Source organism: Thalassophryne amazonica, chromosome 5, assembly GCF_902500255.1.
Source record: "Thalassophryne amazonica chromosome 5, fThaAma1.1, whole genome shotgun sequence".
Taxonomy (NCBI): domain Eukaryota; kingdom Metazoa; phylum Chordata; class Actinopteri; order Batrachoidiformes; family Batrachoididae; genus Thalassophryne; species Thalassophryne amazonica.
This window is the reverse complement of record NC_047107.1, coordinates 65,846,311-65,907,373: the sequence shown is the minus strand read 5'-3', so window position 1 is coordinate 65,907,373 and position 61,063 is coordinate 65,846,311. Positions and strand designations below refer to the sequence as shown.

The 61,063-nt window shown below is 40.8% G+C and overlaps 1 protein-coding gene and 1 long non-coding RNA gene across 2 annotated transcripts; one reads left to right on the top strand and one right to left on the bottom strand.

The window, feature by feature from the left end:
* Positions 1-9,556: 9,556 nt before the first annotated feature.
* Positions 9,557-58,863, bottom strand: fem1c (fem-1 homolog c). Its single transcript, XM_034170471.1, has 6 exons — positions 57,959-58,863; positions 19,108-19,277; positions 13,551-13,739; positions 12,665-13,176; positions 11,590-11,766; positions 9,557-11,461 (listed from the first exon to the last, which is right to left on the bottom strand). Exons 1-6 carry the CDS (start codon positions 58,500-58,502, stop codon positions 11,197-11,199), a joined length of 1,857 nt encoding a protein of 618 aa, XP_034026362.1. The 5' UTR covers positions 58,503-58,863; the 3' UTR covers positions 9,557-11,196.
* LOC117510668 lies at positions 16,474-32,322 on the top strand. The gene is made up of 4 exons (XR_004560785.1): positions 16,474-16,554; positions 19,661-19,670; positions 25,772-25,776; positions 32,309-32,322. It is a non-coding gene; the product is annotated as an uncharacterized LOC117510668 (long non-coding RNA).
* Positions 58,864-61,063: the final 2,200 nt, after the last annotated feature.

Below are 61,063 nucleotides of genomic sequence, written 5' to 3'. Positions count from 1 at the left end.
CAGCCAAAGCAGAAGGTCACTCCAATGAGTCTGATCTGCTTGAGGTTATTTCCCCTCTATAGCAAAAAAAACAAAACAAAAAAAAACCCAGAGGGAGTTCTTCCTTACCATTGTTGCCAATGTGCTTGCTCATGGGGTAAGGTTCAGTTTGCAGTAAATGTATCACAATATGTATCATATTCCAATACAACTTAATACAATTATATCATAGGCCGTGAATCGGGATTCGCATTGTGAGGTCCTTACCAATACTCAGCCCTGTTGCTTATTCAGGAAGAATATTCCTGATCCTGTTCCTGTTGTGTTTACATTATACCTGTAAACACAACAGGAACACAACATTGTTTTCCTGTTGTGTTTTAATTTAGTCCATTCAACACCATGAACGTTGCGGTCAGATGAGGACGAGTGTGTGTGTGTGTGTGCGTGTGTGTGTGCGCGTGCGCAGTCCTGTCGTTCGACTGATTCATTGCTGAGGTTTCAGCCATGCCAGCTAATTGTCTCTGAACACTGTAGGTTTGTTATTTTGACAAGTGAAGTGCAAAGTCCTGTGGCAAAGTGTTCGGTGAGCGGTAATCACTCTTTGTATTCACACATTACTCGCTGGGTATCTTGGCTTTTATTCAAGCAAGTCACACACGTGCACTCCACACAGGCTGGTATCAGATTTGGATCAGTTATCCCTAAGCTAATGCCGTGCTTGTCTATTTTAGCTGCTCTGTCACGTTTTCCCACTCCACTTTCTCAATCACCAACTTCTTATTTTACACCTAGCAGGTGCTCCCTTTTTCCATAGCAATGGACTGTGCAGGCATCAAACATGCAAACAAAATGTGCGGCAAGCGTCAAACAATTCCCATTACAAAAGGCAGCGTTGATGAGTGTATTATCCCGAGGGTTGTGACCTTATTGGATCCCCAGATCCAGAACAGAGTATTCAAACAGTGGAATATCTGCACTGCTATGAGTGAATGTGAACTCTTGTTTAAGTGAAAAACAATATGTTTGAAAGCATTAAAAACATAATCTGAAGTAATCTATGGGCTCCTGGGCTCCATATGCACTGTACAACCTCAATTCCAATGAAGTTGGGACGTTGTGTGAAATGTAAATAAAACGGAATACAGTGATTTGCAAATCCTCTTCAACCTATATTCAATTAAATACACCACAGACAAGATATTTAATGTACAAACTGATAGACTTTATTGTTTTGATGCAAATATTTGCTCATTTTGAAATGGATACCTGCAACACGTTCCAAAAAAGCTGGGGCAGTGGTATGTTTACCACTGTGTTACATCACCTTTCCTTCTAACAACATTCAATAAGTGTTTGGGAACAGAGGACACAAATTGTGAGTATCATGATTGGGTATAAAAGGAGCATCCCCAAAAGGCTCCGTTCACAAGCAAAGATGGGGCGAGGATCATTACTTTGTGAACAACTGCATGAAAAAAAATAGTCCAACAGTTTAAGAACAATGTTTCTCAACGTTCAATTGCAAGGAATTTAAGGATTCCATCATCTACAGTCCATCAGACGATTCAGAGAATCTGGAGAACTTTCTACACAAGCGGCAAGGCCGAAAATCAACATTGAATGCCTGTGACCTTCGATCCCTCAGGCAGCACTGCATTAAAAGCTGACATCATTGTGAAAAGGATCTTACCGCGTGGGCTCAGGAACACTTCAGAAAACCATTGTCAGTTAACACGGTTCGTCGCTACATCTACAAGTGCAAGTTAAAACTATATCATGCAAATGAAAGCCGTACATCAACAACATCCAGAAATGCTGCCGCCTTCTCTGGGCCCGAGCTCATTTGAAATGGACAGACGCAAAGTGGAAAAGTGTGCTGTGGTCTGATGAGTCCACATTTTAAATTGTTTTGGGAAATCATGGACGTCATGTCCTCTGGACAAAAGAGGAAAAAGATGAACCAGATTGTTACCAGCGCAAAGTTCAAAAGCCAGCATCTGTGACGGTATGGGGGTGTGTTAGTGCCCATGACATGGGCAACTTACACATCTGTGATGGCACCATCAATGCTGAAAGGTACATCTAGGTTTTGGAGCAAAACATGCTTCCATCCAAGCAACGTCTTTTTCAGGGACGTCCCTGCTTATTTCAGCAAGACAATGCCAACCCGCATTCTGCACGTGTTACAACAGCATGGCTTCGTAGTAAAGGAGTGCGGGTACTAGACTGGCCTGCCTGCAGTCCAGACATGTCGCCCATTGAAAATGGGTGGCGCATTATGAAGTGCAAAATACGACAATGGAGACCCCGGACTGTTGAACAACTGAAGTCGTACATCAAGCAAGAATGGGAAAGAATTCCAGCTACAAAGCTTCAACAATTAGTGTCCTCAGTTCCAAAACGCTTATTGAGTGTTGTTAGAAGGAAAGGTGATGTAACACAGTGGCAAACATACCACTGTCCCAGCTTTTTTGAAATGTGTTGCAGGCATCCATTTCAAAATGAGCAAATATTTGCACAAAAACAATAAAGTTTATCAGTTTGAACATTAAATATCTTGTCTTTATGGTGCATTCAATTGAATATAGGTTTAAGAGGATTTGCAAAACATTGTATTCTGTTTTTATTTACATTTTACACAACGTCCAACTTCATTGGAATTGGGGTTGTGTCCTGCCAATTGAAGTACTTCGTAAATAAATATGTGAAAATGTCCGTTTTAAGCGCACTGTTGTCTCACAGCAAAAAGGTTATGGGATCAGTTCCCACCTGGTCCTTTCTGTGTGGAGTTTGCATGTTCTCCCCATATTTGTGTGGGGTGGGTTCTCTGGGTCCTCTGGCTTCCTCCCACATCCAAAGACATGCATGTTAGGTGGATTGGTGGCTCTTAGTTGTAGTGTGCATGCAGCTGTGAGTGTGTGTGTCTAGACAGTAGTGTTCAGAATAATAATAGTGCTATGTGACTAAAAAGATTAATCCAGGTTTTGAGTATAATTCTTATTGTTACATGGGAAACAAGGTACCAGTAGATTCAGCAGATTCTCACAAATCCAACAAGACCAAGCATTCATGATATGCACACTCTTAAGGCTATGAAATTGGGCTATTAGTAAAAAAAAAAAAAGTAGAAAAGGGAGTGTTTACAATATTAGTAGCATCTGCTGTTGACGCTACAAACTCAAAACTATTATGTTCAAACTGCTTTTTTTAGCAATCCTGTGAATCACTAAACTAGTATTTAGTTGTATAACCACAGTTTTTCATGATTTCTTCACATCTGCGAGGCATTAATTTTGATGGTTTGGAACCAAGATTTTGCTGGTTTACTACTGTGCTTGGGGTCATTGTCTTGTTGAAACACCCATTTCAAGGGCATGTCCTCTTCAAGTATTTTGACATATCCAAACTGATCCATGATACCTGGTATGCGATATATAGGCCCAACACCATAGTAGGAGAAACATGCCCATATCATGATGGTTGCACCACCATGCTTCACTGTCTTCACTGTGAACTGTGGCTTGAATTCAGAGTTTGGGGGTTGTCTCACAAAATGTCTGCGGCCCTTGGACCCAAAAAGAACAATTTTACTCTCATCAGTCCACAAAATATTCCTCCATTTCTCTTTAGGCCAGTTGATGTGTTCTTTGGCAAATTGGAACCTTTTCTGCACGTCTTTTATTTAACAGAGGGACTTTGCGGGGGATTCTTGCAAATAAATTAGGTTCACATAGGTGTCTTCTGTCACAGCACTTACAGCTAACTCCAAACTGTCTTTGATCATCCTGGAGCTGATCAATGGGTGAGCCTTTGCCATTCTGGTTATTCTTCTATCCATTTTGATGGTTGTTTTCTGTTTTCTTCCACACATCGCTGTTTTTTTGGTCCATTTTAAAGCATTGGAGATCATTGTAGATGAACAGCTTATAATTTTTTGCACCTGCGTATAAGTTTTCCCCTCTCCAATGAACTTTTTAATCAAACTACACTGTTCTTCCGAACAATGTCTTGAACGTCCCATTTTCCTCAGGCTTTGAAAGAGAAAAGCATGTTCAACAGGTGCTGGCTTCATCCTTAAATAGGAGACACCTGATTCACACCTGTTTGTTCCACAAAACTGACAAACTCACTGACCAAATGCCACACTACTATTATTGTGAACACCCCCTTTTCTACTTTTTTTACTAATAGCCCAATTTCATAGCCTTAAAAGTGTGCATATCTTGAATGCTTGGTCTTGTTGGATTTGTGAGAATCTACTGAATCTACTGGTACCTTGTTTCCCACGTAACAATAAGAAATATACTCAAAACCTGGATTAATCTTTTTAGTCACATAGCACTACTGTTATTCTGAACACTACTGTATGTGGCCCTGTCTAGGGCGTACCCTGCTTCACGGCCTTTGACTGCTGGGATAGGCTCCAGTGCCCCGTGACTCTTGACTGGAGTAAGAGGGTATAGAATATAATCTTTATCGTCATTGTACATTCATGCAACAAAATCTGTCCTCTGCATTTAACCATCCAAATTACAGTTAGACACAATCCAACCACTAGGAGCAGTGGGCAGCCACAGTCCAACGCCCAACTCCAGAGACGTTGCCTTGGTCAGGGGCAGAGAAAAGAGCAGACTCTCAATAAGCATGTTTTTGATTGTGGGAAGAAAACGGAGTGCCCAGAGAAAACCCACGCAGACACAGGGAGAACCTGCAAACTCCACACAGAAAGGCCGGGAAGCCATCCTACGACCTTCTTGCTGTGAGGCACCAGAGCAAACCACTAATCCACCGTGCCACCACAAAATGAATGAATGACTGTTTTAAGGACAATTTTAGGGTGTGTCCTGGTAATATTGCATATGATTATTTTTTGCTTTAATAAACATAAAATTACTGTTGTGTTCTGAGGTACATCACTTCCCATCATGTAATGTTAAAGTGCAGCGGGATGCTAATAGTTGCTAGTGCTAGTAGTTACGAGTTTGTGTTAAATGATGTGTTCTTTCTTTGTGCTACTTTGTGAGCGATGTGGATGAAAGTGGCTTTTGTGCCAGGAAGGCTTTCTGTGCTGGCATCGATACTGTCAGAATGAGAAAATTCTTTTTCGTTATTTAATATTTTGTTACGTACATTTTACAAAAATCATTCCAATCATTTATTCGCACTGGGTGGAAGATAGTGCCCTAAGAATGGAGACAAGTTGAGAGAATAAATAAATAAAGCATAGAGTAACCAGAGATTGTGGAACATCGTCCCTGTTGAGCCAGATTGGATCCCTCTGGTTTTTGATGAGGACTGAGCCATAGTAATGCCCTGTGATAAACAGAATAATTATCCATGGTCGAACGTTTAGCATTTGGTTTGACCAAACCAGCACTCTGAAATGAGTGAGTGATAGATAGCAATAGACGGGAGAAAAATAAGTTTGACAGAGGCAAGTTCACCCCCAGGTATCCAGAGATGGATGAGCGAGCTTAATGTAGGACAGCTTCCAACAGGGCATTATTCAGCCCTAAATATAGATGGGACAGAAGTAGGCTGAGCTGACAGCACTGTCAAAGGCCACAAAATGCAGCCATAACGTGAAGCCATGTAGGCAGTGACCTGGGCCGTGTCCCACAGTCATGTTGACCCATAGTTTAGTGGGTTAAGGTGTGTGATTTTTGAAATTTAAGCATTGACCCTTATGTTAGCATCTGAGCATCACATACCAACATGTTGCACATTTGTGCTCAGGGCTACTTCTTTATATACAAGTTGTGAATGATTTTCAAGAGATTTCTGTATATTTTTTGGATGGCATTATAGAAACATTTGACTTTTGAAGGTTTAATGATGCAGATGATATGTATGCTTAGGGCCTTATTTATAAATGATAATTATTCATTGATTTAAAACAAATGGACACCACTCTACAATAAAAGTGCATTACTTCATGTTGTAAAAAGAATTAACAGTGAATTAAGACTTGTTTTGTAATCTTTTTTATTAAAGGTGTTCTTGTTAATGAAACTTTTAATTTACATTGTATCTGGAAAGTATTCACAGCGCTTCATTTGTGTCCACATTTTGTTATGTTACAGCCTTATTACAAAGTGGAGTCAATTTTCCTCCCTCAAAATTCTACTCATAGCATCCCATAATGATTTTTTTTTTTTTTTTTTTTACAAATTAATTAAAAATAAAAACTAAGAAACCATGTGTACATAAGCATTCACACCTTTTGCTCAATACTTTGTTGATGCACCTTTGGCAGCAATTTTTGAATATGATGCCACAAGCTTGGTGCACCTACGTATCTTTGGGCAGTTTTGTTCATTCCTCTTTATAGCACCTGTCAAGCTTCATCAGGTTGGATGGGGAGTGTCTGTGCACAGCCATTTTCAGATCTCTCCAGAGATGTTCAATCGGTTTCAGGTCTGGGCTCTGGCTGGGCCACTCAAGGACATTCACAGAGTTGTCCTGAAGCCACTCCTTTGATATCTTGGCTGTGTGCTTAGGGTTGTTGTCCTGCTGAAAGATGACCTGCCGCCCCAGTCTGAGGTCAAGAGCGCTCTGGAGCAGGTTTTCATCCAGAATGTCTCTGCATTCATCTTTCCCTCAATCCTGACTAGTCTCCCAGTTCCTGCTGCTGAAAAACATCCTTACAGCATGATGCTGCCACCATGCTTCACTTTAGGGATGGTGCCTGATTTCCTCCAAACATGATGCCGGGCATTCACACCAAAGAGTTCAATCTTTGTCTCATCAGACCAGAGAATTTTGTTTTTCATGGTCTGAGAGTCCTTCAGGTGCCTTTTTGCAAACTCCAGGCAGGGTACCATGTGCCTTCTACTCAGGAGTAGCTTCTGTCTGGCCATTCTACCATACAGGCCTGATTGGTGGATTGCTGAAGAGATGGGCGTCCTTCTGGAAGGTTCTCCTCTCTCCACAGAGGAATACTGGAGCTCTGACAGTGACCATCTGGTTCTTGGTCACTTTCTTGACCAAAGCCCCTTTCACACGTGGCCTGTGTAGTTGCAAGAACTCATAGAAAATCAGACACGCATACAAACAAGTGCAATCACCTCCACCGCTTCCCCCAAGCTTAGCAGATGGATCAAGACGACAACAACAAAAAAAAAGGCCTCCAAATGATTAACTTTTTGTGACCAGCTCACATCTGTACTATTTTTAAAATGTAATCCTGGGCAAGGTTATGAGATACAGCACAGATCAACAACACACCTCAGAGTTGACCTGAATGAATTCACTGGTGTTGACGGTTTTGTTATATTTCTACTTCAGGTAAATTTTACGCCAAATAAGTGCACAGTGTTGCTTCAGATGACTGGTTATCAGATTCCACTGTTGGTGCTGCTTTGAAACATTATGTGCAGTAATTATTCTCTGATGTGAGTCATTAGGCGTTTCAGTTGTTTACAGTTTCATATTCTAAGTGGTACGAGTTATACACACTGTTACGTATGAACAAAATACACACAGAGAGAGAGAGAGAGAGAGAGAGAGAGGAAAAAAAAAAAAAAAAAAACCCTTACCAAACTTGATTTGTGTGATCTCTGCTGAGCAGTACGTGTATATACACCTCACCATGACTAAGAAATTCCCACTCTGCTGTGTTACATACCCTGGCAGTGACTCACCAGTGAGCATTCAGAGAGGTGTGACCAAACATCCTATTCTTCATTTCAAACTGCTTATTTACATCTGTGACTGTCATGGTATTGTTTTCAGTCCCATGTGTTTTAGCAGCGTAAATGAAAGTTTTGATCCAATTTGAACTACACGTATTGGAATGAATATCACATTGATTTAATGTTGCGAAAATCAGGTAAATGTCAAGGTCACAAGGTCAAAACTTGGGCCTAATGCTTATATTTTGGCAGGCGTGCACATAACTGGTGCTCAGGCATGATAAAAATAGAAAGTGCAGCAGAAGGCATGGAGGGTAGGGTAGGGTAGGGCTTCTCAGAAAGAAAGCAACGACAACAGCTGAGCACCAGTTATGTGCTCGCCTGGCCTCTATTTTGAGGAAAATTTACACCTATGGCAGCTACTATTAAAGACTACTATGTAGTCACATCACCTTTGTGGTGGTTTCATCTTTGACCTTGAAAGGTCAAACAGTCAAAACTGCTTAACTATCAAATGTCGAAACCACAAAGAAATGCATTACACATTTTCAGCAATTCAGTTGACAAAGCAGTTTCCTTAAGTTTTAGCTCATTCACTACATTACATTGTAGCTGTTTAACTCAACACTAGTCCATTTAAAATGCTTTTTGTCCCAAGTGCAACAGAATCTCAAAAAACCTAAAAGAAAAAGGCCCAAACTGAAAAATCCTGGAGTTCTCCATTAATAAAGGAGTGGATTTTGTCATAGGAGTCTCACACCTCAGCCTTCTAGCATATTAGGATCTTACTTAGAAAACCCATTTCCATTTGTGCTGCCAAAATATCAACTTGTAACACACACACACACGCACACACACACACACGTCGTATCAGCTCCTGAATGTTCTTGTCAGCTGGCTGTCCTCAGAGACACAGCAGTTAATGAGAAAAACAAACCGCTACATCAGTCTCTTCTTTAAACGAAGACAGCCCCCATCACCAGCACAGGGGCGTAGGATTTTCTGGCTACACAATTCTGTTGCGGTCCTTCCAGCTAAAGTATGAGTTTGCAAGTTACTCCACAGTGCAACAACAGGTGCATAAACTCATTCCAATTCACGATAAAGGGCACAAGTGGTGCCTTAATAGCCCAGGAACTAATTTCTTTGTAAATCCATTACAAGCAGATGTTTTTCTATTCATCCACATTCAGCTGTTAATTCAAGGCAGGATCATGGTGGCATCACCAACTGTAAGTTAGCCGCCACCACCTCCAGCTACTCCTGGGGAAGCCCAAAGCATTCCCAAGATAGAGGTGATTATGGCACACTCCAGGTCCATGCAGGGATGCCCAAGTTGGTAGTTGTCACTTGTACATCTTTCTTTCAGATATTACCCCAAGCTCATCCATGATCTCATACTTTGAGGTCCTGATGCTCATTCTAACCCAAAACTGCTGGGATGTGTGCCATCTGGGCAATTATATGGTAATGGAATTACAACAGCAGCAAAATCTGGACATGTGGCATCTAACCATGACAGATTAGCTCAGATTGCAATTCCGTTACCGTAGAATTGCCCATCTGCAAAGCAACAATGCAACCCTGACACAAATTTAATAAGCCCCTCCATTCATTGGATGTGATCTGAGAGCTTCTTGCTGAGGAAAAAGAAGAAGAAAAAAAAAAAAAAAAAAAAAAAATCTGTAACAGGGCACAGCCATCAAATGACAGAATGGATGGGGAATTTCCAGGAGTTAGTTCACTGTTCTGTAGCCTGGATGAAAACTGCAATGTTCCTCCTGAATATGAGAAAATTGTTGAGACAAATTTTCCTCAAAGCATGTTTCACTGCATTTCTGCTCCAATTTTACACCCCCCCCCCCCAATCTTCTCAGCTCAAGAACCTGATGAAAAGTTACACGAGTACATTCATAAAGAAAAGACATTTCAACAAGGAAACAAGTGTAACATGGGTTTATTGTCAAACTGGGTATTAAGACATGAACTTGATTAAAGTCATATCCAATCTCAAACTCCTTTGTAATAAAGTGCAGATTCAACTCAGCTTGTCCCGGGAGTCAGCATGTTTCATGTCTAGTTTTGTGTTGTCTAATGAAACTGACGGCAATATGAAATCGTTAAAAAGATGAAAAGCCCTTTTTTTTTCCTAACTCACACAACTAAAGCTAATGTGCAAACATAATCACAAAGCTTTTCTATTCTGTACGACAACCACCCCCCTCCCTTTTGTGTCTTCAATGTTAATACAAGTGGATGACAGTTTAACAAAATGAGTAGCACTATGCTAGCTGTAAACAAGGTTTGTAGTCTCAAGTCCTCATGAAAGGTATTCTGCAGTAAATGGCTGGCTGATATCCTGTTGTACATGCGCAGTAAAGCCATGCTGGTAACCTACTCTCAATCTGCTTTTGATCAAGATCATTAAAGAGCAATGACATTCAGAGGGCAGCCGTGGATGACTGGAAGAGGTCATTTCTGCAAACAAGCCTGTGCACTGCCAAGAGTCACAGACAGATGGGCTGCGGTAGCGGTTGTGCATGCTTCAAAATCTTCCAAAAACACTGCATAAAAGAAAATACCCTGTGGCACTCACCTCCTGTCTCACAGTCGCTCTACCAATCAATACAAAGGTTTTATATCCCCACTCTGTGTCAACCGGAGGGATACTGAAGCAAATGGTGCAATGAGGTAAACACAGAGATTCATGAGAGCTATTGCACAAACAAGTGCCAGCGCAGAACACAACAGTCTCTCTTTCCAACAGCCAAGCCTGTGCATAGGAAGAATAAAGCACTTAAGGTGTTCGTAGACATGAAACCCTTCTCATAAAGCTTTAACAAATGAGTCAAAGCACTACAGTCCACACCACTTGGCCAAATATTTAGATTTGGACAGAACAAAAATTGCAAAAAAAAAAAAAAAAAAAAAAAAAAAAAATAATAATAATAATAATGACTGAGAAAGGGTTCATGACTGTTGGCAACAGTGACAGGACAAAACAAAATAACCTGAAGTCCCATCATATGTAGAAATGCCTCAATCTTGAGAGGTGAAGCAGGCATGGAGGTGAGTTATGGTCAGCGTGGAGAAAAATCTCATCATTTTTATTCAATAAATAACATTGCAGATTATAAAGGGGGAGGATCCCCCCCCAACTCAAAAATAAGTGAACCCCATTCTCAGTGCATCCAGGGATATGACAATGCACCTCCATGTTGCAATCAATCCCCAGTATATTCAATGTAGGATGGGATTTTATCGCCACGTTTGACTCAACTGATTAATTTAATCAGGGAGGAAAAATACAAAACAAAAAACACTGGTCCATCTACTCCATTTTTTAAATCCATCGTGGCTGAATGAGGACATTTTGTGCACAAGAAATCTTCTGTCCAAACTCTTAGGTTGAAACTGCAAACATGATCCATGTAATCGTGTCTAATCAGCTCATCAAACACACTTCGGGTCGGGCTTTGAACTATTATGCTCCTCAGTCACATTGGCATAGAACACGCTCTTTCTGTTTTATTCCATTTGTTTCTACCACTCCTCCACCCATTTTTTTAACCCACAGTCATTATCTGTGGAGCAAGACAAAGGCCTCGAGTTTTTCGGGGATGTTACCCCGGTAGTCGAGGTCGTACTTGACAATGGCCCTGGCAGCCAGGCACTGCAGAGTGGTGTGGTTTATGGGTTGGATGACGTTCCGGGCCAGTTCTTTCTCATCCAGGAGATCACAGGCCGTCTGTTGGAAGGCGTTGGTGCTGTCAAAGTGAGTTCCGTATGAAATTAGAAGGTTCATGATGTCAGGGTGTCCGTTCGATGCAGCTATATGGAGGGGGCTGTTGGAAGAGCACTTTTTTAATGGGATACATTAATAACTAAACACAGTGGTTAAAAACACTAAACTAAATACACAAAAAGGACAGCAAAAATGAGAACTGCAAATAAATAATGAACAGAAACTGACCTGTTATCATCTTCATCGCGGCTATTTACATCTGCTCCACACTCCACAAGAATGGAAGTGACTGTGAGTGAGGGGAACTTGCAGACAGGGTAACGCCCCACACAGGTCGTGTTCCGATCAACTGCCAAGTGTAAAGGACTATAGCCGTTCTTGCCACATGGCTGCAGCTTCAGGAATCTAAGATGAAGCAAAGGTGATGTCTTCATACAGTAACAAGAGCAATAGCCATGAAGTGGGGTGGGTGATACACTGGTGTCACAGTCATCACTCATGTGATAGCGTGTCACAATATGGATTGCGCAATACCGTCAATTCAGAAACCAGGCCACTGAAAAAAAACTCGCCAAATATGCATTAATTTGGACATCAATAATCATTTCAGTACATCCACAGCTTGGCTCAGCACTTCATTTAAGACCTGTAATGATCAAAGTTGTTTATCAAAGCTTTTTCCCCTGTTCTGGGGGAAGGCAACGTCACTGCTTCTGGCGGCCTACAAAACTGACAACCTTCAACATGTGTCAAAGCACGTTAAATTCTTTTGTTAAAACATATAACTCACTCGTATAAAGTCACTTTCACAAGAAGACGTTACTGTAACAGTCATGGAAATGGTTAAGCTGTGATTCTGTTGTGTGAACCAGCAAACGTTTGCACTGCAGGCTTGTTTAGGCCTAAGCAAGTGTAAAGTGCACCTGTGTTAATTTTGACAACATATTTTGGTTTTGTCACTGTTGTGACGAAAATGTCATTATGTTTATGTCATAATTTAATAACCTGAAATGAAATGAATATAAAGTAAAATACTATTACAGGTTAAATTCTTGTTCAAAAAAGTTAATTATTGAGGGTTTCATATAGCGCAACATCACTAATACCGTGACACCGCAACAGCTAAAAAGTGAAAAATCCCCCGATATTAATTTTAGGTCATATCACCCATCCTTATCATGAAGTGACACACATAATATAAACAAATCACTCAAAACTTTCACCTCTTTGATAAGTAATGTATTTTAAAATCTGGTATGGGACCACCTCCTGCACCAATTGTACCCAAACAAATAAAACACACCTGTAGATGGTTTCCTTCTTGAAGTGGTCCTGATCTGCAGTACACGGCACCTTCTCCAAAAGACAAATGAGGTGCAGGATAATTGACAGTGCTTTGCTGAGCTGTGCAGGGTCAGGAGGCATTGGCCCACTTTGCTTTACTGCTCGCTCAATCTCCAGAACACTTTTTGACAGAATGCCCATCAAGTCTTCAAATGATACAGAGGTTCCCAGCAGCCCTTTGGCTCTGTCCTGCAGCATGAAGGAGAACAGCTCAGCAAAGGACAGCAGACTGGAAGCGGTCATGGGGCTCAGAGGATCCAGGTTACTCTGCTGCATGTCCAACGCATATTTCCACAGATTGATGCAGCGCTCAAAGTTTCCTGAATCTGCATAGACAGCACCACGGTACCGGATGTAGTAAGAAGTGTCTGGATGCTGTGGACCGAGGATTCTTTCACGGATAAGCAGTGCTTGCATACGCATCTCATCTGGGTCAGATATCAGTCCGTCCAACTCTTCTCCATTTGTGACCTAGGATGAAGATTATAAATTTAGACCATGATGAAATAAAAATTTCCATAAGAATTTGATAAAATCATGTTTTGAAGAAAGCAGCAGTGATATTTCTTAGTTAATTTAGCTCATTTGTGCCTTAAAAAAGCAGAATCAATGTCTTTCTTTTCACTTTTTATTCTATTCCATCACAGAAAAAGCACTCATACAAAGAGCGTGATTAATTACTGTAAAACAACCAATACAGATTTCTTGGTTTCTTGGTTTTGGTTGCACAGAATCCATAATAGAACATAAGCAATAATAAAACTTTTCCCAACAGTACTGTATGCAACACAGAATGTTATTACTAAAGGACAGTGCTACCTGAAAATACACACTCCAACACTCACCTCCCTGGCATAGTCATATGCCATGATCAGCTGCTTGGGTTCCGGTTTATGGATGATGTTATTACTGTCCATATATCTGAGGTCCATGGCTCTCTTCCAGTACTTTAAAGCTCCAAGCAGATCTCTCTTCTTATCCACGAACGTGGCTCCCAGCAGCTCCAGAGCATCTATTCGCTCCATGTGGCTTGTCTGTTGAGGAGAGAAAATAAGTATCATATGAATGCTGGATTATTTTCATTACCTGTGCAGTCCACTCTTTCCTGCAATAGAGGTGCATGTACACAGCCTCACAGACCAGAGAAGGTAGTCTCTGGAGTAGGCCTCAGATGAGTAAACTAACCTGCAGCAGTGCTGATAGTGCCTTCCTTCTTACCTCACATCAGGACAAACAAACAGTCATTGGCAGGTGAGCAGTGATCAAGAATTGTTAAAAGGTACCAACATCATGATAAGAGGCAAGCATGGTTGGCATTACTTACATACTCCAGCTATGGTCTATCATTCGATTGGTGAAAATTATGGGACACCAGCAGGGAACTGCTGTTGTTCCTGGTTAACAATGTTAAAACACTTCAATCAATCAATCAATCAATTTTTTTATATAGCGCCAAATCACAACAAACAGTTGCCCCAAGGCGCTTTATATTGTAAGGCAAGGCCATACAATAATTATGTAAAACCCCAACGGTCAAAACGACCACCCTGTGAGCAAGCACATGGCTACAGTGGGAAGGAAAAACTCCCTTTTAACAGGAAGAAACCTCCAGCAGAACCAGGCTCAGGGAGGGGCAGTCTTCTGCTGGGACTGGTTGGGGCTGAGGGAGAGAACCAGGAAAAAGACATGCTGTGGAGGGGAGCAGAGATCGATCACTAATGATTAAATGCAGAGTGGTGCATACAGAGCAAAAAGAGAAAGAAACAGTGCATCATGGGAACCCCCCAGCAGTCTACGTCTATAGCAGCATAACTAAGGGATGGTTCAGGGTCACCTGATCCAGCCCTAACTATAAGCTTTAGCAAAAACGAAAGTTTTAAGTCTAATCTGGGGATGTATGCAAGCCTGGCACAAGAAGGCAACACCGCTGCTTCTGGTAGCCTACAAAATGGACAACCTTCAACTTCACATCAAAACTACAGTAATAATGCTACAACTGTAGCTGAAAATCAAGCATGTCATCTACGTAACACATTACAAACAGTATGCTGGAATGTTGGAATGCTTTTAACACCAGGCGACTTCAAAGTGCTGGTGGACAAAGTGCAAAGGCTAGACACGCAGAACACCCTTGCTGGATATTTATGAAGCAAAATACAAAAGAGATAGACTTCAAAAGCGATCACACAAGATACAACTCTCTCATCACACATGGTGGTCAAGCAGGTATCAAGATACAAGCCAGTGAACAGACTGGTGAGACAAGCCTGGTCAGCCTGCAACCCAAATCAATGCAACAATATTTTGATATTTCATACACACCTACTGTAGAAGTGTGGCAGGGTGAGACCAATGACAGTTCTACAACCAATTTGGGAATGAGATTACAAAAATGAACAAGAACCATGACATCTTTATGACAGCTGGCAACTTTAGCTCAAAATTAGGATTGACACTGACATGGTTCATAAATCTGTAAATACACTCATCAGGTAAACCTGTTCAATTGCTTGTTAATGCAAATAGCTAATTAGCCAATCACATGGCAGCAATTCAATGCATTTTGGCATTTAGCTGTTGTGAAGATGACTTGCTCCTCTGTACCACTTCATCATGAAGCTGTATAACTGGTGATGCAAAATGCAAAACATGCACTGTGCACAATTTCTTCAATCACAGCCACAGCAGCCTGTAACTTCTTCTGGGTTGTCTGCGTGTCCTGGTGGCTTTCCTCACACTTATCCTTCTTGCACAGTCACTCAATTTTTGAGAACTGTCTACTCCATACAGATTTACCATAGAGTGACATACTGTTTGTATTTCTTCATAATTTATGTAAATAAATTCCAATACATAGTCAGTGAATTGGAAAGTTTCATGTATCCATCCCCTGACTTGTCTGAAGAAAACTGGCAATAAAGCTGATTATTTACAGGTATTGTACCAAAGGGGCCAATTACTTACGCAACCATCATCTTGACTTTTATATTCTTTATTAAGATATATCAAGTTGTAGAGATTTGTTTTCAGTTTGAGTTTAAGGAACATAATCATTTTCCAAATTTTTATACTGAGAAACCTGATTTAATTTTGTATTGGAAATGGCATAAATACCAAGGGGCCAGATACTTTTGCAAGCCGCTGTAGATCTGGGGTAACAATACGGGGTAACATATGTCACATGTTCCAATGGACGTCGACATTGTTTGACCTTTACTTTGGGGACCAAGCATTAAACACAGTCAAAACAATTCCATTCATTAATCCTATTAGTTCAACCAATAATTTGTCGTTCCTGTGTCCAGCCCCTTTTACCTTCTATAAAACGACCAGTAGAAGTGACCTCAGGTTCTATTATTCCCCTGTGAAAAGAGTTTTCTGCCATTTATCTCATGTACAGAGGCCATTAAAGAGGTATTTGGAAAACAAATCAATGTGCCAACAGCAGTGGTTTGACATTCATACTTGAGTTTTATTTACATAGAATTTCCCTATCAAACTGTTCACACATATTACATCTCTGAAATCTCCCCATTGTGCGTCTTTTGACCTCGTTTTGGCACATGCTCAGCACACACTATGAAGACTGCACTGCAAAAAGCATATGCATGTTGATAAACAAAAAGAAAGCCACATATTAAATACAAATGGTTCGTTCAGACTGGGGTTCGCAACCCGGCTTGAGCCAGAAAGGTTTTTTCCTGATTCTGAACGGCATATTTGGATTTAAGAGGGATTATTTTCCATCTGGCTCAAGAGGCACGGATTTGAGCGGGATTCGCTGAGGTCTGAATGCATATGTGGTTAGAATCCAGCTAGCTCGGGGATCATGACGTCAGACTTCCTCATGTCCGTGTGCCTTCTCACCAAGAGAATCCACCAGGTCCATTGCCTTCCACGTCTCTCTCTCTCTCTCTCTCTCTCTCACACACACACTCACGGGGTCGACCAATTATCGGCACAGATATTCAACATTTTTCTGGATATTGGTGTCGGACATTTATACCGGCTGATATATCGATATGACCGTTTATTTTTGCAGCGCTGGAAGTAGCGACTCATTGGTTGCCAAGTTCCGCCTTTAGCCGCTGTGCACTGCAACTTCACTCTGAGCTGCAGAGCACAGCTGAAAGCAGCATCTCTCTCTCTGTTAGAGAAGTTCAGCATGTCAGTGCTGAAGGCTGCTGTCCCACAGATGGGCAGAGAATAAGGTAGCAGTGTACAGACTAGAGCTGTGTTGGCTAGAATTATTTATTTATTTGTTCATCTTTATAATAATGTTTATAGCTCCTTGCATCTTTTGTGTGAAGGTCGTGTTGAAAGGTTCTGTCAAGCAAACATATGCAAACCTTTGCACAGCGCTCAAATACCCCCCCTCCAAAAAAAAGGTCCATAGATCACTTGAAGCCAGGCAATACAAAGTGACTCCAGAGACAAATCCATTCTGTCACACAGCTGTGAACAAAGACAAAAAAAGTGCAAAAACCTGGTAATTTTCTTTTTGTTTGAGTGAGGACGGCCGTGCGTCAGGCCTGTTAACTGAATAGCCACTCCCATCTCTGTCATTTATACTGAGCCTTCTTGTCTCACGCAAATTGAATCATGTAATCATTATTCCACCTTCCCATATAAAACAAAGGCCATGCGAATAAAGCCAAGTATGAGTACGCCCTCTAAATGGAATGGTAGCATAGCAACTGACACCCTTCAAAGAGCCATTATTTCCAGCTCTAAGTGTAACGTACCAACAAATTCCTCGCAAATCAACATGTCTACACACAATAATAGACAAGTTTGCTTCATTCCAGCACTAGCCAACAAATTACAGCACACTGTTGATTGGTGAGCTATGGCTGCTTTTGGAAGGACCACTGTAGAAATGGAAAACATTTTTTTTGTTTTTATTTTTTTAGTAAGTGAATGTGGCTGCAAATGCAGTCATGCATTTACTTACTTTATTAGATATACTTGACGTGATTTGTGGAACAATGTTTCACAAACCAGAATGGTGTCAAGTAGCTTTCAATTATTTTCTTAGCAAGACAAATGAAACCCCCCTCCACCCCAAAAAAATTAATAAAATAAACTAGGGCACTGCGCTCAGAGTGCAAACCTCTGTAAACACCAGTTTCCAATTTCACAAATTTTTACCTTGGAAAAAATTTTCAAGGTTAGAGCCCTGTTAGAAGTGGCTTCTCATAAGCTAAATTAGATGTGATCAAATGTCAGAAGTATGTATTTAGCTCATACACTTGTATCAAAGTTTTTTTGTGGTGTTGTCAGGTTTTGGGGGGGGGGGGGGGGTTGTTCAACAATTTCAGTTTCTGAATTCTTTTTCAGATCATTTTCACAGAACACTGGTTATATCTGCTGTGCACAACTTCTCAGTGCGTTTTGGCACTTGGTTTCTGACTGATAACTGGAAGATAGATAAACAGGCATAAAACTGGAACCTCCATCCAATTTTGGTGGTGTAGGTAAATCTACAACAAAAAGATGAGAGTGACCGAGGCACTTCTGATTGAGATGTAATGCAAAATGTACAACAAATGGGCTTTCAATATTAAATTCAAATGTCCACAATCCGGATCAGATCTGGATCAAATGTTGTCAGGCGACAGGCAATGCCAGTCTGCTCCACACTTTCAAATATGAGAGTGATTGGGGCATGTTTGATTATGATATAATGTAAAATATACAATAAATGGGGCTTTCAATGTTAAATTTAAATGGCAACAAAATCTATAATCTGCATCAGATCTTTGTCAGGTGATAAAGAATACCATCCTACATAGCACTGTCAAATATGAAAGAAATTCAATCTTTTTTGACAGTGTTATGGATTCTTGAAAACTTGTTCAATGTTTAAGGATACAGATTTTTTCCAAGATTTTTCCTGAATGAAAACTGGATCAGTTCTTGCCCATCAGGATATAAATCCTCTGTAAAACTTTTATAACAATATATGAAAAATTGTGGGCTCCAGGCTGTTAAAAAGTAAACAAACAGGGGCAAAAATATATCCTCCTCCAACTTCATTGGCAGAGGTAATCAATAAAATTAAAAAAAAGCCACACCACTTGTAAACTGAAACAGCCATTAAGTATCCTAATTGAACAAGTGCCGTTTCACCTTCACTCAAGCAACTGATGAACATGAATATCCAAGTTAAAAGTTTGAGTTCACAATCACCAAAACAATTCATCCATATTGTAATTTACAGGGGTTTTCATGTCTATAACGGCCTGAGAGTTGACAACCATCACAGTAGCCCCTCTTATTGCTCATACATAAATTAGTCTGTCAAACTGTAACAGTTTAAGAAGTGAAAGGCACAAATACAGTAAATAATGAACATAACCATTCAAATAAACTTTCCTCTGTAAGTGACAGAACCCTGACCTGCTGGTGAGTAGTCAGGTAGTCTACGATGTTTGTGTGGCCTGTGACACTGGCAGAGAGCAAAGGTGTCATGCCGTAACCATCCCTCTCCATGGATGCACCATACTGCAGTAACATCCGCATTATCTCCAGACTACCCGACTCTGCACAGTCATGCAGTGCTGTGTTGCCTGTGGACAGAAGAGACATATCAAATTAAAATTTTTTGTTTGGTAAGAACACACAGTCTTATCACCAGCATTTGCTACGGCACTATCAACGTCACCAAAATACAGATGGGTTTTCAAATTCCAGCAGTTTGTCAATAGTCTCAACTTCCTAGTTCAGCGGTTCCCAAACTTTTTCCGCAGAGCCCCTTTTGCAGAGCGGAATACTTTCAAGCATCACATTTATTGCTTCCAAACCCAACTGGAATTTGTTATATATACTGTAATCTACAAAAAGAAGAGCGAGAGAGAGAAAAAAGTGACAAGACACCTTTCCACTGGAATTATTAACAATTACATGCATCATACAACACCTGGCAAAAATTATGGAATCACTGGCCTCGGAGGATGTTCATTGTTATTTTGTAGAAAAAAATCAGATCACAGACATGACACAAAACTAAAGTCATTTCAAATGGCAACTTTCTGACTTTAAGAAACACTATACGAAATCAGGAAAAAAAAAATTGTGGCAGTCAGTAACGGTTACTTTTTTAGACGAAGCAGAGGGAAAAAAATATGGAATCACTTTTTTTTTTTTTTATATTTATTTCATTCATTTAAAAGAAAAACAGAAAAGCAAAAAACAAAAGCACCACAATACCAGAATGAAAAGGAGCAGAAAGAAGAACAAGTCTTATGATTTCTGCCCCTTTTAACAATACAATCTTTCAATATACAGCATCATAGTCAACATTATTTAACAAATTGCATTTCTTTAACTTGTCACATACCACTGACCCATTTCATAATTAGGACCATTAATTAATAGATTACATCACTGATAGGTTACATTTAAACTTAAGACACTCCAAACATTATTAAGTTTACTTTTTTTTTTTTTGACTTTCTTGCAGCCCACTGACTTACTTCATAGTTTCATACTTACTTAATACATCTAATTTAATATGTTTTTTAAATAATTTAAGCGACCTTAATTCTTTAATTTCTTTATTAAGATTGTCCCATAATTTGACACCATTTACTGCAATACTCCTTTCCTTTACTTTGGTTCTAAATCTTGGTTTTTTAAAGACTTCTATTCCTTTCAATTTATAACTACTTACTCTTTTTTCAAACATATTTTGAATGTTTGTTGGTAAAGTATTTTTATTAACTTGGTACATCGTTTGTAATATTTTCAAATCGACTAAATCATGAAATTTAAGTACCCTATACTTAATAAACAATGGATTAGATGGATCTCTAAAACCACTCTTACTAATCACTTTTAAAGCTCTTTTCTGCAAAATAAATAAAGGTTGTATATAGGTTGTATATGTTGATCCCCAGATTTCTACACAGTAAGTTAAATATGGGACAATCAATGAATTGTACAATGTTAATAAACCATAACTATTTAATAACTATTTAGCGTTGTATCATCAGCAAATAAAATGCTGCCAAGCACATTGGATACATTCACAAAATCATTGATATACAAAATAAACAGTTTGGGTCCAAGTACCGATCCTTGTGGTACTCCATAAATAATGTTACACAATTCTGATTTGGTATTATTTATCTGAACAAACTGTTTTCTATTTTCTAAGTAGCTTTTTACCCACTGATGTGCAACACCTCTTATTCCATATTGTTGTAACTTGTGGAGCAATCTTGAGTGGTCTATAACATCAAAAGCCTTTTTCAGGTCAATAAAAATACTTACAAAATAATCCTTATTATCTATTGTTGTTGATATTTTCTCTATTAGTTCCATAATTTCCATAGCTGTCGAATGTTTTGTTCTGAATCCATACTGAGCATTATTTAAAATATGATGTTTCTCAATAAATTTATCCAATCTTGTTACAAAAACTTTTTCCATAATTTTAGAAAACTGTGGAAGCAATGATACTGGCCTGTAATTGGAAAAATTATGTTTGTCTCCATTTTTATATAATGGGACTACCTTAGCAATTTTCATTTCATCTGGAAAAACCCCAGTTGACAGAGACAAATTACAAATATAAGTAAATGGTTCAATAATTTCTATTATACTTTTTACAGTCACCATGTCTAAATCTTCATGGTCAGTTGATCTTTTGCTTACACAGTTTTTTACAATATTTCTTATTTCATCTTTTTCCACATTGTCCAGGAAAATACTATTGACCGTATTTACCAATGTACATAATTTATCTTCTATTATTGGTTTATTTCCCACCAGACTTGACCCTACATTTAATAATTTTACTTAATTCTGAGGAAAAAATTATGGAATCATGAAAAACAAAAGAACGCTCCAACACATCACTAGTATTTTGTTGCACCACCTCTGGCTTTTATAACAGCTTGCAGTCTCTGAGGCATGGACTTAATGAGTGACAAACAGTACTCTTCATCAGTCTGTCTCCAACTTTCTCTGATTGCTGTTGCCAGATCAGCTTTGCAGGGTGGAGCCTCGTCATGGACCATTTTCTTCAACTTCCACCAAAGATTTTCAACTGGATTAAGATCTGGACTATTTGCAGGCCATGACATTGACCCTATGTGTCTTTTTGCAAGGAATGTTTTCACAGTTTTTGCTCTATGGCAAGATGCATTATCATCTTGAAAAATGATTTCATCATCCCCAAACATCCTTTCAATTGATGGGATAAGAAAAGTGTCCAAAATATCAACGTAAACTTGTGCATTTATTGATGATGTAATGACAGCCATCTCCCCAGTGCCTTTACCTGACATGCAGCCCCATATCATCAATGACTGTGGAAATTTACATGTTTTCTTCAGGCAGTCATCTTTATAAATCTCACTGGAACGGCACCAAACAAAAGTTCCAGCATCATCACCTTGCCCAATGCAGATTCGAGATTCATCACTGAATATGACTTTCATCCAGTCATCCACAGTCCACAATTGCTTTTCCTTAGCCCATTGTAACCTTGTTTGTTTCTGTTTAGGTGTTAATGATGCCTTTCATTTAGCTTTTCTGTATGTAAATCCCATTTCCTTTAGGCGGTTTCTTACAGTTCGGTCACAGACGTTGACTCCAGTTTCCTCCCATTTGTTCCTCATTTGTTTTGTTGTGCATTTTCTGTTTTTGAGACATATTGCTTTAAGTTTCTGTCTTGACGCTTTGACGTCTTCCTTGGTCTACCAGTATGTTTGCCTTTAACAACCTTCCCATGTTTGTATTTGATACAGAGTTTAGACACAGCTGACTGTGAACAACCAACATCTTTTGCAACATTGCATGATGATTTACCCTCTTCTAAGAGTTTGATAATCCTCTCCTTTGTTTCAATTGACATCTCTCGTGTTGGAGCCATGATTCATGTCAGTCCACTTGGTGCAACAGCTCTCCAAGGTGTGATCACTCCTTTTTAGATGCAGACTAACGAGCAGATCTGATTTGATGCAGGTGTTAGTTTTGGGGATGAAAATTTACAGGGTGATTCCATAATTTATTCCTCAGAATTGAGTGATTCCATATTTTTTTCCCTCTGCTTGGTCTAACAAAATAACTGTTACTGACTGCCACAATTTTTTTTCTTGATTTCTTATAGTGTTTCTTAAAGCCAGAAAGTTTCCATTTGAAATGACTTTAGTTTTGTGTCATGTCTGATCTGCTTTTTTTCTACAAAATTAAACAACTGAATGAACATCCTCCGAGGCCGGTGATTCCATAATTTTTGCCAGGGGTTGTAGTTTCAAGCACAAAAGCTATTCAAAGATGCCAAACCACACACACAAACCTATATAAATATGTTAACATTGTCAATGTTACATTAACTTTGGGGAGCACTGCCCTATGTTATGCTGACACAAAATCTTTAAAAGTTCACGGAAAACAGAAATAGCATAAAGTACATACTTTACCGGATTTCACGTAGTTTTGAATGCAGTCACCTTGGAAACACTGGATGTTATTTTGGCACAAGATCTGATGTTACCTGTTTGCTGTATTTACAACCGATATGAGGTTCTATTGACCATTTTGTGTAAACCAGAGGTGGGATGAAGTCACTGTCAAGTCATTCTCAAGTCATGAATTGGCAAGTCTCAAGTCAGCTTGCACACAATTGGTGGTCATTATGAGTTTAGACTTGACATGAGACTTGCCAATTCATGACTTGAGAGTGACTTCGTTCCTCCTCTGCAGTAAACCATCACTTTTACACGAAGTTTTCTTCACATAAGTCAGGGGATGACTCATTAACACTTCCAAATACACCCCTCCAACACATTATTTCTTAAAAATAGATAAAATGTAAATCACTGAAAACAAAATTAAGCATCAGTGTCACAGACCGACCGGTCTCCCCTAAAAATCGGCCCACCCTCCCTTCATTGTGCATGCGTCATTTCGGACCACAGCAGCACGTCTGAGACAGTCTCTTCACCCAAAGAGATCAAAGGGAATAATGGGATTATTAACATTAGATGACCAAAGGAACATTATTTTGTAGGGCTGCAACAAACGATTATTTGGGTAATTGATTAATCTGATGGGGTTTCGACACGATTAATCGGATTAGCGGGGAATTTAAAAAAAAAAATGGGCCAGGGAAACAATTTTTCTCTCCTTCCATCACTTTATTTAACAGTGAGTCCCTTCAGCTGCTCCCTTGTTTTGCACTCGGGGTCGCCACAGCAAATCCAAGTTGGATCTGCATGTTGAATTGGCACAGGTTTTACGCCGGATGCCCTTCCTGACTCCTAACTCCACATTACATGGAGAAATGTGGCAGGGGTGGGATTTGAACCCGGAACCTTCTGCACTGAAACCAAGCGCATTAACCACTTGGCCACCTCTGTATAACTTGTAAACTATGTGGTCATTTCACAATGACACATGTGACTCATCCCACATATAGTATTTCTTTCTCCCTATCTCTCCCTCTCCCTCTCTCCCTCCCCCTCCCTCTCTCTCCCTCTCCCTCTCTCCCACCGTATTTGAGCAAATGAAGACAGTAAAATAAAGCCTAAATGAATTTCTGGAGCTATACATCCAGAAGGAGCTCATTTTATGTGAAGACTTTGACGGAGTTTTTTTCCGCTGCAGCGCTGTTCGGCTCTTTATCTGCCGGGGGGAGGGGGAGCAGCCACTTCTGCACAAACAGCTGGCTGAATTTTTAAAAATGACCTGAGAGCACGGCAGAGTGTGACGGCGCTGTCAGAACACTGATGGCGCGGCGTCGTTGTTCCACTGTCTGGGGAGAACTCGGTGTTATGTTTTCCGATTGCCCGCTGCGTAGAGTGTGGCAGGAAAAACCGAAGACGCTTTCTCGCGAGGTGTGAGAAGGATTTAAACATTTTAAACCAAGAAAAAAAAAAGCCACCTGTCCAATCGGACAACGATTTAGAGCTATTACTTGTCCGATCACATTTTACACTTGTCCCGGACAATCGGACGATGGTAGGACTTTGACAACATTAATAAACTGTCGGTGCTGTTACTGTTCTTTCTTTTTCTCTCCCTCTCTGCCCCTCACCTTGCTGCTCTGGGAGACGCGCAGACAGCCTGAGCCTCCCATGCCATGCGAGGTCCGACTTGCAAATGTTGCAGTTAACAAACGTCTTTGCGTTGTTTAACGTAAAGTGCACCCACACTTTTAAAGTCTTAACTTTCTTTCGTCTGCTAGTTGCATCTGCCATATTCTAACTGTGTAGTTCTACGAAACAGCGTCTGATCTGCTCTGTGCACTGGCCGCTACCGGCGTCAGAAGCGGCCAGCAGCTTCTGACGCCATAATCGCTCGACACAACGCATCGATGACACAATGTGTTGCCAACGCCTGTTGTAATCGATTTTTATCGATTTTATCGATTCGTTGTTGCAGCCCTATTATTTTGTGTTCTGCGCATGTCCTATCCGCAAGGAATCTTGGTCTTTTGAGTACGGCAACTACTTGTATGCAGCGCGCACAACCCACCGGACACCACAGAAGCAGATCTAAACAGCGCATTGTGTTCTGCGTCCTTATCAGGCGGGTCGGTCGCAGTACCGGTCGGCATCACCGTGACTGCTCTGCCTCCGATGTGCTTACCAAGTCTGCGGGCTTGGTAAACGCCGCAGCGGGCCACTCACACCGCCCCCCCTCTCTGCTGTATGGAGCTGCACCAACTGTGGCAACAGGTCCAGAGACTACGCTTGCTGTTTTGATGCGGAGGCAGCCCACAAGGATAGATTTCTTGCGCAAAAAATCCACAGCGCCGCAGGGTCTCGGTAACCGCGGCCGCAGAGGTCCGTGGCCATGACTTGGATTCTTTGCGGGTCCCGCATCCGTACCCCCGGAGGCAGTGAGCGAAGGGAGCGCACGCGCATTGTGTTCTGCGTGTGTCTATTTATAATCTTCTCGCCTAGAAGAAAAAAGAGTGTTTACACAGGAGAGAAAAGTGAGAAAATGTTAATGCCTGTTTGAGAAAAGTGTATAAAGTGTGTAGTGAGGGGTTTTACACGAAGCAGGATTACACAAAGCAGGATTTGCACGAACGCCAGACCAAATCAAGCACCGGTGGAAGACGTGCGTCGCTGTTTAGATGGGGATATTCCAAATGATACCAATGACCATGTATACAGGAGTAATTCTGTCTGCTTTAGCATGTAAACGGGTTATTCCTAATGATTCAGAAACCGGAATATTGACCTTAACCCGAATATTAACGGCATGTAAACGTAGTCATTGTTTTCATTTCAGATTTCAGTACAAACTATAGTTTGTCAGTTTTGTGAAATCTGAAAAGCTGTACAGCTTTAAAAATAATGTTTACAGCAGAATTCCTGTAAGAACAGTCATTGAACTGTGGGACTGTGAAAATCACTCATAACTAGTCTGAAAATTATGATAATGTGATGATGGAAAAAGCCTGCATTTTAATGGCGGTGCATTACAAATCAGACTCCAGCAGCGCACTCTCAGTGCTGTCAGTGATGATTTACTCATATAGCACTTTTTGACTTTTAAATTCCATAATCACACAGTCAGGGATGTTCCTGGAAAAAAATGGCAATGGCCCAAAACCCACTCGTCATAAAAAAAAAATCAATGGGCCTGTTCCAGCAACGTATGGGCCAACAATGCGTGTGTGGCCAGTAACAACACCTTTTGTAAATATTAAATGATCACAATACTTATTTAACTATATTATTGTTTTAACAATGGTACATTTTCTGTTTTCAGGTGCAAGCATGGGCTGGACATAAGAAGAAATAAAATATATGTCCATCACAATAACATCATTGTTAAAATTCTGATGTTAAGAAATCAAATGGTCCATGGGACAAGCAGGTTTTCGTTATCACTTAAGGTGCTGAAACGACACAGAAACGAGCTTCAGTGTACCAAGGCATACACAAAAATGTATGATAACCATCCCAGGGTGGCAGCTTTAGCCAGCTAGGGGTCAATGAAGAATTACACAGAGGTCTCTGTGAGAGCAGATTTTAAGGTTTTGCTATTGACTTCTAAAGTTGATCATGGACTGGCGTCATCTTATCTGGCTGATCTGGTGGAAATTTACGTGCCGGCCCGGGTGTTGCAGTCGCAGGATGTGGACTTCTCTGTGTTCCCAGGGTGAAGAAGACAGCAGGTCAAAGAGCCTTTTCTCATCGTGCACCCACCCTGTGAACAGTCTTCCTGTGACCGTGAGACAGTCGGAGTCCGTGGACATTTTCAAGTCAAGAATAAAAATGGGTTTTAAGTCAAGACTTTGTCTTTCTCTTTCTTATGAATAGTTTTTATTTATTTTTATCTGTTTTATTCTTTTACTTCTGTTTTTAATTATGCATTTGAAATTTTTTATTCATTTTAAATTATTTATTTAAATTTTTATGTTGAATTGTTCCGTGTGAGGCCCCTTGAGACAGCTTTTGTTGTGATTGGTGCATTATAAGCTAATTAAATTGAACTGAAAATAGAGGTCAAAATGTAAAAACGCTTCAATCATGTTGAAAACTATACTACATTATTTGTCTAATCATAATGATTCCAAAAAGGTATAGTTTGGACTATCTGTGACTGGATGTTCTGGAGTTATGGGGTAAAAACACCACAAATGGTGACAAAGGTCAGTTTCAGTTTGTACAGGGGTCAAAAGTTAAAGTTGCTCCAATTTCAGTAAAAAAAAAAAAGTGATGCAAATTGTTGTTTGGGTTAACAGGGTTCTAAAAAGGAATAGTTTGCACCATCTATCATGCTTAGTTATCATATTACGTGGTAACATATGTCACATGTCATAGAATCCAATGGACGTTGACCTTGTTTGACCTTTACTTTGGAGACCAAGCATTTCAACACAGTCAACACCATTTCATTTATTAAACCTTTTATTTCAACCAATAACTTGCATAATATAATTAAGATATATGGATGACAAGAACTCAACTCAACCTTTATTTCTAAAGCACGTTTAAAATGACAGCAGTACATAATTAAAAAATGGGTACCAAGTTACCCCAATCGTAAATAAAAATAAAATTACAGCAGACAATAAAACAAATAAGACAAATAAAATAAAAGAAAGTAAAATAAAGAGTAAAAAGTTGTAGGAAATAATTTAATTTGATTCAATTTTAATTTATTTACATAGCACCAAATCACAACAAAGCTGCCTCAGGCACAGCGCATAAGTAAGGTCTAACCTTACCAACCCCTAGAGCAAGCACACAGGCAACAGTTGTAAGGAAAAACTCCTGATTATGATATTGAGGAAGAAACCTCAAGCAGACCAGACTCAAAGGGGTGACCCTCTGCTTGGGCCATGCTGCCAAAAGACTACAAATAAGGTAAATTTGTCAGCATTCCACAAGAGAAAAAACAGAAGAAACACTAAGGTGAAACAGAGATGTAATTGCTCATGTAGGAAATGCCAGAGAAAAGAAATAGGTTTTTAAAGAGGCTTTAGAAGTCTCTAGGGACAGGGTTATGATCTAATATTAAAGGGGAGACTATTCCAGAGCCTGGGGGCACCCACTGCAAAGGCTCTGTTACCTCTCATCTTTAATCTGGTTTTAGCGCCTCCAGCAACAGTTGGTCAGAAGACCTTAAGGCTTGGATGACACAAGAAAGCAAAAACACTTCCATTGTGGTCCATTAAAAAAAACAAAAAAAAAAACAGAAGTAATAATAATAAGTAGAAGAAGTAACAACAATAATAATAATAATAAAAGTGTGTATCTGATAACAAGAACATAATTTATAAATTCATTAAGACAGTAAATTCCCATTAAAAATTGCACTATTAACAGGAAATAAAAGGACTGACATCTTCAAAAGAATGACATCTTTTTGAAGAATGTTCTAAAAACATTCTGGACTCACATGACATTCCAATTCATTATAGAAACTATCCACAATTTATTACCACCCTTGAAAAATGTTACCCATTTTAAAAACACTACACAAACTATTAATGAAGTAAAAGAGACTTATTGTGCATTTACAGTGAAGCAGTGTGTTCAGGTATTTCTTTAAAAACACACTACACTGTGCTCTGACACCACCAGCAGTAATCACTAGGCGCTTGCTTCACCTCACCAAGGAAATGAGAGGAAGTGGACCAGAGTTCACGATGATGCCGTCCTGATGCAAAATCTTCAAGGTTGGACGCAAGATATAAACTTTACCGCGTACCCAGGACACATGCGCGCCCCGGCAGTGACACACATTCAAGAATGTGCGGGACATCTTGCACATACAAAAAAATTAAAATAAAATTTCAAAAATATTTGGACTCAGTGGCCAAACCTCTAATACAAACCCTGCTCATGTGTTTTTTTTTTTGTTGTTTTTTTTTGGGGGGGGGGGGGGGGGGTGTTAAAATCAGCTCTAATTCAACCCATCGTGACCAGGGTTTGGATTACAATTTTTGGCCACAGACTGCTGGAACACACTATTGAAAATAAATAAATAAATACATACATACAGATGACACAGCTACATTCTGCACACTGCTACCTTCTTCTACATCAGTCCGTGGGACAGTACTGGGGCTGCAGCTATCGATTATTTTAGTAATATTCTGGCGATTAATTGAGTAATCGGATAAAAAGTACTTTTGCATTTTTAAACATCATGAACAGTCCAGGGCTCTCCCTACTCAGCAATGGCACAATGTCGCTGCTCCAAATACTTGACATTTTGCTGAAATGGCGATGGGATGTATCTTTCTGTTTTGTTTACCATTTTTAAGTTTTTTTTTTTTTTTTTTTTAATATTGGTGGACTGGGCAAGCGGCCGAGATGAGTTTCCTCCGCAGGGTGGCTGGGCGCTCCCTTAGAGATAAGGTGACACAGACTAAAACAGTTAAATGTGGTCTATTAAATATTAGGTCTCTCTCTTCTAAGTCCCTGTTAGTAAATTATATAATAATTGATCAACATATTGATTTATTCTGCCTTACAGAAACCTGGTTACAGCAGGATGATTATGTTAGTTTAAATGAGTCAACACCCCCGAGTCACACTAACTGCCAGAACGCTCGTAGCACGGGTCGAGGCGGAGGATTAGCAGCAATCTTCCATTCCAGCTTATTAATTAATCAAAAACGCAGACAGAGCTTTAATTCATTTGAAAGCTTGACTCTTAGTCTTGTCCATCCAAACTGGAAGTCCCAAAAACCAGTTGTATTTGTTGTTATCTATCGTCCTCCTGGTCGTTACTGTGAGTTTCTCTGTGAATTTTCAGACCTTTTGTCTGACTTAGTGCTTAGCTCAGATAAGATAATTATAGTGGGCGATTTTAACATCCACACAGATGCTGAGAATGACAGCCTCAACACTGCATTTAATCTATTATTAGACTCAATTGGCTTTGCTCAAAATGTAAATGAGTCCACCCACCACTTTAATCATATCTTAGATCTTGTTCTGACTTATGGTATGGAAATTGAAGACTTAACAGTATTCCCTGAAAACTCCCTTCTGTCTGATCATTTCTTAATAACATTTACATTTACTCTGATGGACTACCCAGCAGTGGGGAATAAGTTTCATTACACTAGAAGTCTTTCAGAAAGCGCTGTAACTAGGTTTAAGGATATGTTTCCTTCTTTATGTTCCCTAATGCCATATACCAACACAGTGCAGAGTAGCTACCTAAACTCTGTAAGTGAGATAGAGTATCTCGTCAATAGTTTTACATCCTTATTGAAGACAACTTTGGATGCTGTAGCTCCTCTGAAAAAGAGAGCTTTAAATCAGAAGTGCCTGACTCCGTGGTATAACTCACAAACTCGCAGCTTAAAGCAGATAACCCGTAAGTTGGAGAGGAAATGGCGTCTCACTAATTTAGAAGATCTAATTTAGAAGAGTCTGTTGCTCTATAAAAAAGCCCTCCGTAAAGCTAGGACATCTTACTACTCATCACTAATTGAAGAAAATAAGAACAACCCCAGGTTTCTTTTCAGCACTGTAGCCAGGCTGACAAAGAGTCAGAGCTCTATTGAGCCGAATATTCCTTTAACTTTAACTAGTAATGACTTCATGACTTTCTTTGCTAATAAAATTTTAACTATTAGAGAAAAAATTACTCATAACCATCCCAAAGACGTATCGTTATCTTTGGCTGCTTTCAGTGATGCCGGTATTTGGTTAGACTCTTTCTCTCAGATTGTTCTGTCTGAGTTATTTTCATTAGTTACTTCATCCAAACCATCAACATGTCTATTAGACCCCATTCCTACCAGGCTGCTCAAGGAAGCCCTACCATTATTTAATGCTTCGATCTTAAATATGATCAATCTATCTTTATTAGTTGGCTATGTACCACAGGCTTTTAAGGTGGCAGTAATTAAACCATTACTTAAAAAGCCATCACTTGACCCAGCTATCTTAGCTAATTATAGGCCAATCTCCAATCTTCCTTTTCTCTCAAAAATTCTTGAAAATTCTTCAAAGGGTAGTTGTTAAACAGCTAACTGATCATCTGCAGAGGAATGGTCTATTCGAAGAGTTTCAGTCAGGTTTTAGAATTCATCATAGTACAGAAACAGCATTAGTGAAGGTTACAAATGATCTTCTTATGGCCTCAGACAGTGGACTCATCTCTGTGCTTGTTCTGTTAGACCTCAGTGCTGCTTTTGATACTGTTGACCATAAAATTTTATTACAGAGATTAGAGCATGCCATAGGTATTAAAGACACTGCGCTGCGGTGGTTTGAATCATATTTATCTAATAGATTACAATTTGTTCATGTAAATGGGGAATCTTCTTCACAGACTAAGGTTAATTATGGAGTTCCACAGGGTTCTGTGCTAGGACCAATTTTATTCACTTTATACATGCTTCCCTTAGGCAGTATTATTAGACGGCATTGCTTAAATTTTCATTGTTACGCAGATGATACCCAGCTTTATCTATCCATGAAGCCAGAGGACACACACCAATTAGCTAAACTGCAGGATTGTCTTACAGACATAAGGACATGGATGACTTCTAATTTCCTGCTTTTAAACTCAGATAAAACTGAAGTTATTGTACTTGGCCCCACAAATCTTAGAAACATGGTGTCTAACCAGATCCTTACTCTGGATGGCATTACCCTGACCTCTAGTAATACTGTGAGAAATCTTGGAGTCATTTTTGATCAGGATATGTCATTCAAAGTGCATATTAAAGAAATATGTAAGACTGCTTTTTTGCATTTACGCAATATCTCTAAAATTAGAAAGGTCTTGTCTCAGAGTGATACTGAAAAACTAATTCATGCATTTATTTCCTCTAGGCTGGACTATTGTAATTCATTATTATCAGGTTGTCCTAAAAGTTCCCTGAAAAGCCTTCAGTTAATTCAAAATACTGCAGCTAGAGTACTGACGGGGACTAGAAGGAGAGAGCATATCTCACCCATATTGGCCTCTCTTCATTGGCTTCCTGTTAATTCTAGAATAGAATTTAAAATTCTTCTTCTTACTTATAAGGTTTTGAATAGTCAGGTCACTTCTTATCTTAGGGACCTCATAGTACCATATCACCCCAATAGAGCGCTTCGCTCTCAGACTGCAGGCTTACTTGTAGTTCCTAGGGTTTGTAAGAGTAGAATGGGAGGCAGAGCCTTCAGCTTTCAGGCTCCTCTCCTGTGGAACCAGCTCCCAATTCGGATCAGGGAGACAGACACCCTCTCTACTTTTAAGATTAGGCTTAAAACTTTCCTTTTTGCCAAAGCTTATAGTTAGGGCTGGATCAGGTGACCCTGAACCATCCCTTAGTTATGCTGCTATAGACTTAGACTGCTGGGGGGTTCCCATAATGCATTGAGTGTTTCTTTCTCTTTTTGCTCTGTATGCACCACTCTGCATTTAATCATTAGTGATTGATCTCTGCTCCCCTCCACAGCATGTCTTTTTCCCGGTTCTCTCCCTCAGCCCCAACCAGTCCCAGCAGAAGACTGCCCCTCCCTGAGCCTGGTTCTGCTGGAGATTTCTTCCTGTTAAAAGAGAGTTTTTCCTTCCCACTGTTGCCAAGTGCTTGCTCACAGGGGGTCGTTTTGACCGTTGGGGTTTTTCCGTAATTATTGTATGGCTTTGCCTTACAATATAAAGCGCCTTGGGGCAACTGTTTGTTGTGATTTGGCGCTACATAAATAAAATTGATTTGATTTGATTTTATGGATGCCCCCTGTACACCTCGCTGGAGAGGTGTTCCTAATCTCTCTTTCTCTACGATTCAGCAGATGCATTTCAGCTGGAGGTTGAACATGCAAGCCTCGCAGTCAGTTTTTAAATTTTACGCGTATTTAAGTTACAGTGTTGAAAGTTGAAAGAGTTGAAAGAGTGGACTTTTGCTGAGAGTATCTTCTTTCAGAAACTGTTTGTCAGCGTGGCCGGGAACGGAGCTGTAGCTGTGTGAGGGGCTCCCCTCACACTGGGCAGAGAGACAGCAGCCAGCCGCCGGGAGAATAGTCACTCCCCACGTAGAGCAAGCCGTGTGTTTTTTAAAAATAGACAGACACTGCGTTGCTTTAAATGCGCAGTAGGTCTATTTCAGATGATCAATGTGGACCGTCTTTCTCTTAAAAAGCAATTTTTTACTCTGTGTGTCATGTTGGAAAGGTGTAGCTATCATTGCTAATTTGATTAGCTGTTATGCTCTAGTCTTTTTTTTCTGGGGACTTGCAGCGCCACACACTGTCCTGGCATATGTACTACAACGCTAAATGAAGCTTCGAGGCACAGAATTTGCCTCGAACATTTTTTGTAATCGAATTATTCGAGTTACTTGACTAATCGTTTCAATCCTAGACAGTACCCTTCACCATTGATAGGCTGAACTTGTGAAATCTAACAAATCAAGAGGGTGGGCCACTGCTTAAGACCAGGAAGCAGTGGTTTATTTTTCAAAAGGGTGGTATGGGTAAAGAGCAGTTTTCTGTATATGATGGGCACTTGTCAGGCCGATGCAAAGTGAAATAAAATAAAATAAACAATTCAAGGTTTTTAATCTATTGTAAGGGTTTATAGTCAACTCATATCACCTACGAACTTGTAGCACCTGCTTCGTCAAGTCGTCCCACGTGGTGCTAAGAGTTAGCTGGCAGCTCTGGTAAATGTAAAGTGAATAACATGATGTAAAAGTAAAAAGTCTGAACGGGTCAGACATTACTTTTTTTTATTTTATAGACATTACTCCTCCTGGCACTGTTACGAACAGCTGCCTGCCAGAGTTGTTCCTCCTTGTGGCTTTTTTTTTTTTTTTTACTATTTATATTTCTTCCTCAACTTTTCTTTTAGTTTAATAGTTTTTAATAATAACTGGCCAGTGAATACATGCTGCTTCACCTGTTATTTATCATTTTCCTGGTGTTTGGAGTACTTTTCTCCAGCCGGGTCTTGAGAAAAGTACTTGGTGTAAAGTCCGAGTCCCTGGTGTAAAGACCCCGGTGGAAACAAAGGAGCCATGGCTATAAGACAGTCTAAAAAAGTGGGTCTTCAGTCTTGATTTAAAAGTCTCCACCATGTTGGACTGCCTTATAGCTGCAGGTAGATCGTTCCAGAGAGTAGGGCCACAGTAGGAGAAGGCTCTACACCACAGACTTCTTATTCACCCCTGGAACACACAGAAGCCCTGCGCCCTGCGAACGCAAGGGCAGTGCCGGTACGTAGGGCTTGACCAAGTGTGCCAGGTAGAAAGGAGCCAGTCCATGAACAATCTTATAGACCAGCAACAGGACTTTAAAATCCGATATGGCAGAAACCGGAAGCCAATGAAGGGATGCCAGAATGGGTGTAATGTGGTCAAACTTTCTACTTTGTGTTAACAGTCTGGCGGTAGCATTCTGCACTAACTGAAGACCCCTAACAAAGGAAGAAGAGATATCGGCTGAATCTTCCTTCAATTGTGATGGGGAACGCAAGCTCACTGGCGAACAAAATGGATGAATTAACATCACTTGCGAGGAGTGGCAGCGTTTCATGAGGGCTCAGTCTTGTGCTTCACGGAGACATTGCTGAACAACAACATACCAGACTCTGTGGTGATTTGCCTGGCTTTCAGCTGGTGTGAGCGAACCAGAGCTGCATCGACAGTAGCAAAAAGGGGAGTCACTGTCTACGTGAACAAGTGGTGCAATCCCAGACACATTATGATGAAGGAATGTGTGTGTAACCGAGACATTTCATTTCTTTATTTATTTGAATTAGGACAGTGCATATTAATCAATGCGTCAGCAAAAGCTTCAAAATAAATATGCCAGAGTTAGCACAAGAGCTAAATTTCATCCGTTGTCCTAAGGCAGGTACAAACATTTAACAATAAATCTGACAACACAGACATTTGACATTATACCAGACACACACAACTTGACAAACTATTTACAATAAAAGGATCAATCTGAAAATTAAAAAAAGACCAACAAAATGCATAATTATCTATGGCTACATGACTGGTTAGTTTTCAACCAATTTTTAGAGCTTGTCTGAAAATCAAAAACATGCATCAGTACATTATAGGTTTATATTTGTGAATAAAAAGGTAAGTTCTCATGATGGATGAAATATGAATCCCTGGAAAGCAGTGACTGCAGCTATAGCCAAACCAAAGTAGGACATTTTAAAGTTAAATTGCCTTATCAGCAAATCTCCTTTATATTAAGATTAAGGAGAGGTACAACCGGGTTTTTTTTTTTTTTTTGGCAGCTTGCACTCGGCCGAGACGGACGCATTTTTCTCTTCTCCCTCCCTTCTTATCTTTCCTGCTTCTGTGGCGTGTTGTCTGTGAAGCTGCAGCTTCGCTCTTCTGGAAAACGACAAAACTGGATCTGTTAAAGTCGTCTCTGAACGCAATTGACAGTTTTTTTCTACAAGACATTCGGGGGCGGAGGACCCGACCTGTCCTGCCGGGACACATGTGATGGGTTACGTGATGGACTCGTGGAGGAGATGGCAGGTCATGTGCCTTTACACACTGTCTGTGGAGGACGTCGAAGATGTGTATATATTTGGCTCAGTGGTGACCGGCTTTCTGCTGTGTGGAGCGGGCATAGCGCTGGTTTACTGGAAACTCAAGAAGGTGGAAGCAGCTATAATTGGCCCGTCCAGGCTGCCCCACATGACTGATTCGATTGGAAGGGCAGTGTCAGCTCAATCGGCGGGTGTTAACCGCACGTTGGATACCATCTTCGGAAAGATAGCGGCGCTGGAAAACCGCTTTGACCGTCAGTAAGACCACATCCTTTCTACATTCAGATGTATTGACAGCCACTCTGTTCTCAGACTGTGGAATCTTTCAGGCGTCTGCTAATCTGGATATTCATTTGGCTTCCCAAAAACACAGCTGCACTTCAAGGCCGCTGTGATAAAAACCTCCTGAAGGAAGGACAACACTTAAGCCTCACTCCCCAGTCTCTCCCTCCCTCAGCTTCTCCAGCTCTGACGTTGACTGTGGACAGTGAACTGTTCAGGGCTGAGCCCCTCCTCCTTCCAGATGGATGAACAAGGCCGCTGATGGCGCCTAAAGGCTGCCTCCGGGTGTTCTGATAAACTGGACTTTCAAATCTCGGTTGTGGTCTTTCATCTCCTGTCTGTGTGTGTGATCATTGTTTTTTGTGCTGATGGGTTTTTTTTTCCTGCATTGCTGCTGTGTAATGCAGCAGCTATGAAGGTTTTTCTATCCCACGTTTTTACCTTGTGTGTGCTTTTATATGTGTTCATGTACCGGGCCGGCTCATGTGTGTTGTGTGTGTTGTCTGTAAAGAGCCGGTCATGGTTTGCTCAGCCCTGCTGTTGACCTAGGCAGGGAAGTACATCTGGAGCTGGTCCCCGGGCGCCTAAAGGCGACTTCTGCTCCTAACTGGCAATTAGGATGGGTTAAATGCAGTAGACACATTTCATTGTGCAAGGAACATGTTCCTATGTGCATATGACAATAAAATTCTTTTGAATCCTTGAATAAATGAAACATACCAATACACGCAAAATGTTAAATACTGACACTAATAAACGGTCAAACCCTATCAATCAATCAATCAATCAACTTTTTTCTTATATAGCGCCAAATCACAACAAACAGTTGCCCCAAGGCGCTCCATATTGTAAGGCAAGGCCATACAATAATTATGAAAAACCCCAACGGTCAAAACGACCCCCTATGAGCAAGCACTTGGCCACAGTGGGAAGGAAAAACTCCCTTTTAACAGGAAGAAACCTCCAGCAGAACCAGGCTCAGGGAGGGGCAGTCTTCTGCTGAGACTGGTTGGGGCTGAGGGAAAGAACCAGGAAAAAGACATGCCGAGAAGGGGGGCAGAGATCGATCACTAATGATTAAATGCAGAGTGATGCATACGGAGCAAAAAGAGAAAGAAACAGTGCATCATGGGAACCCCCCCACAGTCTACGTCTAAAGCAACATAACCAAGGGATGGTCCAGGGTCACCCGATCCAGCCCTAACTATAAGCCTTAGCGAAAAGGAAAGTTTTAAGCCTAATCTTAAAAGTAGAGAGGGTATCTGTCTCCCTGATCTGAATTGGGAGCTGGTTCCACAGGAGAGGAGCCTGAAAGCTGAAGGCTCTGCCTCCCATTCTACTCTTACAAACCCTAGGAACCACAAGTAAGCCCGCAGTCTGAGAGCGAAGCGCTCTAATGGGGTAATATGGTACTACGAGGTCCCTAAGATAAGATGGGACCTGATTATTCAAAACCTTATAAGTAAGAAGAAGAATTTTAAATTCTATTCTAGAATTAACAGGAAGCCAATGAAGAGAGGCCAACACGGGTGAGATATGCTCTCTCCTGCTAGTCCCCGTCAGTACTCTAGCTGCAGCATTCTGAACCAACTGAAGGCTTTTTAGGGAACTTTTAGGACAACCTGATAATAATGAATTACAATAGTCCAGCCTAGAGGAAATAAATGCATGAATTAGTTTTTCAGCATCACTCTGAGACAAGACCTTTCTGATTTTAGAGATATTGCGTAAATGCAAAAAGGCAGTCCTACATATTTGTTTAATATGCGCTTTGAATGACATATCCTGATCAAAAATGACTCCAAGATTTCTCACAGTATTACTAGAGATCAGGGAAATGCCATCCAGAGTAACGATCTGGTTAGACACCATGCTTCTAAGATTTGTGGGGCCAAGTACAATAACTTCAGTTTTATCTGAGTTTAAAAGCAGGAAATTAGAGGTCATCCATGTCTTTATGTCTGTAAGACAATCCTGCAGTTTAGCTAATTGGTGTGTATCCTCTGGCTTCATGGATAGATAAAGCTGGGTATCATCTGCGTAACAATGAAAATTTAAGCAATACTGTCTAATAATACTGCCTAAGGGAAGCATGTATAAAGTGAATAAAATTGGTCCTAGCACAGACCCTTGTGGAACTCCATAATTAACTTTAGTCTGTGAAGAAGATTCCCCATTTACATGAACAAACTGTAATCTATTAGACAAATATGATTCAAACCACCGCAGCGCAGTGCCCTTAATACCTATGACATGCTCTAATCTCTGTAATAAAATTTTATGGTCAACAGTATCAAAAGCAGCACTGAGGTCTAACAGAACAAGCACAGAGATGAGTCCACTGTCTGAGGCCATAAGAAGATCATTTGTAACCTTCACTAATGCTGTTTTTGTACTATGATGAATTCTAAAACCTGACTGAAACTCTTCAAATAGACCATTCCTCTGCAGATGATCAGTTAGCTGTTTTACAACTACCCTTTCAAGAAGTTTTGAGAGAAAAGGAAGGTTGGAGATTGGCCTATAATTAGCTAAGACAGCTGGGTCAAGTGATGGCTTTTTAAGTAATGGTTTAATTACTGCCACCTTAAAAGCCTGTGGTACATAGCCAATTAATAAAGATAGATTGATCATATTTAAGATTGAGGCATTAAATAATGGTAGGGCTTCCTTGAGCAGCCTGGTAGGAATGGGGTCTAATAGACATGTTGATGGTTTGGATGAAGTAACTAATGAAAATAACTCAGACAGAACAATCTGAGAGAATGAGTCTAACCAAATACCGGCATCACTGAAAGCAGCCAAAGATAACGATACGTCTTTGGGATGGTTATGAGTAATTTTTTCTCTAATAGTTAAAATTTTATTAGCAAAGAAAGTCATGAAGTCATTACTAGTTAAAGTTAAAGGAATACTCAGCTCAATAGAGCTCTGACTCTTTGTCAGCCTGGCTACAGTGCTGAAAAGAAACCTGGGGTTGTTCTTATTTTCTTCAATTAGTGATGAGTATTAAGATGTCCTAGCTTTACGGAGGGCTTTTTTATAGAGCAACAGACTCTTTTTCCAGGCTAAGTGAAGATCTTCTAAATTAGTGAGACGCCATTTCTTCTCCAACTTACGGGTTATCTGCTTTAAGCTGTGAGTTTGTGAGTTATACCACGGAGTCAGGCACTTCTGATTTAAAGCTCTCTTTTTCAGAGGAGCTACAGCATCCAAAGTTGTCTTCAATGAGGATGTAAAACTATTGACGAGATACTCTATCTCACTTATAGAGTTTAGGTAGCTACTCTGCACTGTGTTGGTATATGGCATTAGAGAACATAAAGAAGGAATCATATCCTTAAACCTAGTTACAGCGCTTTCTGAAAGACTTCTAGTGTAATGAAACTTATTCCCAACTGCTGGGTAGTCCATCAGAGTAAATGTAAATGTTATTAAGAAATGATCAGACAGAAGGGAGTTTTCAGGGAATACCGTTAAGTCTTCAATTTCCATACCATAAGTCAGAACAAGATCTAAGATATGAATAAAGTGGTGGGTGGACTCATTTACATTTTGAGCAAAGCCAATTGAGTCTAATAATAGATTAAATGCAGTGTTGAGGCTGTCATTCTCAGCATCTGTGTGGATGTTAAAATCGCCCACTATAATTATCTTATCTGAGCTAAGCACTAAGTCAGACAAAAGGTCTGAAAATTCACAGAGAAACTCACAGTAACGACCAGGTGGACGATAGATAATAACAAATAAAACTGGTTTTTGGGACTTCCAATTTGGATGGACAAGACTAAGAGTCAAGCTTTCAAATGAAGTAAAGATCTGTCTGGGTTTTTGATTAAGTAATAAACTGGAGTGGAAGATTGCTGCTAATCCTCCGCCTCAGCCCGTGCTACGAGCATTCTGGCAGTTAGTGTGACTCAGGGGAGTTGACTCATTTAAACTAACATTCATCCTGCTGTAACCAGGTTTCTGTAAGGCAGAATAAATCAATATGTTGATCAATTATTATATCATTTACTAACAGGGACTTAGAAGAGAGAGACCTAATGTTTAATAGACCACATTTAACTGTTTTAGTCTGTGGTGCAGTTGAAAGTGCTATATTATTTTTTCTTTTTGAATTTTTATGCTTAAATAGATTTTTGCTGGTTATTGGTGGTCTGGGAGCAGGCACCGTCTCTACGGGGATGGGGTAATGAGGGGATGGCAGGGGGAGAGAAGCTGCAGAGAGGTGTGTAAGACTACAACTCTGCTTCCTGGTCCCAACCCTGGATAGTCACGGTTTGGAGGATTTAAGAAAATTGGCCAGATTTCTAGAAATGAGAGCTGCTCCATCCAAGGTGGGATGGATGCCGTCTCTCCTAACAAGACCAGGTTTTCCCCAGAAGCTTTGCCAATTATCTATGAAGCCCACCTCATTTTTTGGACACCACTCAGAGAGCCAGCAATTCAAGGAGAACATGCGGCTAAACATGTCACTCCCGGGCCGATTGGGGAGGGGCCCAGAGAAAACTACAGAGTCCGACATTTTTTTTTGCAAAGTTACACACCGATTCAATGTTAATTTTAGTGACCTCCGATTGGCGTAACCGGATGTCATTACTGCCGACGTGAATTACAATCTTACCAAATTTACGCTTAGCCTTAGCCAGCAGTTTCAAATTTCCTTCAATGTCGCTTGCTCTGGCCCCCGGAAGACAATTGACTATGGTTGCTGGTGTTGCTAACTTCACATTTCTCAAAACAGAGTCGCCAATAACCAGAGTTTGATCCTCGGCGGGTGTGTCGTCGAGTGGGGAAAAACGGTTAGAAATGTGAACGGGTTGGCGGTGTACACGGGGCTTCTGTTTAGGACTACGCTTCCTCCTCACAGTCACCCAGTCGGCCTGCTTTCCCGGCTGCTCGGGATCTGCCAGGGGGTAACTAACGGCGGCTAAGCTACCTTGGTCCGCACCGACTACAGGGGCCTGGCTAGCTGTAGAATTTTCCACGGTGCGGAGCCGAGTCTCCAATTCGCCCAGCCTGGCCTCCAAAGCTACGAATAAGCTACACTTATTACAAGTACCATTACTGCTAAAGGAGGCAGAGGAATAACTAAACATTTCACACCCAGAGCAGAAAAGTGCAGGAGAGACAGGAGAAGCCGCCATGCTAAACCGGCTAAGAGCTAGTAGCTGCGCTAAGCTAGCGGATTCCTAAAAACACACAAAGTGAATAATGTGTAAATAATTTAGAGGTGATTCAGCAGAGGGAGTGCTTTAGTTAAGGCACGTGAAGATTACACTGTGAAACAAATCGTTATCTAGTTATCTAGATCAATCTAACTGCGCAGATTAAACAGCTAACAGATACAGCAAAACACCGCTGTGCTCCGGAACAGAAAGTGATACAATACCGCAGTGAGAGCCAACCACCAGTAGAGGCAAGCAAGAGCAAGGATCATCAAGATATCACTGCTAATGCTTGGCACCTCACGGAGGCTGAAGGCCGCATAAGGGTCACGGAAGATGGCCTTGACAGTTTGAAAATAGAGCAGTCTGCCACCGCTAAACGCATTGTGTACTTGGAGTCTAAGATGGAAGACCTGGAAAACCGTGCCCGGGGGAAGAACCTAAGGCTGGTAGGGCCCACCGAAAACACTGAAAAGAACCAGCCCATGACTGACTACATCCAGTGCATGCTGCTGATATGGCTGGGACTTGACGCTGATAAATTGTTCACCTTGGCGAGACCAAGACAAGATCAGAGCAGAGCTGTAATCATCCATGTCCTACAATTCCAGGACTGTGAGGTTGTCTTCAACACATCCAAACAACGCTCGCTCACTCACGATGGTCACAAGATCTTCTTTGCTCAAGATTTATCAGCGGAAACCATGAAGGCACGGAGCATTCAATGCAGTGAGGAGAAAATTTATTGAAGCTGGATCTTTTCAGGGATTTACTATGCGCGCTTGCAGGATGAGGGTTCTACACAATGGGAAGTCTTTTTCTCCACACCATTAGAAGCTGAGAACTTCCTCATAAACCCCTAAAACTCTAAACAGGAGGAGGATAGGTAATTATAGCAGGACTGATATGGGCGATACCATTGGTGCACTAGTTTAATATAGATTTTTTTTTCTTTTTTTTTTTATGATACAATTATTTTGATTATATGCAGAGCTGTTACTACCAAATTCGGTGGACACTTTAGTTTTTATGCACCTAGTATAGAGCTATATCATCTTCTTTGTCTTTCGGCTGTTCCCGTTAGGGGTCGCCACAGCAGATCATTCATTTCCATCTCACCCTGTCCTCTGTATCTTCCTCTGTCACACCAACCACCTGCATGTCCTCCCTCAGCAAATCCATAAACCTCCTCTTTGGCCTCCCTCTTCTCCTCCTGCCTGGTGGCTCCATCCTCAGCATCCTTCTCCCTATATACCCTGGGTCCCTCTCATGTCCAAACCATCTCAATCTCGCCTCTCTGACTTTGTCTCCAAACCGTCCCACCTGAGCTGTCCCTCTGATATGTTCATTCCTAATCTTGTCCATTCTTGTCACTCCCAAAGAGAATCTCAACATTTTCAGCTCTGCCACCTACAGCTCTGCCTCCTGTCTTTTTATTAGTGTCACTGTCTCTAAATCGTACAACATAGCTGGTCTCACTACTGTCTTGTAAACTTTCCCCTTCACTCTTGCTGATATTCTTCAGTCACAAATCACTCCTGCCACCTTTCTCCACCTGCTCCACCCTGCCTGCACACTCTTCTTCACCTCTCTACCACACTCTCCATTACTTTGAACAGTTGACCCCAAATATTTAAACTCATACTTTCACCACTTCTACTCCTTGTAACTGCACTATTCCACTGGGCTCCCTCCCATTCACACACATGTACTCAGTCTTGCTTCTACTGACTTTCATTCCCCTTCTCCCCAGAGCATATCTCTACCTCTCCAGGCTAGGCTCAACTTGCTCTCTACTCTCAATGCAGATCACAATGTCATCTGCAAACATCATAGTCCATGGGGACTCCTGTCTGATCTCATCCGTCAACCTGTCCATCACCACTGCAAACAAGAAAGGACTCAGAGCTGATCCTTGGTGTAATCCCACCTCCACCTTGAATGGGTCTGTCATTCTGACTGCGCATCTCACCGCTGTCACACTATTATTGTACATGTCCTGCACTACCCTAACATACTTCTCTGCCACTCCAGACTTCCTCATACAATACCACAGCTCTTCTCTTGGCACCCTGTCATAAGCTTTTTCTAAGTCCACAAACACACAATGTAACTCTTTCTGGCCTTCTCTGTACTTTTCCAACAGTATTCTCAGAGCAAACATTGCATCTGTAGTGCTCTTTCTCGGCATGAAACCATATTGCTGCTCACAGATCTTCACCTGTTTTCTAAGCCTAGCTTCTACTACTCTTTCCCATAACTTCATGCTGTGGCTGATCAACTTTATGCCTCTGTAGTTACTGCAGCTCTGCACATCACCCTTGTTCTTGAAAATAGGAACCAGCACACTTCGTCTCCACTCCTCAGACATCCTCTCACTTTCCAAGATTTTATTAAACAATCTGGTTAGAAACTCTACTGCCATCTCTCCTAGACATTTCCATGCCTCCACTGGAAAATCATCTAGACCAATGTCCAGATGTCATACCCAGTACTGTCCTAGTTGTTCCCTCACCACATCTGCAGTACTTTTCCAGTTGTCCAAAACTGCTTCCCCTCCAAGCAGTGCTTCTCTCACCTGCGTGCTAAATTTCACACAACAGTCTTCTTCCTTCAGCTTACACCTATATACTTGTTTTATTTGTCATAGATTACTGAGACGGTTAATCAAGAAGCATTAATAATATTATGCTTCATATCCATTAGTCTAGGACGTTAAGTGTTGAAAGTTTCAGGTAGGGACACGGAGTTGGGAGGCCCCACGTGGGCTGTCAATGTGACGTGCCTACAGTTAAGCCACCTCACGAGTGTGGATGGGTATTTGCCCTTATGTTTAGTTTGAATAAGGGAAGGGGCAGGCAGGTTCTTAAAGGTTAAGTGTTTTTATGTCTGGTTTAGTTTTCTATTACTTTCATCCTTTTTATTTGCTCATCTTCTGTCACACTCAACATGCTCATCGGTCTCAAAATATCATATGTAAAGCAACATGAAAGTTCAAAATGGCCTAATTTAAGATTTACAAGGTGGAATGTCAGGGGACTTAATAAGTTAACTAAATTGAAATAAGTAATGAATAGACTTAAAATTTTGCACTCCAAAATAATTTTTCTTCAGGAAATTCATATTATGGTCACTGAAATTAAACAAGTACAATGTAGATGGCCTGGTCAAGTTATACACACTACATTTAACAATTATGCTCAGGGGGTATTAATTCTTATCCACAAAACAATTCCTTTTCAACTCATTAACACTATTCAGGACCTCCAAGGAAGGTTCGTAATCGCTCAGGGCAGGATGTTATCTCTCTCATTGAATTTGGTCAGCATGTATGGTCCTAATGAGGACGATCCAAAATTTTTTGAGGATTTCTTCCTGACTTTGTCTTCACTGTACGGCCTAAATGTTATCGGTGGGGATTTTAACTGCACCTTAAACCCGCTGTTAGCTCGCTCTATGAAATCTGATCCCTGTAAAAAACAATCCAGGAAAAAAAATTTACAATATATCACAGACCTAAACTTAGTAGAAATATGGAGAAAACTTAATCCAGATGAATTGAAATACTCATGCTACTCAGGAGTACAGAAGTCCAGATCTCACACTGATTATTTTTTAGTATCAAAAGAACTGGTGTCTAAAATTCAGAACTGTTGGTATGACTGTATAGTTATTAGTGACCTTTCCCCATTTCCATGACCATGTATTTGAAGAAGCTTCAACAGTCTCACCCTTATTGCCGTCTGCAAATGAGATGGCTTCAAAACCCAGAATGTGTTAAACATATAGAAGAAAAGATTGATATTTACTTTCAGGTCCGTACTAATCAAACTAACGCATGCATTAGATGGGAAGCCTTCAAGGGATATATTAGAGGGGAAATTATCAGTTTCACAAGCACTAAAAACAAGAAACAAAAAGTAGAAATTAATCATTTAGAGAAACAAATAAAATATTGGAAATAGATATAAATAAAGATAATCCTGAAAAACAAAAACAGTTGCTACTTTTAAGAACACAATACAATAAATTAACATCTGATAAAGCAGCCAAAAGTTTACTGTGGTTGAACCAGGCCTTTTACGATCAGGAAGAAAAGGCTGGCAAATATGGTCTGAAAGGGCAATTAATGGCATAGTTACGCAATCAGGAGAGATACTGGACGACCCTCAAGAGATATTAATAATGCATTTAAGGAATTTTACTAATCTTTGTACAGGTCAGAATGCTCCCCTACTTCCGCTTACAGAGATGCCTCTCTTACCTGTCTTCAGTTTAATACAGTCACACAAAAGGTTAAAGAGGATCTGGATGAAGACATAACAATGGAAGAGCTACTGAGGGGCATTAAAAGTATTAACTCAGGGGCCTGATGGCCTGCCAATAGAGGTTTATAAAACCTTCCAGAAACAGTTATTGACACCACTTTTGAGTATGTTTAACAAGTCATTTAACCTTACCACCAACCTTAAGACTTGTGACTATAATCCTTATCTTAAAACCAGACTCATACAGGTCTATTGGTCTCCTGGGAGTTGACACCAAAATATTGTGTAAAGTTCTTGCTAAAACCCTAGATCCATACATTCCTTTTTTTGGTATGTAGTGATCAGAATGGGTTCGTACAGGGTCATCATGGCTTTCATAATATTAGAAGGGTTCTCAGCGTAATTCACTCCCAAAACAATGCCAGGGATACAGCGTTGTTATCGCTAGATGCTAGACAAGCGTTCGACAGAAATGAATGGCCTCATCTGTTTAATTTGTTACCAAGATATGGATTTGGGGGAAATTTTTTGAAATAGATAGAATAACCGTATACCAACCCTATAGCTCGAGTAATGACAAATAACTTATCAAGCCTGTTAATGTTGGAGAGGTCAACCCGTCAAGGCTGCCCTCTTTCTCCATTATTATTCATTTTGGCCATTGAGCCTTTAGCTATGACCATTAGAGCTGAGAGCAATTTGTCACGTATAACTATCTGAGACTATGAACACGAGATATTGTACGCAGATGATGTTATCCTCTTTTTGTCAAACTTATCAAACAGTATCCATACAGTATTACATTTAATTAATAAATTTGTCCAGTTTTCTGGATACTGTATTAATAATACAAAATCTTCTATACTTTTTTTTTTAACAAAGATGAAAAAATGAATCCAGTTATAAGTACACCTTTCATTAATGCGCGGGAGGGCTTTACCTATCTTGGAATTAAGATTACTCCCCAAATTAACAATTGTTGAAGCAAACTATGACCCATCGATGAGAGAGGTACGAGACTCGCCTGAAAGCTGGACAACCATGCCAATATCAACAATCGGCTGGATCAACTTAATCAAGATGTCTATCATGCCCAAATTTCTATACCTGTTTCAATCACTTCCAATGTCATTGCCAAAATCCTTTTTTAAAGAAATTAACAGCGTATTTTGCAGGTTCATCTGGAACAACAGAATATCTAGACCAGGGGTGGCCAAGTTTGGTCCTCGAGAGCCAATTCCTGACACTCTTAGTCGTCTCCCTGCTCCAACACACGTGAATCCAATGAAAGGCTCATTAAAAGTCTGCTAACAAGTCTAAGGAGTCTTTCTTTCGAGGACCGAACTTGGCCACCCCTGATCTAGACTCAGATTCAGTTTATTGTACATGCCATATGATAGGGGCGGATTACAAATGCTCAGTTTACAGTGGTACTACTGTGCTGCTCAGCTGCGCAGCACTATGTTCAATTTCGTCACACAACCTTCTCCGCATGGGTTCATATGCGGCACTCCTTCTGCTGAATCACCTCTAAATTATTTACACATTATTCACTTTGTGTGTTTTTAGGAATCCGCTAGGTTGCGTAGCTACTAGCTCTTAGCCGATTTAGCATGGCGGCTTCTCCTGTCTCTCCCGTACTTTTCTGCTCTGGGTGTGAAATGTTTAGTTATTCCTCGGCCTCCTTTAGCAGTAACGGTACTTGTAATAAGTGTAGCTTATTCATAGCTTTGGAGGCCAGACTGGGCGAATTGGAGACTCGGCTCCGCACCGTGGAAAATTCTACAGCTAGCCAGGCCCCTGTAGTCGGTGCGGACCAAGGTAGTTTAGCCTCCGTTAGTTCCCCCCTGGCAGATCCCGTGCAGTCGGGAAAGCAGGCTGACTGGGTGACTGTGAGGAGGAAGCGTAGCCCTAAACAGAAGCCCTGTGTACACCGTCAACCCGTTCGCATCTCTAACCGTTTTTCCCCACTCGACGATACACTCGCTGAGGATCAAACTCTGGTTATTGGCGACTCTGTTTTGAGAAATGTGAAGTTAGCGACACCAGCAACCATTGTCAATTGTCTTCCGGGGGCCAGAGCAGGCGACATCGAAGGACATTTGAAATTGCTGGCTAAGGCTAAGCGTAAATTTGGTAAGATTGTAATTCATGTCGGCAGTAATGACACTCAGTTGCGCCAATCGGAGGTCACTAAAATTAACATTAAATCGGTGAGTAACTTTGCAAAAACAATGTCGGACTCTGTTGTTTTCTCTGGGCCCCTCCCCAATCAGACCGGGAGTGACATGTTTAGCCGCATGTTCTCCTTGAATTGCTGGCTGTCTGAGTGGTGTCCAAAAAATGAGGTGGGCTTCATTGATAATTGGCAAAGCTTCTGGGGAAAACCTGGTCTTGTTAGGAGAGACGGCATCCATCCCACTTTAGATGGAGCAGCTCTCATTTCTAGAAATCTGGCCAATTTTCTTGGATCCTCCAAACTGTGACTGTCCAGCGTTGGGACCAGGAGGCAGAGCTGTGGTCTTATACACCTCTCTGCAGCTTCTCTCCCCCTGCCATCCCCTCATTACCCCATCCCCGTAGAGACGGTGCCTGCTCCCAGACCACCAATAACCAGCAAAAATCTATTTAAGCATAAAACTTCAAAAAGAAAAAATAATATAGCACCTTCAATTGCACCACAGACTAAAACAGTTAAATGTGGTCTATTAAACATTAGGTCTCTCTCTTCTAAGTCCCTGTTGGTAAATGATATAATAATTGATCAACGTATTGATTTATTCTGCCTAACAGAAACCTGGTTACAGCAGGATGAATATGTTAGTTTAAATGAGTCAACACCCCCGAGTCACACTAACTGTCAGAATGCTCGTAGCACGGGCCGGGTCGGAGGATTAGCAGCAATCTTCCATTCCAGCTTATTAATTAATCAAAAACCTAGACAGAGCTTTAATTCATTTGAAAGCTTGTCTCTTAGTCTTGTCCATCCAAATTGGAAGTCCCAAAAACCAGTTTTATTTGTTATTATCTATCGTCCACCTGGTCGTTACTGTGAGTTTCTCTGTGAATTTTCAGACCTTTTGTCTGACTTAGTGCTTAGCTCAGATAAGATAATTATAGTGGGCGATTTTAACATCCACACAGATGCTGAGAATGACAGCCTCAACACTGCATTTAATCTATTATTAGACTCTATCGGCTTTGCTCAAAAAGTAAATGAGTCCACCCACCACTTTAATCATATTTTAGATCTTGTTCTGACTTATGGTATGGAAATAGAAGACTTAACAGTATTCCCTGAAAACTCCCTTCTGTCTGATCATTTTTTAATAACATTTACATTTACCCTGATGGACTACCCTGCAGTGGGGAATAAGTTTCATTACACTAGAAGTCTTTCAGAAAGCGCTGTAACTAGGTTTAAGGATATGATTCCTTCTTTATGTTCTCTAATGTCATATACCAACACAGAGCAGAGTAGCTACCTAAACTCTGTAAGGGAGATAGAGTATCTCGTCAATAGTTTTACATCCTCATTGAAGACAACTTTGGATGCTGTAGCTCCTCTGAAAAAGAGAGCTTTAAATCAGAAGTGTCTGACTCCGTGGTATAACTCACAAACCCGTAGCTTAAAGCAGATAACCCGTAAGTTGGAGAGGAAATGGCGTCTCACTAATTTAGAAGATCTTCACTTAGCCTGGAAAAAGAGTTTGTTGCTCTATAAAAAAGCCCTCCGTAAAGCTAGGACATCTTTCTACTCATCACTAATTGAAGAAAACAAGAACAACCCCAGGTTTCTTTTCAGCACTGTAGCCAGGCTGACAAAGAGTCAGAGCTCTATTGAGCTGAGTATTCCATTAACTTTAACTAGTAATGACTTCATGACTTTCTTTGCTAACAAAATTTTGACTATTAGAGAAAAAATTACTCATAACCATCCCAAAGATGTATCGTTATCTTTGGCTGCTTTCAGTGATGCCGGTATTTGGTTATGTACCACAGGCCTTTAAGGTGGCAGTAATTAAACCATTACTTAAAAAGCCATCACTTGACCCAGCTATCTTAGCTAATTATAGGCCAATCTCCAACCTTCCTTTTCTCTCAAAGATTCTTGAGAGGGTAGTTGTAAAACAGCTAACTGATCACCTGCAGAGGAATGGTCTATTTGAAGAGTTTCAGTCAGGTTTTAGAATTCATCATAGTACAGAAACAGCATTAGTGAAGGTTACAAATGATCTTCTTATGGCTTCGGACAGTGGACTTATCTCTGTGCTTGTTCTGTTGGACCTCAGTGCTGCTTTTGATACTGTTGACCATAAAATTTTATTACAGAGATTAGAGCATGTCATAGGTATTAAAGGCACTGCGCTGCGGTGGTTTGAATCATATTTGTCTAATAGATTACAGTTTGTTCATGTAAATGGGGAATCTTCTTCACAGACTAAAGTTAATTATGGAGTTCCACAAGGTTCTGTGCTAGGACCAATTTTATTCACTTTATACATGCTTCCCTTAGGCAGTATTATTAGACGGTATTGCTTAAATTTTCATTGTTACGCAGATGATACCCAGCTTTATCTATCCATGAAGCCAGAGGATACACACCAATTAGCTAAACTGCAGGATTGTCTTACAGACATAAAGACATGGATGACCTCTAATTTCCTGCTTTTAAACTCAGATAAAACTGAAGTTATTGTACTTGGCCCCACAAATCTTAGAAGCATGGTGTCTAACCAGATCGTTACTCTGGATGGCATTTCCCTGATCTCTAGTAATACTGTGAGAAATCTTGGAGTCATTTTTGATCAGGATATGTCATTCAAAGCGCATATTAAACAAATATGTAGGACTGCCTTTTTGCATTTACGCAATATCTCTAAATCTCTAAAATCAGAAAGGTCTTGTCTCAGAGTGATGCTGAAAAACTAATTCATGCACTTATTTCCTCTAGGCTGGACTATTGTAATTCATTATTATCAGGTTGTCCTAAAAGTTCCCTAAAAAGCCTTCAGTTGGTTCAGAATGCTGCAGCTAGAGTACTGACGGGGACTAGCAGGAGAGAGCATATCTCACCCGTGTTGGCCTCTCTTCATTGGCTTCCTGTTAATTCTAGAATAGAATTTAAAATTCTTCTTCTTACTTATAAGGTTTTGAATAATCAGGTCCCATCTTATCTTAGGGACCTCGTAGTACCATATTACCCCATTAGAGCGCTTCGCTCTCAGACTGCGGGCTTACTTGTAGTTCCTAGGGTTTGTAAGAGTAGAATGGGAGGCAGAGCCTTCAGCTTTCAGGCTCCTCTCCTGTGGAACCAGCTCCCAATTCAGATCAGGGAGACAGATACCCTCTCTACTTTTAAGATTAGGCTTAAAACTTTCCTTTTCGCTAAGGCTTATAGTTAGGGCTGGATCGGGTGACCCTGGACCATCCCTTGGTTATGCTGCTTTAGACGTAGACTGTGGGGGGGTTCCCATGATGCACTGTTTCTTTCTCTTTTTGCTCCGTATGCATCACTCTGCATTTAATCATTAGTGATCGATCTCTGCCCCCCTTCACGGCATGTCTTTTTCCTGGTTCTTTCCCTCAGCCCCAACCAGTCTCAGCAGAAGACTGCCCCTCCCTGAGCCTGGTTCTGCTGGAGGTTTCTTCCTGTTAAAAGGGAGTTTTTCCTTCCCACTGTGGCCAAGTGCTTGCTCATAGGGGGTCGTTTTGACCGTTGGGGTTTTTCATAATTATTGTATGGCCTTGCCTTACAATATGGAGCGCCTTGGGGCAACTGTTTGTTGTGATTTGGCGCTATATAAGAAAAAAGTTGATTGATTGATTGATTGATATTGAACAGACATCAATATCTAAGCTGCCATTAAACCTGTATTTATAGTCAGCAGATTTTAAAACCTTAAAAAAAATCCTCTCTTTAAAAATTCTATTGATATATGATTCAAAGCTCACAGACATATTAGCGATACTCCCACAATCTCCCAATCAAAAAAAAAAAAAAAAAAAAAAAAAAATCAGAGCTATACATGTTCAGGGCACTTTGCTAACATTTAGTGAACTCTGCTCAAAATATTCACTTTCTAAAAAACATCTTTTTAAATTCTTACAATTGAGGCACTTCATCTCCAAAAAGCACCACCCAGTTACATGTGAGCCACCGCTGTCCCTCCTTGAGGATATTGTGTCAAAACATATGCATGGGAAACGGCAAATATCTATATTGTATGCAGCACTTGTCTCGCGCTTGTCTAGTCAAGACAAAAGGAGGGAATGGAGTCTAGATATAAAGGAAGATATCAAAGAACAGTTTGTTTAAAAGCTCAATCACAAACCATTAACACCCGAATTAAATTATCGCAACACAAGCGGCTAATGAGGGCATACATGACCCCCGAGAAACTGAATAGATGGCTCCCTGCCATTCCAGATACATGTATGAAATGTCTGACTGAGAAAGGTACTTTTCTATTGAAAATCAATAAAACATTGCTCTAAAACAATGCATTTCCTGAGCGGGTCAACCCTGTAATGAAAATAAAGGTTTCAAAAACTATTCCCCCAAATTTTCATAATAAAGTATACACTTCATTGTGCCATGCTCAAGCCATATTTAAAAGCTGAGGCTGATCTGACAAACATACTCGCACTCACACAGATGTTTCTTGCTTTATAGACATCATTTTTCAAATTCCTAATCCATTTTACACATCTTTTGTGTAAGACAACATGAGCAAACATTATGATGCAGGAGAAATACTAAATAGCCATAACTACAAACACATTTCATGTGAAATGGCCATACCTGAAAAATACCACATTCACTTGATGCCAAAATCAGCATCAAAAACATTAGGGCATCCCTAACTCAGTGATGTGAGTGGGAAAGTGGGAAAGAGAGAGGGAAAAAAAATAAATAACAAAACTGAATGTTTTTTTCTTGACGTTGAGGCTGCAGCACCCAGTGGGGAGTCTGGGGGACCTCCCCCAGAACATTTTGAAATATTACATGCAATTTGATGCAATTAATAAGCTAAATGAGAGCTATTTCTCAGTCCCATTTTAGTCATAAAAACCATATTTTTCCATATTGGCAAGATGGATTCGAATACGGAGATGTTATTACTATTTCATAAAACCAGATATTTGCATTGGACTGTTACTGTTCTCTCTCTACATTTATCTAAAGATTTGACTTCAGCAATTTGCGCTTTTATAACAACCAATCGTGTCAACATAAGCAAAAATAAAAACTGATGCAAGAAAAGCTGCACCTACTGTTCATTAAGTCACCAATACAACGTTTAGTTCTCAGGAACACTGATTTGTTGCCCTGTCACACCTTGACGTTTTAGCCAGCGCATGCCAACCGTATTGAAATATACTGGCGTACATCTAATAAGTTATGGCTAAGTTTTTTTTATAAGTGGAGCGCACGTTGATATACGTCCTAAAACGCTGAGCTCCTCGAAAAATTTTGGGCATGCTGAAAATTTTCAACATATGCCAGAGTATAACCCATCCATCCCACACATGCAGGACATAAGTTGTAGGTAAGCAATGTGATTGTTGGCACACGTTTCTTGTAATTTACTCATAAGTCGAAATACGTCCGTGAATGCTGGCCATTGATTGCAGTCCTCATGCAAAAAGACTTGTTTCACATGACTGTTTCACATGAGTTAAACATAAAGTAGGGTTGCTCGGATTTACAGAGGAGATGACACACTCCACCCCAAAACTCTTAACTTTTCCAGTCTGTCGGATTTTGGAACTTAAAGTAACGTGATGCTGCTGGTTTTACTGCTGCTGTGATCACGGACATGCCTGGACATGCAGATGTATGTCGCATATTTGAAAAACTCAGAAGACGCTATTTTCAGGATATAATGGACTCTCTAATGTGCCACAAGGCAGACCTACGATCGAACATTATGCGCGTGCCAGCGTGCATAATGTGGACTTATTTGGAAACCTTTACATCGGGGTGAGTGGAATGTTATTTTTTTTTCATCTTTTGCTTTGTGTTCTTTCAATAAAAGTACTTTTTTTTTATTTTTTTTTTTACTTTGTGTGTGTGTGTGCGCAGCAGCTGTTTTAACCCCCAATTTACACAGACTTCTGACTGAATATGAACAATATATAATCAGTATTAAGCTTGTAGACTCTCTCAAATGTCATAAAACTGTCAATCTCTATAAGGAACTTTTACACTGTTTTAACCTGCATGTCAGCTGTTTATTGCCACTTATTGGATTTGGAATGTCTCCGTGACATTTGTACAGGCAACATGATATATATATATATATATATATATATATATATATATATGTTAGATTTTTCACAATTATCTACAACACTTAGCGTTTTTAACAGGCTGCGTGTTTGACTAATTGCCACACGTGAAAGAAAGAAAAAAATCCTTCTCACAGCTGCTCCTTTTACTGTGACTGCATCAAAATGAACGGTTATCACTTAAAAACAAGTCTTCATAACATGACATCACACTTGTGGAACCTTTTGCAGGGGTCGAAATACATTTTTAAACCTAATTGCACTGGTGCTAGTAACAAAAAAAAAATACTTGCACCACAAAAAAAAAAAAAAAAAAGTTACTTGCACAACCAAAAGTCAGTCATATCAACCTTAAAACTCCTCCTCTGATGTGTCAGACTCTTCCTCTCTGGGCCCGAAAAGCCCCAAAGCTGCTCCCAGTTGTGTCATGTGTCGATGACGCCGCGTGGAAGCAACTCTGTGCCGAGACAAGCAGCTGGACGCCAGAACAGCGTGAGGGACGCAAAGGACGAAGAAAATTGGACGCCAAAAATTAAACATGTTTAATTTTTATAGTAGAGAAGCTTGAATCTTCGACTGGACTGGGTTGCTTGACGTGAGGACGTTTCGCTTCAAATCACAGAAGCTTCCTCAGCTAAAATTCTTGCTCTGGTAGTCTGACTTCTGTCTTGACTCTTGAAGCGAAACGTCCTCACGTCAAGCAACCCAGTCCAGTCAAGATTCAAGCTTCTCTACTATGGAAACCACCTGGACAACTGAGAGCCTACACAGAAACATGTTTAATTTTTGTTTGCGTCCTGTGCTCAATGCAGAAATTAAGTGGTTTCAGCGCAAGTCAGAGCAAAGCGACGTTACTCGACGTGACTGGAAGCCACACCCTTACAAGACAACGTTACCCGACGCCAATGTATGACTCCTGCTGTGTTCCATTGTTCCTGAAATATAAATCAGGCAGGATTGTTTTATACCGTGTACACAATGCAGTAAAACTAAATGCTCAAAAAAAAAGAGCACAGAAAAAAAAAAAACTCTCTCATCACAGTGTTAAATAAAAGACAAAAAAGGACATAAGTTCTGCTCACAGACTGATTGCCATAGACAGGACACGTCCACATCAACTATAACTCCAGACATCTCCACATTTACTCACTGACGGTTCATTCGCGCGCACGTGTGCATCTCGCGGTCAAAGGCGCAAAGATAAACTATGACAGAACTCAGAGCGCAGACCTGCAGCTCAGCACAAGAACAAATATAAACTAGAAGAGAAATCAAAGTGCACAGTGCGGCTGCAGCCAAACTATGCACTTTTATTTCTCTGTGCAGAGAATCTGCAGGCTGCGTACTCACCTCCTCTCTGCCCCCCTGCTGCGCGCACCTGACGCAGATATTCCTGTGTCATCAGGATGCCACAGGAATCAACTCAAAGCAGGTCCGGTGTGGTTGAGTTTGAGGGAAGAGCAGCAGCGACAGTAGGGGCAGAGGTTTTTTTTTTTTCGCACGCGAACGAATCGTCAGCAACTCGCTCTGTGTGTGAGTCATAAAACGCAGAGAAGATGAAGACAACACACTGGAAACTGTTTTTTTTCCTTATTTATTCCTTCATTGGTTCATTCTACTGGTGCTTATAGTTGATAAAACTTGGATCAAGTTATTTGCACCAGTGCTAGTGGAGTATAAAATTACGTGTACCGCTTGAATAATACGTGCACATGCACGTGCACACAGCTAGCACATGCACGTACTATTTCGAGCCCTGTTTTGAATTAATCTGTGCCTCTGTTAACGTTAACAGATACATTCCATTGAAGCGCACGCTGGGAAGCTTCTAGTAACAACGTCACCTGTCGGAAACACATGAGTACTTTATTTTCGGAAATCTCCGTAGCTGTTTGCTGCGAATGCTGTATACTTTAAAACCGGTCACGGAAATGCACAACTTAACCCCGGTGGATCATCGGATGGTCATTAACAGCCTAAATCTAAATTGTTATGATTTCAATGCGACATGTCCTTTAAACGTTTAAAGCGCCAGTCGCTTGCTGTCATTCATTCACATTAGCATTTACCACAGCCATCAGTTGACTCACTGGCATTCTGGCCGTGATTAAAATGGTCCACGGAGATACAACAACAATAAAATAATGTTAAATTACTCTATTTCTGACTCGCATCACACTGTGCAGTACCAACCCGAACCACTCGGTTGAAACAGGGCTGTCGGCATACACTGGGCAGCTGCATTAATTCATTACACATATGCCAATGTTTTTAATACGGTCAGCATATGCAGGCTAAATCAAGCTGTGACAGGGTCTTTGGGTTTAAATTTGGTTCATATTCATTTATACAAATGGGAAACACAATACAATGATTTTTCCATCCAGTGCAGATGTCAGCATTTCTGGGATACTGACAATTTACGTGTCACGCAAAAGGACGCAGAGTTTTGGGGGGTTTTTTTTTGCTTCAACCAGACCCATTTGAATTAATTCCTGATGAACTTTGAATTGTGTCCCTGCAGCAAAACGTTTCATCCTTTTTGAAGTTTCAACACAACCCAGAGTCCACGGTAAAATCTGTAACGGCGTCTTTCATTTTCTGCTGTGTGGACAAGTGGCAGCATGTTACATTTATCCTTCAGTCTCAGATCAGGATGTGAAAATGTGACACTTAATATCCACTGTAGCGTCTCATCACACACGTTTCCAAATGATTTTACAAAAATGAACATCATGAAATAAGACCATAGACTAAATCCGATGCGGGTCAGGAAAACAAAAATAACCCGGAAGCGTTCGCCACAGAAGTAAAAACCCGAATTTCCAGGAATCACTGCTAATTATATTTACATTTGACCAATGCACAGTTATTGAATGTAATGTCACACTGGTTCACAAAGTGCTATAGTCCATATCAAACAAACCAATCACCAGCAGATTATTTCAATAAATTGTTTGGAGAGAAGGGGAATATCCCAGAACACAATGAATTTAGTAACTGATCATGTTAAAAAGATGAACAACAATTTCCACTCTGTAACACAGCAAAATACTGTAGATTACTTTACGACATTCATGTTGCAATGTCAAATAAATGTTGTTGTTCATTCGGCTGCTCCTGCCACAGCGGATACAGCCATATCCGCATTGTTAATTGGCACAAGTTTCACGCCGGATGCCCTTCCTGACGCAACTCCAGGTTTGTTTGTTTTTTTTTTACCTGGAGAAACACACACAGCCACTGGTGTTCCAAAGAGGTCTCCCATCCAAGTACTAACCAGACCCTGCTCTGCTTAGCTTCTGAGAACTGACAGGATCAGGCTGACACAAAGCAGACCAGCTGTTGCAATGTCAAATAAATAAATGTCCATATTTATTGTATTACTGCAATGTCAAGAAATATGTGCAGTTCGCACTGACAGTGACAAAGATGGTCACAAGGTCCATTATAAGCTTTGTGGTCAGTATTTTATTATTATTATTTTTGCTATTGTTAGAACTAGACAGGGACACACGCAGTTTGTATGTTGACCTCACAACAAGGTTTCTGGCTCAATGCCACCTGCCCCTCCATTTCTCCATGTATATCTCGTGCTGTGTCACAAAAGCCACCCTTTGTAAAATGGCCGTGGCTACGGGTACGAACCCATATCTACAGAGACCGTATCTCCGTGTACAGAGGGTGTGTTACCTACCAATCAGAATGTGCAAATATGTCCGTACCCGTACCATATGCGGCTAAAGGTCCGGCAAGGCTTCAAAACTCATCTGTACATTGGCCGTATCTTCAGTGAACACCGTTCTAAAGATACGGAGGGTGTCTTACCGACCAGTCAGAATGCGCAAATATGTCCGTACCCGTGCCATATGCGGCTAAAGATCCGGCAAGGCTTCAAAACTCATCCGTACATTGTCCGTATCTTCAGTAAACCTCGGTCCGTACCATTAGCAGTCCCGCAGAAGATACGGATGTACATACCCGTAGCCACTTCGTTGTAAAATATATGCCAAATCAACATGTAGAAATTACTTTTTATTTTAAGAACTAAACAAACATGTCTGGGACTTGACTGAGATATGAGTCTTTGAATTAACTGCTTACAGCATGATCAGTTTTCCTTTCATGTTTGTCCAAATGACTTCTTGGCAGGAAGGTTTATGACAATCTGTTTATTGTCAGTAACAGAGCAAGTCTGAACAATTTAAAACAGCTGATAAACTGATCAGTTTCTTATCTTTGGGACATTGTTTATGGTTGGTGTAAAGGTGGCCAGGCACTCACCTTTCACACTTTTCCTGTTGACATCAGCCCCTTTCTCTAGCAGGTAGTGAGCGATTTCCTTGTGTCCCTTGTAGCAGGAGATCATCAGACATGTGTGGCCGTGCCTGTTGGCCACCTCCAGGTCGGCCTTGTGTTCCACCAGGTATTTCACAATATCCAGGTGTCCATCGAAACAGGCTGCCCTCAGTGGGGTGGAGTTGGTCAGGGTGGTGCTGTTGACTGAGGCTCCGTGGCCGAGCAGCGACTGGACCACCTTCAGATGACCGGCAGCTGACGCAGCCCACAGCGGCGGCGCTCCTTCGATGGTCTCCCCGTCAAAGTTCACCGAACCGCCGACCTCAACGGGGGCGCTGCAGCACTCCAGCAGGTACTCCACCAGGTCCAGGTGTCCGTACCTGGCAGCCATCAGGAGCGGCGTGGCCCCGTTTGTTTTCTCGCCCATCAACTTGATCACCTCGTGTCCATCTTTGTTCTCCAACAATTTTTGAAGCAGCCGGAGTTTACCGTCCCTGGCTGCGTTGAACACAGCCGTCTTTAAATCCATCGCAGTTTGTTTCGATGTTTCGGTAAAAGCGGGCACCTGGGGTAAAAATGTCAGCCGAGTTGTTGCTAAATGCCGCTTGGGACAGCTGGAGCTCTTTGTTTACATGCCCGTCTCTCTGGCTAACGGTAAACAAGTAAACCCATGCCAATTCCACTACCGACTTCAGCTTTGAAAAACACGCACCCCTAGCAGCCTCTTTAAATCTAATCTTACCTACTAAGGACACAAACTGATTCAACAACACATTTGTCGGAGTTAGCAACACGGCTAATCAACTTCCTTAATTTGGCTAATCAACTAGCCTCACTTAGCTTTAACTACTTTACGGTTCTTTATCACCCTTTCCGCGGACGCTCTTCCACTGACATTTCAACACAAACCAATTGTCTTAAGTCGGACATGATCCCTCTGCTTCTCACTGTTTGACAACGCGCTTTAACGACTATATCAGCGTTATTTTTATTCGCTTTAGGAGGGCCAAAATCGAACATATCCCCACCCGTAGCACTACGATGGAAGCTAGCTTAGCCTGCAAAACGACGCTCCATCGCTTACTAAGCCAAAAATAGATCATTAAAAAAACATTAGGGGGAATTTGTAGAATATTAGTGTAGTTCTCCTCTTACAAGCGTCAAGCCACTGATAGGTGTTATCTCCATGTTTGAGAAAAATCTGTCTTCTCTGTAGCCTCTCTGGCACGACGGTAGGGGAGGCTATCCACCCACGACTCCGACGATCACGACTCCGTTTGTGTGTCAAGTCCACAAGCCAGCTCAGGCTTGTTTTTTCAGCCCGAGTTGATTGACGGTTTGATTGTCCAATCACAAAGCAGTTCGAATCTGACGCGACTGAGTGTTTAACTTCAGGTCGAGCGAAGAAATCTATCACCCCCTAAAGGATGACAATGGAATGACAATGCTTCCAGCAGTGTCTTGGTGTTTTCTCGTCAAAACACAAAGGAAACATATTTTACCGAAAAGGAAGTACTTAAATGGCAAAAATAGCAACAATAAAGATTACTATATATATATATATATATATATATATATATATATATATATATATATATATATATATATATATATATATTTTTTTTTTTTCAGGGTGGATTTTCTTCCACCCTGAAAATGAAAAAGCGGACTGAAACACACTTTTTGCGAGAGAGCTGCCCGAGCAGGTCTCTGAAATCTTATGCAGGATTAATCAATCAATCAATCAATTTTTTTATATAGCGCCAAATCACAACAAACAGTTGCCCCAAGGCGCTTTATATTGTAAGGCAAGGCCATACAATAATTATGTAAAACCCCAACGGTCAAAACGACCCCCTGTGAGCAAGCACTTGGCTACAGTGGGAAGGAAAAACTCCCTTTTAACAGGAAGAAACCTCCAGCAGAACCAGGCTCAGGGAGGGGCAGTCTTCTGCTGGGACTGGTTGGGGCTGAGGGAGAGAACCAGGAAAAAGACATGCTGTGGAGGGGAGCAGAGATCGATCACTAATGATTAAATGCAGAGTGGTGCATACTGAGCAAAAAGAGAAAGAAACAGTGCATCATGGGAACCCCCCAGCAGTCTACGTCTATAGCAGCATAACTAAGGGATGGTTCAGGGTCACCTGATCCAGCCCTAACTATAAGCTTTAGCAAAAAGGAAAGTTTTAAGCCTAATCTTAAAAGTAGAGAGGGTGTCTGTCTCCCTGATCTGAATTGGGAGCTGGTTCCACAGGAGAGGAGCCTGAAAGCTGAAGGCTCTGCCTCCCATTCTACTCTTACAAACCCTAGAACTACAAGTAAGCCTGCAGTCTGAGAGCGAAGCGCTCTATTGGGGTGATATGGTACTACGAGGTCCCTAAGATAAGATGGGACCTGATTATTCAAAACCTTATAAGTAAGAAGAAGAATTTTAAATTCTATTCTAGAATTAACAGGAAGCCAATGAAGAGAGGCCAATATGGGTGAGATATGCTCTCTCCTTCTAGTCCCCGTCAGTACTCTAGCTGCAGCATTTTGAATTAACTGAAGGCTTTTTAGGGAACTTTTAGGACAACCTGATAATAATGAATTACAATAGTCCAGCCTAGAGGAAATAAATGCATGAATTAGTTTTTCAGCATCACTCTGAGACAAGACCTTTCTGATTTTAGAGATATTGCATAAATGCAAAAAAGCAGTCCTACATATTTGTTTAATATGCGCTTTGAATGACATATCCTGATCAAAAATGACTCCAAGATTTCTCACAGTATTACTAGAGGTCAGGGTAATGCCATCCACAGTAAGGATCTGGTTAGACACCATGTTTCTAAGATTTGTGGGGCCAAGTACAATAACTTCAGTTTTATCTGAGTTTAAAAGCAGGAAATTAGAGGTCATCCATGTCTTTATGTCTGTAAGACAATCCTGCAGTTTAGCTAATTGGTGTGTGTCCTCTGGCTTCATGGATAGATAAAGCTGGGTATCATCTGCGTAACAATGAAAATTTAAGCAATACCGTCTAATAATACTGCCTAAGGGAAGCATGTATAAAGTGAATAAAATTGGTCCTAGCACAGAACCTTGTGG

Coding starts and splice junctions, on each gene's coding strand:
- fem1c (XM_034170471.1), bottom strand. CDS start 58,502: ATGGATTTAAAGACGGCTGTGTTCAACGCAGCCAGGGACGGTAAACTC. Junction 19,278..57,958: donor CAACAGGAAAAGTGTGAAAG/GTGAGTGCCTGG, acceptor TTCTGTCCACAG/GCAACACAGCACTGCATGAC. Junction 11,462..11,589: donor CGCGATGAAGATGATAACAG/GTCAGTTTCTGT, acceptor CTCTTCCAACAG/CCCCCTCCATATAGCTGCAT.